This window comes from Centroberyx gerrardi, chromosome 8 (assembly GCF_048128805.1).
Source record: "Centroberyx gerrardi isolate f3 chromosome 8, fCenGer3.hap1.cur.20231027, whole genome shotgun sequence".
NCBI lineage: Eukaryota > Metazoa > Chordata > Actinopteri > Beryciformes > Berycidae > Centroberyx > Centroberyx gerrardi.
In genome coordinates this window covers 8,547,489-8,618,508 of record NC_136004.1, presented here as the reverse complement: position 1 = coordinate 8,618,508, position 71,020 = coordinate 8,547,489, and the positions used below count along the sequence as shown (strand labels likewise).

At 42.5% G+C, this 71,020-nt stretch overlaps 5 protein-coding genes across 8 annotated transcripts in view; 1 reads left to right on the top strand and 4 right to left on the bottom strand.

Moving 5' to 3' along the window:
* Positions 1 to 10,838, top strand: part of erlin2 (ER lipid raft associated 2) — a 17,535-nt gene extending 6,697 nt beyond the window's left edge. The window contains exons 9-13 of one of the 4 annotated variants that reach the window (XM_071922237.2): positions 555 to 646; positions 758 to 847; positions 1,401 to 1,480; positions 2,829 to 2,982; positions 9,359 to 9,579. In XM_071922237.2, the coding sequence (XP_071778338.1) occupies positions 555 to 646; positions 758 to 847; positions 1,401 to 1,480; positions 2,829 to 2,982; positions 9,359 to 9,477 (535 nt within the window). In that variant the 3' untranslated portion in view covers positions 9,478 to 9,579. Of the gene's footprint in view, positions 1 to 554; positions 647 to 757; positions 848 to 1,400; positions 1,481 to 2,828; positions 5,702 to 7,092; positions 7,728 to 9,358 lie in introns of those variants that run through there. The other 3 variants (XM_071922239.2, XM_071922238.2, XM_071922240.2) reach the window with 3 other exon arrangements.
* Positions 10,839 to 13,732: 2,894 nt separating this feature from the next.
* Positions 13,733 to 17,911, bottom strand: bmp10 (bone morphogenetic protein 10). Its single transcript, XM_071922250.2, has 2 exons — positions 17,503 to 17,911; positions 13,733 to 16,825 (listed from the first exon to the last, which is right to left on the bottom strand). The coding sequence occupies exons 1-2, from the start codon at positions 17,909 to 17,911 to the stop codon at positions 15,744 to 15,746; spliced, it is 1,491 nt and encodes a 496-aa protein (XP_071778351.2). The 3' UTR covers positions 13,733 to 15,743.
* A 3,785-nt stretch (positions 17,912 to 21,696) lies between these two features.
* Positions 21,697 to 35,453, bottom strand: arhgap25 (Rho GTPase activating protein 25). Its single transcript, XM_071922215.2, has 11 exons — positions 35,041 to 35,453; positions 31,776 to 31,978; positions 29,611 to 29,698; positions 28,817 to 28,930; positions 28,130 to 28,334; positions 26,335 to 26,467; positions 25,860 to 25,933; positions 25,264 to 25,385; positions 24,504 to 24,661; positions 22,931 to 23,484; positions 21,697 to 22,529 (listed from the first exon to the last, which is right to left on the bottom strand). The coding sequence occupies exons 1-11, from the start codon at positions 35,102 to 35,104 to the stop codon at positions 22,328 to 22,330; spliced, it is 1,917 nt and encodes a 638-aa protein (XP_071778316.2). The 5' UTR covers positions 35,105 to 35,453; the 3' UTR covers positions 21,697 to 22,327.
* Positions 35,454 to 36,008: 555 nt separating this feature from the next.
* Positions 36,009 to 54,996, bottom strand: cds2 (CDP-diacylglycerol synthase (phosphatidate cytidylyltransferase) 2). The gene is made up of 13 exons (XM_071922234.2): positions 54,799 to 54,996; positions 49,856 to 49,998; positions 47,342 to 47,438; positions 46,944 to 47,041; positions 46,033 to 46,172; positions 44,645 to 44,703; positions 43,426 to 43,508; positions 43,009 to 43,096; positions 42,639 to 42,707; positions 41,594 to 41,746; positions 40,661 to 40,780; positions 40,431 to 40,534; positions 36,009 to 40,170 (listed from the first exon to the last, which is right to left on the bottom strand). Exons 1-13 carry the CDS (start codon positions 54,862 to 54,864, stop codon positions 40,035 to 40,037), a joined length of 1,356 nt encoding a protein of 451 aa, XP_071778335.1. The 5' UTR covers positions 54,865 to 54,996; the 3' UTR covers positions 36,009 to 40,034.
* Positions 54,997 to 58,815: 3,819 nt separating this feature from the next.
* Positions 58,816 to 70,700, bottom strand: neff1 (neuronal intermediate filament family member 1). The gene is made up of 6 exons (XM_071922221.2): positions 69,957 to 70,700; positions 66,752 to 67,069; positions 66,368 to 66,492; positions 65,098 to 65,462; positions 59,029 to 59,067; positions 58,816 to 58,823 (listed from the first exon to the last, which is right to left on the bottom strand). The coding sequence occupies exons 1-6, from the start codon at positions 70,698 to 70,700 to the stop codon at positions 58,816 to 58,818; spliced, it is 1,599 nt and encodes a 532-aa protein (XP_071778322.1).
* Between the last annotated feature and the right edge of the window lie 320 nt (positions 70,701 to 71,020).

Sequence of the window (71,020 nt, the reverse complement as noted above, 5' to 3'; positions counted from 1 at the left end):
ACCACATGACATTGACCATATTTTTTGGCCATAATTTTTGTGAGCCAACCAATCATAACAAAGAAGAGGTGGGGTTTGCTACTACGTAGGCAGCTGATTGGCTCCTTGGCCTCCATGGCCAAAGCCAGCGCAGACAATTTTCTCTTTGCCATGGCCAAACAAAATCCACGCAACACCCAAATCAGTGGTTGACGCAACATACATGCATGTACAGTATGTATTGTTCCTCTTTGTTACCTACATCTATTTTACAGTGTAAACAAAACACCACACATCATCACTAGCTGTCATGGAAACAAAGTGTGTGTCGCATAACGCGCTTTTTTCATATTATCATCCCAAAAAGCAGTTGAGGCAGCGCTTTTTCTGCCAAACAGGCAGGACAATGTGAACATGCCCTTACATACCTACACTCAGACACTGCAGTTGCAGTTGTAGCTGGAGCAGTTGGGGGTTTAGGGTCTTGCTCAAGGGCACCTCGACAGTAGTTGTTGAGGGAGGTCCATGAAGGTCCATGAAGGTCGTTAACAGTGTCTTTGCTTTTATCTCTGCAGGGAGAGCGAGAAGACCAAGCTGCTGATTTCTCAACAGACACAGAAGGTTGTGGAGAAGGAGGCAGAGACAGAGAGGATCAAAGCTGTGATCGGTGAGAGAGAAAATGGAAAACAAAGATGGTTATAGTTACGTTGTTCCATGGAGAAGTGCATTAAAGAGATTATAGGTTAAAAGTTATATTGTTATACTCCTTGTTTTATAGAGGCTGAGAAGGTGGCCCAAGTGGCTGAGATCAAGTTTGGACAGAAAGTTATGGAGAAGGAAACAGAAAAAAAGATCTCTGAAATTGAAGGTTTGTATCCTGGAAATGCTCAAGCTTTGATTCCAATGCAAATAAAAGGGTCTAACCTCTAGGGTTTGTGTCGCACCTTCTTTTTTTTGTCCCAAATCGATTTGTTAAAAGGAAGAACCAAGCATGTACTGATATTCTTGCTTGCTTATATCCTTGCTACACAAGGCACAAATGTTTTAGCAGCTGGATCCACATGATGGTGAAATGGTTGAGTGGCAACTTCATAGAAGGACTAACAACATGAGAAAGCAAGACATGTATTCACAAAAATATATACAGTATATAAAAAAAAAGCTTGTGTTATGGCCATGACTTAACCACTGAGTTAGTTGATTTTCACCAGCTATACTGTGTATACTATAAATGTTTATTTCCAAGCAGTTTTGTTTTGAGTTTGCTGTTCGAGTGTGGGAACACACTGCTTCAGTGGATTGCATTTAGATCCCAGTGTTCATACCAGCTCTCCCCTTTCTCCCCTGTAAAGGAATTCCCCTAATTGCCTAATGGTCCTGCCATCGTTGACTCATCGTTTCTGTGTATTTCTGGTTCATAGACGGTGCTTTCTTGGCCAGGCAGAGAGCCCGGGCGGACGCAGAGTTCTACACGGCACAAAGAGCGGCCGAGGCCAATAAGGTAAGAGACGGCACAGATACACACTTCACCTGAGCCGGGCCAAAGAGGGCACATAGGGAAGAGGGTCGACTGGAATTATGAGCCTTTTTTTAACCATTATTGACCCATGGAAGATTTTCTGAGCATGTATGCTCTTTGTCAGCCTTCACTGCCCCGCTTCACACTTATTTAGTTCCACACATTCACACTGGGAGCTGCCCAGTGCAACCACAGTCTGTTGGACATTGAGCAGCTCCACTGGAGCAGTTGGGGGTCAAGTGTCTTGCTTAGGACCCTAACAGTAGTTGTTGAGGGTGGGGAGATTTGCTATTCAGCCCCGCCACCCAGATTTTCCAGGGATTCCTTTCCAGCAACCTAAACCTGCTCCTCTAACCTTAAGGCTATCGCTGCTCCCTAAAACCCTGAGCAGTGCACAGCTGCACATGTCGAAGTCCATGATATGTGAACTGATATTAATGATCTTCCTCATCTGTTTGATGTATTGTGTAGGATAAGCAGGGTCGGAAAATAACACCTGCCAAGCGCCAAATGCTGGTAGATTAATCAGGAACAGTCACCTGCCACAGCTAACTAGCCTGTTACTTGAGCATTAAAGGATAACGCTGGTGTTTTTTAATGCATTGCTTACCGTCAACAAATCCTATGAAAATAACAAAATCAGCAATGATTTTGTTTTGCCAGCAAATCTCGTCCATGTAGCCGGTGCCCAATGCAGCCATGTCCCAGCAGCCATAGAACTCCATTGTATTAAAAAAACGATTAAAAACACGTCAAAGAGCCATGCCGTTGCTCTGGGCAGCATATTTCATCATCACGATGCACCAGGCCAGCCGACTTTTTCCTCAAACAACTTAATTAGCCGGCTGTAAACACGTTTGCGATCTCAGGAAAGTAGTTCCGTTGCACCGAAAATAGTCCCCGGCATAATGAAGAATTTGTTCCCATTTGAATTTGATTTGGTAATAACTACAACAGTCTGACTTTTCATGGTAACAGTTAGCGATTTTTAAAATGAAACTATGTCTTTGTAAGCTATTTCAAGGTTTTTAGCTTACAATCGGAGCAAATGACTTCGGGTTGACGCCTAAAAACGGTACGTGGGAAGTCAGAAAGTAACGGGAGTAGAGCAAACGCATTGTTGATTTTGTTATTTTCGTAGGATTTGTTGACGGTAAGCAATGCATTAAAAACACCGGCCTTATCCTTTAATATAAAAATTTGAAACATTCTAACTTCAACAGTGTGTGTGGTGTGTAGGGAGGGAGGGGCTTCAATATGCTCTTTGGTAATTTGTAAATTCTGTAATTTGAATTGTGTTGCGCTTCATGGTGAATAACTCCTCTTGCAGCTGAAGTTAACACCAGAATACCTGCAGCTAATGAAGTTCAAGGCCATTGCAGCCAACAGCAAAATCTACTTTGGGAATGACATCCCCCAGATGTTCGTGGACTCTGGGCCAGCAGGCGCCTCCATCAAGGCCTCTGCCGCCATGGACATTGTAGGTGAGCAGATCCTGGACATTGATTAGAGAGGAAGGGAGTGGCGACCCACAGGACCACCCAGGGGTGGAGGACTAGCAGCCGGAGGGCGGCAGCCTGGCTCTGGCCAGGAGCGAGACCCACAGGTTGGCTGGCAGACTCTCCCCCTGGCCCAGGGAAGCTCCGCTCCCTCTGCTGACCAGAATATTGATTGTAGGCAAAATCCAGGGATGATGAATGTAACATGTGGTAGCTGTTGGCTGTCAAATGTAATATTGTCACTCCGTTTCGTCTTGTGTGTTTTCTAAAATTTCTTTCTTGCACAGGGGACATAGTGAATATTAACTGAACTTATGCAACTGTGTGACATTGTACAAAATATTTTGCTGTATATGTAGCACTTTGTTTTCCTCCAATGACCTCTGATTTTTACACAGCTGTGCGCATAGTGGAAGTCTGTTGACACTGTTTTGTGCAACAGTTTGTTTTAACTTTCAGTATCTGATTTGCATACAGACATTTTTTCAAAATGGTGCCCATTAAAAGTAATGTTTATGATGTGACAATGATAACACGTGATTATCTTTTATACACCACTCTCCATAACTAAAACAGACATCGCTTTTTGACAATAGACATTTTGCAGCTAATTGGTATAAATTTTTGTGTTGGTAACTATTTAACTTGTGTCCTGCTACAGTCCTTCACAGGAATGTACAGTCTGCTCTAGTGAATTGTTGTAGCCTTTGATGGTAGTTGACATGATCCTTTGCAGTGGATACATTGTCCTGGATGGATACATTGTTCTGAGAGTTTGGGGAAAGAGCGATTAGCTCTGCTCTGTCAGCAGTGCAGTGAAGGGTCAGATGAGGGTTTTTTTTAACAAGCCTTTAAGGGGATATATCATGACATCTCAAATTTTAATTGGTTATTTTTCTTTACCAAAAGTTTTTGGGGAAAAGTTTCTCGATTTGTCCTTCAGTCTAGATAAACTGGTTCATTAGCAGGGTTAGTATTCCATATTGAATCAAGGGGAGAGGCTTCCCATAAGAGCACAGTCAGCTGTGCCCATTGTTTTCAATGAACAATGCAAACATGCCATCATAGGGAAACTTGAAAATTGCATAAACACCATTTTTAACCAGTGTCTGTCTAGTACACAATTTTGAGAGACGTGAAAAAATGGGGTGGGGAGTGAGAGCGTATAGATGTGTGTGTGATAACGGATCACCCATCTCTACTTAACTTAGCAGTAACAATTTTCTCATCACAAAGCATTTGACGCTGCCAAAGGCAAAATACCCGCGTTTCAGCCCATAGAGAGCACTGCAACAACAATTTCCTGCTCCTAGAAGCGGATGCAGGACTTAATTCAAAATAATAAAAAAAAACAATTAGTACAGCATTAATGTTATTCATTATGCAGAAGCCATATCACCATGTTTACAGCTCAAACAACGTGATTTAGTGCTGATTCGCTCTTTAAGGACAAATGGAGATGCTATTAACCCAAAGTTTCTGGTACTGAAAAGTAACTTTCTTCAAGTAGTAGGAACTGCACTGTGTAGGTTGAGTGAAGAATAGGAAAGCTTTCTGTAGAGTAACTGCATTTTATACCTCCACTGAAGGACTCTCTGTAGATGTATTGAACTGTATTTGTCAGCACTGTCTATAAACTTGAAGTAGTCAGTTATTCGTTGTGAACACCTCAAAACAAGCATGTTTCATAGCAATCTTGAACTTGGGACCAAAAACCAAACCCCAGTTAAGTGTGTAACTTCCCCTGTCCTCTGTGTTAAGTGATGATGTCACTTCTTTGTTCAATATTAGTTTGCTTTTCTATGTCAGATTACTTGATTAACTTTTGAGTCATGTCAAAGGAATGCTGTGTGTTATCATAAAACACATAATGCATGAGAAAATGGACCAAATGTTAATCTATTTTCCAAAGAACGTCTCTCTGTAAATAGACAACTCATTGTCTGGAATTCTACTGGACCTCTACTTCATTTATAGTTAAACTGTGATCATTTTCCCATAGGACAAAACTAATAACAAGCGTGTTTAAGCATTGAGTTATGGAATTAATGAAATCATTACACATAACTGTTAGACTTAACAATTACCATTGTTGTCTCTTTTTTTGAGTCTATTGTTACTGTTAATTGGGATTTTACTTAAAGGGATGCCTTGACAATATTTTAGTTATTGTTCTTTACCAGACTGTCACAGTGGGTAAAAACATTTCTACAATGCTAAATGGCTTGTTTCCATTGGTAGCATTCATCATTGTAACTAAGCGGCGTGGCTAGCTGCAAGTTAGATCTAACTGTGCCCCGTGGTTTCAATGAGAAATGCTACAAGTCATTTTGGGTAAACTAAAGGACAACCATAAAAACTATTTTCACCCAAAGTGGCCACTAAAGAAAAATAACCTTCTAAATTCCAAAATGTCAATGTATTCCATTAAACCTTTAATTTGTTCTCTGTAGGGCAAATATTGTTTGTTGTGTGTTCATGGAACTGCTCTGTCATGTTCACTCTGGCTGTTTCTGGCTAAGGTTGTTCAGATGAGCCTGCCTGCAAAATGACTTCTCCTTACAAATGTTTTAATTAGAATTGCTCAGGTTGATTTGAGACTGATTATGACTTGAAAGGCAACTATTTTTTTGCACTCATTTCAATTGTGAATGTGCAATGAAGATATTGTCATTTGACAATAAAGTGGATTATTCTTTGATCAAATGTCAATTACATGATTTAAGGTTTTGTATTAATAATGCATGATAATAATAATAATAATAATAACAATAATGTGTAGTATGATCCTTTTTCACCATTAAGACAGTGGTTCCAACTGATCAAATCCATGGTATCTAAACAACTGGTACTGGTAACTTGAAAAGGAAGGGAAACACAAATGATACACTAACTGTAGCACTCTGTAAAGTTCCAAGGTTAGATAGCATTCATTTTTATCACAAATCAGTTTATTCACCATGCTGTTTTTGTCAGACTGTTTTATCTCAGTAGGTACTGGCAATCATTTCAGCCTCAAATATAATGATTAGTGCCATTATAAGTGGTTGGTGAAGGACAGTACTGTTAGCAACATTACAGTGATCTGATTACAAAACATGGTGCATGGAAGTACTCTAAAATACAGTAATCAGATTACAGATTTAAAAAATGGTGGATTACTAGAAACATGTTTGAAGGTGTAAAAGACATTTAGATTGTGGGACTGTAGATATGGATCTAATTTTACACATCTTGATATAATGGCTGTAGATGATGGCAATATATAATAATATAATAATAATCATGATACCCTCTGTAAACTAGAATAATTTACCTGAAAATACTGTTGCTTTTGGTGGCAAAGTAGTCCAAAAATAATTCAAAATAATTATTTCCATTGATTAGTTTCAGTACGTCAGTATAGATTATGCTGATTACACTTTTACACTGCAAAAAAATATCTATCCTAACAAATAATCTAGTATTGAGTCCTAAAATCGTATTTTTCTTAAAACACATGTGTGAAGATATTAACTGCATCAGATTCAAGTGGAATTGTGTCACCCCATTGGCAGAATTGTTCACGTGATTTAAGAAAAATGAAATACTAGATGTGAAAACAAATAACTTGTTCAGATGACAAGACACTTTCTGCATTGTAACCTGTAATCTGGAACAGGTCATATTCCTTCCCATTCCTCAAAGTGGTGACATAATATGACAGTCAGTTGGCTGGTGAGAAAGCCCCTAAAAGTCCCAGCAGCCACCTGATGTGGGTGAACAGACTCCCTGCGCACAATGAAAGTTGGCCTCTGGAGAATACAGTGGCTCCACCAGAGAGCACAATAACCTGTTTTCAGATCAGTCAGATAATGCTTAGAGACTAAAAAGATACCTTGCATTAGCTGTCGTCCTCCACACATCTGGACACGGGGCCCCTCCCACAGCCACCATGTGGCGGGGAAAAAATAGAAAAACCCTAACAAGATGACTGGGCTGCAGAAAGAAGCAGGGATGTAGTGGAGGGTAAACACATCTAAACTACCAACTTTCTTTTGCGGAATAGAGTTTACCCACCTTTACCCATCATAAATGAGCTAAATTCATAGTAAACATATCCTGTAAAGCTGATGTAAGTTATATGAGGAGAGGATCTTTTACGGGGAAAAAACATTTTTGTGTACACTGGTGGTTGTTTGCCGTATGATAATCACCAACTGGAGCTCTATACCCTTCTTTTTATTATTTACCACATCATCACCGGTGAGAAGATGTAGGAGATCCCGTGGACGGGGGCCGAAAGCTGGGATGAATGTCCCCTCTGCCCGGCACGGAGGGGCAGACGCACCGCTCCTGCAGGGACTGTGGGAGCATCTGAGAGGAGGACAGGAGGAGATCCTGGTGTCTCCTTACCTGCCCGCGTCCTGCGCCTTCCTGACGCACCTCCTCCTCTGCGCGCCTTTCCTGGCGCTCGACGCGCTGGGGAGCGTCTGTCAGCGGATCCGCTCCTGCAGGATTTCTGCGGGCTCGGAGCCGCCGCCGTCTCTCCGGCGATGGGTCGACTGTTTCTGGAGGGTGCTGTTCAACTACCTGACCACCGTGCTGCCCGCCAGCGCGCTGTTCCAGAGCCTGCGGAGCCCGAAGTTACCGCAGCTGGCCCCGTCCTGCTGGCAGCTCTTTGTGGAAGTTTTCGCGTGTTTTCTGCTGTTTGACCTGCTGTTCTTTCTGTGGCACTACTCCATGCACAGGTGAGCAGTATGTACAAGGGCGTCACTTTGTGTTGAAAAGTGGTGGGGACATAAGGGCTCAGATGAAAAAACATTTTTTAAACGGTCTTCAACATATGCGATAATTACGGCGAGAAAAAAACTGCATAACGGCGCATCAAAAGGGCATAGCCTAGGCTACTACAGAGTCGACAATACGAAAATACTCAGCATAAAACGCACAACAACGTCGACCGCACAAGTACAGTCATCCATATGCATCACATCCACAGCTGCAACACAAGTCAAGAATTTGTTAAAGTTACTGATCGGCGCATGCACGTTTTGGGGTCATTTTAGAATCAGTAGGCTAGGGGGGATTTTTTTTTTTTTTTTAGCTTATGTTACTTTTTTTGGACAATGCACATTTGTTTCTTCTATATTTACATTGCATTGTATGTTTTCTTATTGTGCAAATAAACCTTTCTCAAAGCGTTCTCATTTGTTAGTTAACATTTCTTTTCTTTCTTCTCAGAACATTTTTAACAAATTCTGCTTTTAAAAAGTGATGGGGACAAAATTGGCCATTTCAAAAAGTGGTGGGGACATGTCCCCAGCGTCCCCAGTGTAAATGACACCTATGAGTATGTACCTATATACTATATAGGGTTAGACCAATATATCAGTTTGCTAGCCTATATCAGCCAGTCAGTGTAGTTCACCTTTGATATGATGGATATGATGCAGTTTGACTGATTGCAGGTGCCGTTGATAATACACCGGTTGAATGTGGGAATCCCTTAACCTAAATTGATTGGCTTTCCACGTGCGTATTTATTGATTTATTATCCTTGGTTTCAATGGAGAGTTCTAGTGTACTTCGGTCTAAATGCTGTTTCAGAGGCTTCCCCACCCTGACAAGAATACAATTCTGGGGGAAACACTGAATACTTGTGTTATTTTATTTTATTGTAGTTTTGCACGTAATTGGTACAGCCTTAAGATACTGAATATCAGCACAAAATATCAGCTCTCAGCATCGGTCTGTAAAAAAAAAACCCAGGTTGAACACAAATATAGCCTATATCAGCTTATACTAGTTTCTACTTTACATTTTTTCCTGTACTGGAATGGTCATCTAGGTATGTAGGCTAACTCAGCTCAAGTAGAAACAGATGATGTTCTGTTTGATGCAATAGCAGAGGCCCGCGCCAACTGCTTTTAATAGCACAGTTTGATTTATGTTTAAGTGGGTTTAGAATGGGACATAACATATCATTGTATGTATTATTGCTCCTAATCCAAGCCTAATCTGTCAGGCGCCAACCCCTGATATATCTGATATGTTTTTTATTCATGGTTACAGCCATAAATGTTCCCTTGGGACTCACTGTAGGATGGTCCAGCATCACCAGCCAATTTAATCAGTTACTCACTGTGAATGCACTGTAAAGTCTGCTAACTCTCTGCTAACTATAGCAAAAAATATTAAGTATTATTATAGATACCACTGGAGATAATGAAAATATCAAAAGGCACAATAAGGCCACTATAACCATTGAGTGCCACAGAGACACTATAAGCCCCTATAGGAATATTCTAGTGATTGTCCATTAGGGTCTGCACACTAAGCAAGCATGTAAACTATACTGTGTTCCTCTGCTGACCCGCAGGGTTCCCTGGCTGTACCGCAACATCCACCAAGTGCACCACCAGAACCAGACGCCCTTCGCCCTGGCGGCCCAGGACGCCAGCTCTGCCGAGCTGCTGTCCCTGCTGCTGCTGGCTCTGAGCAGCGCCTGGGCAGTGGGCTGCCACCCTCTGAGCGAAGCCCTCTTCCACCTCCTCAACAGCTGGCTGGCGGTGGAGGACCACTGTGGCTACGACCTGCCCTGGGCCCTGCACAGGCTGCTGCCCTGCCTGGGAGGAGCCCCCCACCACCAGGCCCACCACGGCCTGCACCGGGGCAACTACGCCCCCTACTTCACGCACTGGGACCACCTCTGTGGCACGTACATGTACTAGTGCTGCGTTCACACCGAATGGGAAAAGCCTTCGGAATGACTAGATGGTTAAAAGCAGGGACGTGGAAGTGACTTGGAAGCTCATCTGAAGCCGTCAAGGCGCTATGATTGAATTTTTCTGTGGGCTTTAGTTGCTCCTAATCAGCAGTTAACACACATGCACTTAGTGAGGGATACATGTCATTTTACAGCAAACCAAACATTGCAATTTCAACCAAAACAGAAATTCCAGCAACTAGTTGTGTCCTGCCGAAGCATTTTAAGAGTTGTCATTAAAAAATGACTTATTTGTTGACTTAGTTTTTTTTTTTTTTTCAAATTAATATATGATGTCAGAATTCAGGAAGTCTGAAAAATCAGGATCCATGGCCATCCGAAAGCTGGCATGACCGGCATTTTAAAGGTGGAAGCTACTATCTACCGTCTTTCTCACAGGATGTGAATGCAGCACGAGGTGACGAGACTGGAGGGACAAGACAATGAGGGAAACCAGTGAAACAATGGACTAGTGCCTGAACTAATGTGAAACTCTTTTGTCCTTAGGACTTGGGTGTGTTTTTGAATGGGCGTTTGTTTGCTTTCATGGTATTTAGGTAGGCGTAAAGCAGCAAACATTTGAGAGATGCATTGTGGACAGTGCCAGTCATATGTCTTACATTTAGGAAACCCGGTGAATTTCAACATTACAGTAGGTTTTGAATGGTAATTTACTGGCTATAGTGATCATTCACTACTAGCCATGAATGAGAGAGAAGTTTGTGATAAATAGATGTACAGCTCTATAGAGAAACACATTTGGATGTAAAGGTATGTACAAACTTTGAGTCCATAAACATTTATTGTCAAAGGAACAGCTCCAGGTTGTACATCATGCTGACATCAAAGATTAGTGCTTTGTTTTTCTAATCCAAATATTGATATAACTGTCTAGACCATAGGAATAATGTGAGTTTTTAAAGTGAGTAGTATTCCTCTTTAGCCAAAGCTGTTGCAATTTGTGACATTATGTCTTGATAAACACTTTGTAACTATTCTATAGCTATATTCAATTGTTATTTTATCCATGGTAATACTGTTGTTAAGGTTTTTCTTCTCTCACACATAAGGCTTCATCAGACTTTTTTCTGTCCAGGCACATGGATGAGACAGACTTTGTGTTTCTTTGCTTGTCATGGGTTCAGGTTTCTGTTTTGATGCTGTGGTTGGTGACTTGTAAGCCCTGACCTTTCACTATTAAATGGTTCCATAGGGATTTCACTGAGAAAACATAACCAGATGTTTTTTTTATAGCAGACTTTCTATTTTTTTCTACAGAAGCAGCATAAACAGTAATCTGTAATTCAGTTGCAATAGCATCCTCATGACGCTTCGTTTTCTATGCATCTGGCGTCAGATGCATAGAAAGGATTTCTGGTTACTGTCAGCACGTCTTGTAGCAGTCACGCTTTTTTCAACGGGAAAGAAGGGGAGCAAAGAGCTTCAAGTTGCACAAACTTCCTGCACTTCATCACGCCAAGATAGGGGGTTGTCTGTCGCCACAGAAGTGAGTTACCAGCGCTGTAACAACCCCATAAAACTCAAAATGAAACTGTAGCACAACATTTCCCTGGCTATGAACAGCTTTGTGCAATGAAACCAAATGCAAATCTTGTAGAGAGATAATCAAGTTGTATAGCATTACTTTGTATAACATAGCTTCCTTCCTCCAAAGCACAGCAACACAGCTATGATGTATCTTTCTGAGCTAGACATACATACATGACTCTAATATGTAATGGGACACTTATAAATTAGAGGAGTAGACTACTGTCATTTTAATGAAATGTGGGTATATTTTTCTTGGGTCTCCGGTGAGTATAAGTCATTACCGTTAATGATGAGTGATGGTTGTATGATTGTTCATGTTTCTTTGTGGGTTCTTTTCACTTTGTTATGCACTAAACCCACGCTGCTGGAAAGTCAATCACAGTGTAATATTCCTTGGAATGCAAGAGTATGTGAACCACGGTGAACATCTGCATTTCATTACTCGGACCCCGTTAGTGGGTTTTCGGGAATTTCGCAATCGTATTCTCCATGATTAAATGATCTGAGTCAAGTATGAATTGTTTAAAGGTGTGTGGTGTACTGTTACATATGGACGACAAGAACGGATTGAGCAACTGCACTTTTGTGGGAACTGAAGAGGTTTGAGGAATGAGCGAGAGATGAGTGAGTGCGCTGGGTGGAGGTGTTGCCATGAGATGGGCCGATAAGCATGTGACCCAAAACGGAAACAATCAGGCCCTATTAGAGTCTCTACGTCAGAGTCAGGGCAAGACATGCAGCTTCGGATGACACACACCAAAACACACACGTTCACACCGAGGCACGCCCCGACTTTCAGCTGCAAACGTCCTGTGCTGTCAGTCAGTGGAGCCTTTCACAGATTTCAAGCACAGCGAGGGTCGTGTACGTAGGAAACTGTGTTGAAAGTCAGTTTATTTATTTGTTGTTATGCGTTTTCCCACGTTAACGTGTCTAATCTCACAAACACTCTCCACAGACTCTAGCATAAGCACAAGCTGAGAGATTAAAATGCTTACGACAGTGCCGTCACGTTAGGTTTGTCCACTGTGTTCTTCGACCCATATCAACACAAGAGAGGGAGAGAAAGCACAGATCATTCTGCACCCATCCTTATCATTGGAGCAAATGCTAAAGACTTCCCATTTCGTCATATCCCCTAAATGTTTGCCATTCAGTAACACAGGCCAGATTCATATTTCTGCCGTTTTGTAAATATTCAATTAGTGAGCCTCACACACTGTTGTTGCACAGTAATTGGCCGAGGTTCTTGCCCTCTGGTCTGTAGCTATTTTTAGGCGACCTCCACCCTCATCTTACATGAGAGGTCAGTCAGTAGCCGGCTTGTTTGCTCTCTGAAACATCTCTGTGCACTTGTCATTAGTGCTCTGCTGCCAAAGACTTGTCTTTGAAGTGTCTGTTCACAGCCACCATCACTGTAATGGGCCACTATAACTGTAACACACAATGTTCACTGCTTGTAGATGAGAGATGCATGCATGTGCAGGACATATTTTATCACAAGTAACATTTTACTGGTATGGCATCCAACCATCTGATCCATAAAGTCATTTCGTAAGTTGAGAGAGGATACCAGAGGATATCAGTAACATTACATAATAGCATAACAGTTATTTTGTATCAATGGTATTCCATTACATAATAGCTATTTTGTATCAATGGAATTATGGCCACATAAAAGTATCCACCCCAGCTCTCACACACCCCTTCTTTTCTCTTACATCCAAGCCAGGTTTCAACATAAGCGCGCAACCAAATAGCACAAAGCATAGGAGCACCAGATCATGTGTATTGGATTGCAAAACTGTGTAGATAAATTATTCTTTGGGGGGGGGGGGGGGGGGGGGGTTATTAATGCAGACTATAATTATTGCATTATGTTTTGGCCTTCATGCCCGTTAAGTGCGTGCTGCTTTGGAGAGCAAAGTGCTTTTCCTGTTTCTGTCCCTCCCATAATAACCTCAGTGTTTGGACATGGGTTGCACAACAAGCCCTCTCAACCAGAGAGAAAAGCAGCCTGGCATCAGCTCACTGAAGACATTCACAATGTACCAGCTACACATGCACAGTGCTCCTAGTGCAGTGCACCACTGTGGTTGTGTATGTACCATATTTTCTGAGATAATACTGTATCTTTAACTGAGCACTCTTAAAAGCCAACAGGATTTACAATGCTACCTGCCACAATGGTGCAGCGCACTTTTGCACATTTGCTTTTGCGCGGCCGGCACATATGGACTCTTGGCAGTATACTGCACTGTATACCCGTGTGAATCTGCAAACATCCTTGTATCCTTGTCTATTTCCCCACAGGGAGCATTCAAGTTTCATCTTTCATCTCCAAATAGAAATTCTGTGCCTCACAAATTGTTTACAGCAATGAAACAGGACAGAGAACTAAAACAACAGAAAGCCATACACATTTCAGACCATGAATCCGATCTTTATCCTTTATTTACACCTTCAATGTGCGTTGGTACATGGAAAGAACAATGTAATGCTTCTGCCGTCTAGATTAGAGTCCACATTCATATAAAATTCAGATAGCAGTGTGAAGGGCACAGAAAGAGACATAGAGGCCACGTCTTTGCTTAGTTTTCTGTTTGCAGTTTCTTTTCATAGGTTTTCCATCACAGCTGTCTGCATCTGCTAGCTGTCAGTGTGCGCAGCAGGCCATCCATTGTGTTCATTAGTGGGGCTTCCAGTCTGTTTCCCATGGTTCTGTGTTTGTGTGTCATGCATGAACTATGAACTGTGAGTTGATAATGTCGAACTGAATGATCTGAATGTTGTTGTCCTTGTGGAACAGTTACAGATGCTTTAATTTTCAATTGTATTATGGAAAAGAAATCATGTGAAATTGATTGTGAAATTCTGGTGTCCCTTTGGACGCTTAAAATACTCTTTTGTTAAATTATGTCAGTCGTTCATTTTAAACCACAATATTTACAATCATCTTGATATGAGATTACCCTGATTACATTTTGAACAGTGTGGTCAGAAAGTATGTAAACTTTCTAAAAGGGTTGGGATCAATGACAAATTCTTAGCTAAAAAGCTTCTGAGATTCTTAGGAATTGATCTTCTTTATTGTGAAATTTGTTACAATTGCTCTTCCTGAAGTGAGCAGATGAATCGTCAAAGATACCAAACCTGCTCCACACAACATAAACTATAAAATTTTACATAGTTATCTACTCTTTGTTGTAAAAATCAATAAATTAGAACAATAAATAGTCTTTTATTTGACACGAGCAGCAGAGGTCAGTATCAAAAGGCTTATCACAAAAGAAAATAACTGTATCTCCTTCGAGAATCTGTAAAGGGAATGCGACAAGGTGCCCCCCTTTCCTCTCTTTGTTTCTGCCTAAAGATGAGAACAGTCCAAACAGTCCATCTTTACCATAAAAGTGAGGGATGACTGAACCGAGGAGCTGGAGATATGTTAGGGGAGCATGGTGCTAGGTCAGTGAGTTGAGCCAGTATAGATTGTCGGTGCCTAGGAATTTGGACAGCCAGCCCCCCTTTGTCCGGTCCCACTCTCCTATCCCACCACCACCTCCCAAACTGCCTAGAATGGCGTCCGGTCCACAAAGCCTGAGTGGCGGCATACATGTTTCTCAACCCCGACACCTCGTTATCACTGTAGCCAGGGGGGAGTGGAAGAGCGGCATGTGATTGGAGCTGAAGTGGGAAGGAGGGTTGGGAGAGATAACCCCGCCACTCAGACCCCTGTCCAGCACCTACGTATCAGGGGAGGGGGACAGGAGGCAGGAGGCGGGCCTGGAGAGTTCGGGTCTAGTCAGGTTGCCTTGGGGAGGTCGCTTTACTGAACCAGGCCGCATGAAGTGCTGATTAGTGTTTGCATCCAGTGGGGAGGCCAGAGATAAGTGGAGAGGAAGACAGATGTCAGAGGATCAGTGTCGAAACAGGAGGAAGGAGGAGGGGGGGAAGCAACTGGCCCAACAGTTCCCACCAGCCCGCACACACTGTAGGATGTACTGTGCTGTTTGGTTGGGTCCTTTGGGAATTCTTAGGCTTTTTTAGTCTTGCTGGCACAAAGATATACCTTAGCATCACCATTAACAACACTTTGACTGTAGATCTGCTGCACATTTCCATCAGAGTTCACCTCTCCATTGTCTGAATGATGGCAACTGATATTGTTGACTTTGACTGTACAAGATGAAATATTCTTTTTTTGTCTTGAAATACAAAATATACATTTACAGACCACACTCATTTGTTTGGAGCATACATAGATTTGTGAATGTGCATGTCCAATGTCACTGAGTAAACCTTATAGAGATTGCAACAACAGCTCCTCTTCTTCAATTATGCAGAGCATTGGTTTATCTCCTTTTTCAGCTTATTGTTAGTTTTGTGTCCTGGATCTTTCCTCTTGTAGTAAGACTTTGCAAACAGTGCATGTCTCTGAAAGCATGGACTATCTGCAGCCACACTCGGCCACCACCATGCCTTCAAACTTGTACTTGTAGGTGACCACGCCTGTGTCATCCAGGTAGAGAAGGGAGATGGGGTCCAGTTTGGTGGGCACGCAGCAGGCCCGTGCCGCCTTCTGAGGACTGTTGATGTTGACCAAGGTCTGGACAATAGCATGCTTGGTGGGTGTAACATGCTTCGTCAATGGAAAGGTGCAAACGCCGCTGCATTCGAAGGCATCATAACCCGTGGGCGCCAGGATCCAGCTGTCCCACCCGATATCCTTGAACTCTACAAACAGAGATTGTTTCTTGCAGTGGTTGCCCTTGGCGTTGCGACGGATGCGGGACGCCGTGTCGTAGATCAGGTTGGAGCGCATTTGGATGAGGGCCTCTTCATCCGGCTCCTCAACTTCTTCCCCTTCCTCTCCCTCCCTCTCCAGCTCCCCCCACAGCCCATTCAGGCCCATCCCCAAGTTGTCTTGGAGAACCATGTCCGACGTCTCGTGGTGAATCATCTCGTTCAGCTCGCGCCTGTCATCGCGGTGATCACCGCTTTGGTCGTCTGAGAAAACAATCAGCAGGGGTTTGTGTTTTTCCTCGGGGCTAGTGTCAATCTTCATGTCCCCCTTGGGTGGCCCCCCATCACCGTCGCCCTCTGCCATACCCTCAACAGTATCTTCATTAGCCAGGCTAGCAATGTGCACTTCCAACCTGTGAGTGGTGCCGTAGTCAGACTTGCGCCATCGTTGAACGGCAGCAGTAAGATCAAAGGCCTCCCAGCCGTTGTCAGTGCCATAGACCTGGCGTGAAGCCAACTCCACCAGCTCTGTCCGTCCTCCTCCTCCTCTAAATCCATCTCCTCTCTCGGTGTTCTCATCAGTCATGTTGTCATCTCCGTCATGCGACTCCAGCTCATAGATGGTGACCTTGCGGTCGACCCCAGCATAAAGGTGGCGGTCGGTCTGAACTAGGGTATAGAGGCGGAGCTCAGCTGCTGTGATGCGTTCATGGTTGGGGACGGACACGTTGAAGAGGAGTGGGTGGCGCCTCACTCCCCCAACACCCACAACACTGGGAGATGAGTCTGGGGAAGAGAAATAATGGCCAAAGTTCAACTTCTGCACATTCTGTACATTCTTTGTAGTGTATAGAGAAACCTGTTTCAATATACAGTATACATGACCACTGCAATTTCAGTAGATTTAAGTTCTGCAATGTAGGTTTTTTCAAGGAATTAAATGGTAAATATAAATGTCTTGCAATCTTGAATCTTGAACAAACCTTTTAACTGATATTTTACTATACTTTCTATTTGTCTTTGTATTTAGGGTTTTTCCAATTGGAAATGAGAATAATATTTTGATGTACTGCCTTACAAAGGCAAAGAGCAGCAACAAACAACAAGGTCATGACTAGGATTTCAATTTGATATCTACAAAAATTATATTCATATATGTAAGCATACAGTCCACTTCTGTACTAGCAGTGCTTTTGTCTAGACAGGAGATACACTGAAGTCATTTTTCTCAGTTTCACTACTCGTGCAGTTACTGCTCTTTGACCTTGTAGGGCAGAATATAATGAGAAAAATAAAATGAATATTCATAAATGCAAAGATTTTGAATTGAGCATTCATTAACTTAATATTGGAGAGGTAAAGCTTTGTACAAATTGCCAATACTTCCAGGCAAATGAGAAAATATTTAAGATGTTTTCGAAAAATCTAAGAACAATTAACAAGAAAAAACAGAGGTCCTCTACCTTCATTTTTGAAGCTGCGGATGATGTTGGCGGTGGGCATGGCAGTGCGGTCATTAGCAAAGCGGTTGTACAGCTCCATCATGTACTCTGGCGGCTCCACACGTGTGCTTCCAAGAGGCTGGGGAGGGGGACCCAAGCCAGACAGGTTGAAAGTCCGGAGAAACTGCTCCTTCAGGCTCTCCAGCAGGCTCTGCATGTCCATATCACTGTCCTGCTCCAGCAGTGAGGGATCCACCACCCCTCCGTGCCCGTCTCCCAGCCCCGGAGCCGGGCGATGCCTCTGCAGGGTGTGGGAGATGGGGTTGCCCTGTCCACGGAGAGGCCCCTGGAGGAGAAGCATGGAAAACAGCAAGAACAAAGTCTTGGAGGTGCAGATGTTTCCCAATTTAGAGACCCAAATGCTCGCCATGGAAAAACCAAGCTGCAGCGCTCTATTTTATGCCCTCTGGGGTTAAGGAGGAACTGATGCAACAGTAATGCAAAATAACTGTGATCTCTGAACCTTTTAATCCAATGGTCAGGTTTTCAGTTCAGTACATCTCTAGGCCAAAAACATCCACATGAGTTCTGGTTCAGTGGCAGCAGCTCAGTAGTGTTGTTGACCCTAACATTTGGCCAGTGGGACCCTCTCTCTCTCTGCAGTGGTGTATTCCTGACGCTGTGTGTGGCTTGTTGAGCAGATAAAGCGCTCTCTTTCCAGATCTCACAGCCTTTATTCTCATGCACACCTTTTGATGTCCCGTACCAAAGAGCTGTAGTTCCGGTGAGAGGGTGGCCGAGGCTTGGCTTTGTCCATGGGAGTCATCTCTGTTACGTCCTCTCCTCTTTCAGTCTCTCTCTGTACTCTGCTCTCTCTTCCCAGCTTGCCCTCTCTTTCTTTCTGTCCCTTATCTATGATATGGTAGGCTCTGCATTGCTCAGTGCTTATGGTGTCTTTGCGTGTGCGTGCATGGGTGTGTGTGTGTGCGTGCCTTCTATGTGTGCGGGTGTATGCGCACGAGTGTGTGCTGTTATCTCACAACTTCCTTAATGAGGATTTTGTAAACACTGTCCTGTAGCCTCTTCCTTGTGGAAGTGCTATTTTGTTTGGGTGGGTGCTCCAGGGTTGATATTCTTCATTTGTTTATTTGCTTTGTAAATGGTGGAGTTCTGCGAGCTGCTGTATAGGCTCCATTGACCATTTCTTTTTGACAAAATACACCAAAGGTCTGTTGATATTGTTGAATGGAACAGGATACGTCTGTTGGACAGAACTTGTCCAAATGAAATTGAAATGCAATGAGGTGTGAGGCCTAATGGCCGAGGATGACAGATACTGAGCTCACTTTGAGAGTGTAGAACATTAAAACAGCTTATGAGGACAACTCATAAGCTCATGAGCTAATCACAAATTTCAAGAACTTAAAGGTTTTTTAAATATCGTAATGTCTTGACGAAGTACCATAAATCTTGAAAACGCCCACAGAATGATCTTTGCATTTCTAACAGTAAAAAACCTTCAAACAGAAAAGAGTAATCAAGTTTAGTATGTTGCATGTATTCTTCCTTTGTTGTTAATTTTGTACATAGCAACAAAACAACAATCCCTCACTCCCCTCTTATTCCTGCCCTCCTCCTAACATACGTGCACTTCCTCTTTTGGCTGGCGATTGTACACAGTGTCCTAAATGGGTTATCTGGACGCAAGAGGCTGTTTCATAAATGCAAGAGGAGGACACAGAGTTACTGCCCCAGCTGCCCTCTGGGACTGTGGTCAAGAGACCACAGTCCCAGAGCCCCTTTTACCAGGTTTCATGTCCCAGGATGGCACCGAGGGGGAGGCAGACTGTATGGAGGCATTCCTCTCGATTAGGGAGACGGCACCGAGTCAAAGGTGATGGCGATGGAAACTGGGTGACTCACTTGAGGAAGACTTCCGCAGTCAAAAGAGTGATCACCGACTGCAGGGATAGCGATCCCTAGTACCTTGTCTTCCTTTGGCATGTGAATGTCTGACATTGGCATCCGGCTCCTCTCTCGATTTGAATGACTGTCCTGTTCGTCACCTGAATTCCCATCTCACTACGCAACTGTCAAAATGTTGATCTTTCATTCCAGAGCTTCTTTGCGTGACCTGCAGATACACTCTTGATAGCAGTGAGTCGGAGAGATGGGAAGGAATGGGCTTTTCCTGCCCCTGCCACTCATCCGCCAGGCTGACAGTTGACAGACAATGCTGTTATCTGCTGCTCTGTTAAACTGCTGCCGCAACAGTCTCTTGCATCTTCCTGATGGAAGAAGGAAGGCTTGATAATGGCAATGTCCTCTGCTTGTCTCTCCCCCCCCACAGACACAAACACACTCTCGTTCTCTCTCTTTATTTCCTTCTTTTTCCAGACACACACACAGTCAATCTCCTCCATATGGTCTCTATGATCTGAGGACGTAAGAGTTCAATCACTGTGGGATTTTGCAGGCCGAGACCAATATTTTTGGATTGAAGCTCTCAATCCAAGTTTTAGGGCCTCTGCTATTTTTGCTGGGTGATCTTTGTATGCAGATGATTCAGCCCTGATGGTTTCACATAGGAACCTGAGCAGTATTCAAGGAATTGTAGGTGAAGAGCTCTTAAATATTAGTACATGGCTCTCCGGCAATAAGCTGTCCCTGCATTTGGGCAAAACAGAGTCAATCCTGTTTGACTCAAAGCTGAGGCTCAGTAAGGGTGGTACTAGGCAGCAGAACAATGGCAGCTAGAAACACATTAGATAACAGTCTTGGAGGGGAGAGTATGGCCATGAAGGCTCTAGGGAAGGTCAATGCTAGAAAAATGTTTTTAGCTAGAAGGTCTGGTCTGTTGGATAGGCACTGCCTTAGACTACTAGCAAACAGTTTGGCTTAGTGCCACTGATTACGCCAGTTTTCCATGGTATGAAGGGCTGTTAAAGAAGAAGCTCCAGGTGTTGGGTCTCAGCACACAAGAATGTATTAGCAAATGTCATTTCCGAACACTAAATTGTCTGCCTGTGGAAAGCAGAGTAATCCAACTTTGGCCCTGCAATGTGCATATGATTATGAATAACTAGGTCACCAAATACCTTACAAACTGTTTTCCTAGAGTAAATGGGACACGCTGCCATTTGACCACAACAAGTTTAGCCAATCTTTGTCTACCAAGGTTCAGAACAAATTTAGGTCAGTGCTCTTTTGGGGATCAAGACTGGAACAAACGTATCTACTTATTAACCAGACCTCAAGCCAGCAAGTCTTCAGGGTCCAGGTTAGAAATGGCTGCTCGATAGCGTCACTGAGTAACTCATATGATGTTTCGGTTGACGAAATACTGTTACATGAAATCTGTACTCTTTCTTGACTGTTGTGGTTTTAGTTGTTAACTTTTATACTGAATCCTCTGTAGCATATATATGTAAAATAATTGCATTTTAATTTCTACTTTTAATATGTCTTATTAATGTTAATGTATGCTGCCATTCACCCTCCCACCATGTTTCTTTTACAACCAGGTCCACAATGGAAAGTCTTTGACTTTATTGTGTAATCCTTGACAATGTTATTTTTTTATTTGTTTTTTCCTTTTACAATTGTCGAACTAAACTAAACTAAACTAAACTAAACTTCCGATCAGTATCTTTAAATTTGATCATTTTCATGTCCAAAAATTAAAAAAGAATTACAAGTATTCTGTGTTTCCCCCAGAATTTTATTCTTGACAGGATAGAAAAACCTCTGAAACGGCAACCATGGGAAACTAAAACTCTCCATTGAAAACCTGGACAATATTAATATTAATAATAGCCTAATAATAATAACATGTTAAATTAGTTCAGGTTCAGGGCTTCAATAGACAACCAGTGTAATATTGATCAATTCTACAATAAATATGTAATCAAAGAAATATATTGGATTAACCCTGGAAGACATCCCAACAATCCAACCATCAAGCACTAATGTTCACTTTGTTTCAAGCCACTATCTTTTCCCTCTTGTTTTCCCTTTCTCTCATTATCACAATCTGTTGTTTCATATTTAGGCAATTAATTTGTATCTAAAAGCCTATGATTATTCATTGCAAGTTCTAAAGTCACAATACAGAAATGTTGCACTCATGTTTATGTCATTCATCTGTACTGGATGTACATATACAGTATATTTGTGGTATAGGATTATGGTGTAATATAATATTTGGTCTATCAATTAAAACTCAGATTTGTGTTGTTTTATTAATTTACCACCAAAATTAAACATGAAACAATATAGACCATTCTACTCCATATATTACACATAATACTTGTATTATTAACAAATAACATAATTCAGTTCAGTCCACCTCTGATCAAACACTCCAGGAGACTTTGATCTAATCTGAGTCTCCATCCAGCCTTGAATTCCCATGGAAATTAATTTCTTGCATTTTCAAGTTCCAATACGACCATACCATTTTGTAAATAATTCATCTTCATGTAATTTGAATATTTCCAAGTGTGGCACCTCCTTTCCTCCATATTACAACTACACCAAATCAAGGCAATTCATATACAGCAACATCACTCCTCCTCCCTCCAGAAGCGTGCCTGTGTCTTTAATGTGAATTGCATACTAATATTGAAAGCCTATTTAGATCAATAGCCTCTCAACTGACTGTCTTGATAGGCACAGACAAATGAGCCAAAAACTTCTCTCTAAGAGCCAGTATCTGAGCTCACATGGGAACAAATATCCCCACTGGAGGATGACAGTATGTTCCATAACCAGTCTCTGTGAAATGAGCTCTTTTAAAGACTAACAGAGTCACAAATCCATATTCTGTTGAGTCTGAAAGTTACTTCTAGGTGGGAGCTTGTGGCTCTTTGGTGAGGAACTGCTCGATGTCTCTTTGCAGCTCCTGGTTGCGCCTCTGGGCCTCGTCCCGGCTGCGCTCAGCATTCCTCAGGCAGATCCCCAGAGCGGTCACCTGGCGGCGCTCTGCCTCCAGAGCAGACTGGAGCTCAGCCACTGTGGCCTTCAGCTCCTTGTTCTTCTGCTGCAGACTGCAAGAGCACAGAGGGTTCAGATATGAGAAGAGTTCCTAAAATGCAACCGAATCATCATTCAAATGGAGTTCATCATTCAAAAATAAAAATTATCCAGTCTGTAAAAATGTTAGCACTTTGTCAACCAAGGATGTAAGTTACCTTGCTCTGTGAAAAAGCTCCATAACTTTTTTTTTAAATTTTGTGCTATCAAATCATTGTGGAAGGGGAGGTATCACTTCAGTCACTTTTTATCAAAGAGTGTGTCCTGTATGTAATAGTGGAGGTGAGGGACTGTATGTAAAGTGTGTGTAGCAAGTCAGTCACTGTGTTTAAAGCAATCCTCTTTATGTTACCTGTATGAAGGAAAATGGAAAATGCAGTTAGCATGTTGTCGATTACAGTACAGTTGAACTCACCTGTCAATGAGCTGTTGTGAGTGCTGCTGGCCGTCTTCCTGTTTTTCAGACCTGTTGTTTGACTGGTGACCTGATCCAGTCAGGGACAGTGACTGGACTACACTCGGTTGATCAGACAATGTCTGAGACAGCTGGGAGTCATTGCTGGGTTTAGAGGAGCCATCAGCATAAGAAGCTGTGGTGTCACTGCCTCTTCGGGCCGTGGACCTATCCTCTCCCTCCTTGCTGGTCGTCTGAGCACTGCCGAACAGCGAGGACCTCTGGAGGTCCAGGATCTTAAAGATGTCCTCCGAAAACGTCCCGCTCTTCTCCTCCACGGTCTCCTGGATGCGACTCCACCGGTTCACGGCCTCGGCCTTGGCTGCCATCCCAGTGAGGGGGCAGTTGAAGCTGGGCAGGGTCTGGGTGCGTTTGCGGGGACTTTCTAGCCAAGAGTCTGACGAAGGTGAGAGGGGCTCTGGGACGTTTTGGGGGCTGCAGTCTCCTCCGTCTGGCCCTGGACTGTCATTGTCGTCCTCCTCCTCTGGAGACTCAGACAGAGAGTTATCACCCATCTGGGGCAAATAGATAGTTGGAGATTAAATTACAGATATGCTTGTTACATAGAAGTCTTTAATGCACAGATTGTAGTTTTAGTTATACAAACATTTCTCGGAGGCAGAGCTGCTCTGGAGGCAGAAATAATCTCATTGGCAGAGAAGGAAACTCTGGTTAAAATATAAATAAAAAGTCTAAATGGCAATGATTTCTTTTTTTCATTCACTCATGAAAATGCCATTCATGATCTTGGAAGGTCAGCAGGCTAGCTAACTATCTTAACTAGCTAGCTAGTTTGAACTTGGAAGGTTAGCTAGGCTAACTAGCAAATTTAGATAACTTTTGTGGCTGGATTGCATTTTTTCAGTTGGTAGAGTGCTAGGCGTCATAATATTAGCTTCCTCCTTTCATATTTCACACGACACCCTGCACACATGCATACACGCACCCTCACACTGATTCTACTGACGAACACACCTCATTGTTTCCTTAGTTTAGTTTGTGTTTAGGATTATATACTTTATCTAAATAAATTATTCATTATTTGGCTTTCAGCCTGCGTCCCTCTCTTTTTGTCATGGCTCCAGAGCCAGGTCGTGACACCTCTTGCCTTTTTTCACTGGATTTCAGTCATGTTACTTGCCTGTGGTTCTTTGGCTCCGCCCACTGAAGTTTAACTCAACCAATGAGACTATATCTGCCTCCAGAGCAGCTCTGCCTTCTATCACTAAAAAAATCTGCCTTTTATGCACCATATTCTTAATTGCATTATTCATGAATATTTTAGCCCACTAAACACTATATGGAAGTATGTAACTGTTTTGCTCTGGGAGCTGTGATACACTGGACAACTTTTGGACAACGTGATGTGGCAATATTGCCTGAGAAGATGACTCAACCCACAAGAATTATTTTCTTTTGGATATTTTTCCCCTGTGTCTCTTAATTTTCCATGAGCCATTTCGTTGCCTTGTCGTGTTGCTCAAAGCATTTCCTGGTGTGACACAGCCTGAATGTAACTGTTAGATGCTCGTACCTCTGCAGACTCCCAGCCTACGAAGCTACGAGGAGCTGTCTTCTTCTTGCTTTCAGCCTTCTTTGCGGGAGGGGAGGGAAGCACGTCTTTAGAGGGAGGAAACAGAGCCTCATGCTGTCTGATCATCACCGTCATCAGCTTCTGGATCTGGGGAGTCGCTGCATAGGAAAACAGACAAAAAAATGTTAACACACCAAGTGTCTTGTTTTCAGGTCCTTAAGCAAATCACTTGTGTTGCACATTCACTGTCTTTTAAAAATTCCACTGAGCAGGATCAGTGCTGGTTTCACAGTTGTTTGTCTTTGCTCTTTTCAATGTGATTTTGTCCTGTTCAGCACATTGTAACCTATGTAGTATTAGTAGTAGTGTAGTACCTTTCTAAAAGGCTGTTTCATTGTACTTAATATAGTGTCTAAACACGAGGAGAAGGGAGGTATTGTCACATGTTAAAAATGCACATAATGACCTCAATGTTAGAACATTTGTTGTATTTACTCAGCAGTCACTCACCATTTGGATTCCAGGTAATTAACAGATTGTTAAAGTTTTCATACTCCATATAGGAAAACAAGATTGTATATATAACTCGAACTAAATGGACTAAATGTCAGATGCAGCCTTATAATCACAAGGTCATGATACAACACAATCACTCATTTATCTTTTCAACAACACATCTGCCAGCCTTCAAAGAACTGCAGCTTTGCACAGCACTCTGCTCTTGTTGGGTCACGGTACAACATGGGCGAAGTGTTCTCACCCTTCATCACAGTGATGGGGTCTTCAATCTGAGGCTTGAGCAGGTTGATCCCCATCACTGTAGCCAAGTTCTCCACACTCATCTTATTCACCTTGGAGTTCAGCTGCACCTCAAACAAGAACCTGCAAAACAAAAAGTATGTGATTAGCATGGTCAACCCATACAGTACAGTATGCCTTGGACCTGGTGACTCATCAGAAACAGTTTTTTTTTTTTTTTTTACATTAGGCCACTTGCCATGGTACACATGAACTCTTCTCTGTCCTTAACTTTGTTTCAGTTAATTCACCTAGATCGATTTTCAGAGAAATTCAAACTCCTTATACTCTGCACTCTCTGAAATCAAATGATATTGTGCAACAGTGTATCGTTTTGTGATATGTGTGAAATAAGATACATAATGAAATAGCTTTTTTGTGTCCCTTTAATGCAGTGGTTCCCAACTCGGGACTTCTGGTTTTCATTGTAGCCGTCTAATAGGGACTGATTTAGACCTGGGATGCCAGGTGAATGTAATTATCCACTTGGTCGGATAGAAGGCCAGTTGAACAACTGCTTTAATGTTTTTTGCCCTGTGCTTTGGGTGCAGTACTCACCGGCAGATATAACTGAGAAGGTTGTAGTTGACTCTGGGAAGAAGAGAGATTTGTTTCTCCAACTTATCTCGACCCTGAGAAGACAGAGGTGCAAGAGATCAAAGGACACATAAAATCAAGGGAATACTCCTACATACACATTAGTGTATGTAGTTGTATGTTGAGCTGTGGGCTCAAATTTTGATCAAATTAAAAAACCCACAATAATTTCATTTGTGCATGTTTAAGGATGCTCTGTAGTGATTTTCATGTAATTTGTGCAAAGTATGTGGGACTAGTTAGACTTAATTAGTTTTACAGTTTTTAATAACAGTGGTGGACTTCATAATTAATTATAGGTACCAGTGTATGAAAGTTTTGTCTTATTTGGGACCTCAGAAAATGACAGTTGTTGATTTTATATGATTTTTTTTTTAAAGTTTTAAACGGCAGCAGAGCTGGCAGGCCCCTAATTATAGTAAGTGTGTAACCATACTGATGTGCTGTTGGGGTCCAGCAGGTAGGTGCAGTCCAGGAAGTCTTGGTACTGAGTCCAGGGCACCACTGGCTGAGGCAGCTCCCTCAGGTACAGCTTGAGCAGTGAAGCCACCGTGTGGACATCTGTGTCACTGCAGACAACGACACAGAAAACAACCATTAATCACTCCCTTAAACCCTTAAACCCTTAAACCCTTAAAGGGAAAACAGAAAACACAGAACATTTACTGGTTAAAATTTTTTTTAAATTAAATCGGCTATTGGTGGATCTTGGTTGCTACTGGCTGATCCGTGACGAACCATGACAAAATAGGTAACCTACATCACAGGTAACCAGGATCAGCCAATAGCAGATTGCAATTGTAATAGCATGCTTTTGACCAGCAGATGTCAGTCCAACCTGAAAAGTAGTCTCAACATAGATGTGATGCAATTTGCCTGATTACATATTTATTATATAATTAATCAGTACTATATTAGTCTGTGGAAGCCCTTGGCCTGAAATGATTCTAATGCGACATTTTGATCGGATTCTATATAAATATTCATGAATATGCTGCTGTTTATTATTATCATAAGTTTTATTTTTGTTATCATGCTGGGTTTCAACAGTTCAATAGTTTTAGTGTCTCATGATCTACATGTTGTCTTTTCCACCCTGCCAAGAACTGTTTTGCACTGTTTGCTCTGGTTAACCTGAGCACAAGGTATTTTGTTGGTTAGATGTAGAGTAAACATGGTCTTTTTACATTCTAATATCTCGGTTTGAATCCTAATAGTCAGTGCTCTTTTTTTCTCACAACTCTGGTCACATTAGCTTGCAAACATTTTAGGTGTAATGGATGTTTTTTCATCAACAGTGCTCTGTCAGAAGAATGTATTGTGATGTTGAGTAATGCGGGCCTCCTCCCGTGCCTGCCAGAACAGGATGTGGTGTTGCCTTCAGCTCATAGCAGAGAAGTCTATCAGCCTCTGCGCTATCATCCTCTCTTCATCTCTCTCTTCATCTTTCCTTGCACACAGAGAAACCTACATTGTCGGTTGATTGAGGTTAGATCGCTTTTCTTACTGCATAGCAGTGACCCACTTGGGTCAGGCTCTTATACTGGCAGACCAGGTTAAAAGAAGATTTGAAATCAAGGATAGTTTTCAACAGTGTGTGAGATTTGTGACTCTACTGCTCCATGATGATCTTTTTTTGTAAAAAAAAAAAAAAGATTTTATATTTGACTTGACTTGATCGAGTATTTCTGGTGTGTTTGAACTGCTGGAATAAAAAAAATGCTACATAGTACATTTGAAAAGAAAAATGTTACCTAGTGGAAATTATATCTCATGTACATTTTTCAATATAAAAAAACACAGACAATTGTATCCTTTAAAATATTTACACTGTGTGCAAGCAAAGAGGTTGAGATGGCTGCCAACTTAAAAAATATCCAATCCTGAGTTTTACTTGCATGCCAGTAATTATCTTTTCAAATAGTGGATATCTTCTTTCAGAATGGAGCTCTTTGAGTGCAGATGTCCACCATTCTAAAACTATTAGTGTGGTATAGCAGTTCATATGCTCCGACTATGAAAGGATTACACCCACATCTGTATTATATGATATGGGCTTTTGAAGGCGGCTGATACTGATATCTTTGAATTGGAAAATCCTCTGAACTCTACTATTACTACTACTATTACTAAAATCACTATTACTGCTACAACTACTACTACTACTATTACTACAAGTTGTAAAAGTAACTCTAGTCTGTACATTGGCCACCATAGCTTGACTGTATTACCTTGGGAAGGACGGCCTCTCTCCTGCATCAAAGGCGTCTCTGAACTGCTTGACTGTGTTGTCCTGGCCCGGGAGGCGGAAGATGCCCTCCTCATTCAGACCATGTTCTCTGATGTACTCGGCGCACTTCTGCACCAGGATTGGCACCATGTGCGGCCCGAAGCGCTGCTCGTATGTTACTGTCTCTATGAGGCCCTTTCCAAACACTGCAGAGAGGCAGAGGGGCAAAAGCTCACATCTGGGGCTAATGATGTCCACATAATCAAATCAACACCATTTTCTGTGTTGTTTTTTTACAAGATCCATTAAGTAATTGTATTATGATGCCCACTCTTGAAACACTGACTGGCTTTGTTTGCATAGTGATTTGTTGGAATGAGGTTATTATGTTTTTTCACTGAACATTATTGTCTGAGCTTTTATATAAACACTGCAAGTATGTAACTAAACATGAGATACAGATATATTTTGATACACTTTTTCTGTGGCTGTAAAAGGTGTGTTTACATTAAAAAAAAAGAAAGCTCTAAAAAGTATATTTCCCATCTACAAGCCAAGAACATATAGTATGTGAATAAACCCAAACTTTGGATGTTCAATGACATGAATCATTTAAATAAGCCCAGTCAAATAGTTGCTGTGTCATGCCTAGTTTCAGTTTCCATTACAGTTTCAGATAATACCGAACCTCCACTAGTAGGAACGCCGATGACCCTGCGCAGAGCGCGGACCCACTCCTCCATGTCACTCTGGGAGTTTGCCATGAACACATAGGGACAGCGCTCTCTGTCTCCAGTAGTACCTGCAAAACACACAACACAGAGTGGATCAGCCCAGAGGACTAATAACACACAGTCACATAGGCATAGAGCTGGGAGTCATAACTTTTTCAACCTGGGTCACTTTAAAACAGATATGTATTCTTGGATTAGTGCTGGTGAAACAAAAACAACATTTAGTGGAAACTTAGAGAAGATTGTGGTTGCTATCCATGTGGGAGCCAAGTGAGAATCTTGATGCAGATAAGCATTCTTGTCACACAGACGGCCATTTTGTGTCCAGAGCCATAGTTAAAAAACACTGGTGCAGATTATCTGTTAGAGGATCTGTTTTTCTGCGAGGCACGTAAACATGTGAAGAAGAATGAAAAAGACAAAGAGATGACATGAAGGACAAAACGGAGGCAGAGAGAAAATTTGGCATAAAGAGAAAGACATGTAAAGAGGAATACCACTTATTTTAAGAATTTACATAGAAGTTATTTTTAAAGCCAAGGACAGCACAATCAGTATGTTTGCACATGGACAGTGTCCTAAAACCAGAAATCAGGAAACCACAACTTCTTTTTTGTTTCTTGTGATTGCAGGCAGTACTGAATGATCACTAATACAGACCAAACTGTCCTATAAAGCATTGGGATAACTTTTTCTTCAAAGCCTAAATTCAGTGTCCTTCAAAATACAGTGCGGCCTCTGTGCTTACGTGGTATGACCTCAAAGAGGTACTTCCCAGGGTCATCTGAGTTCAGAGGGACCTCATTAACTTTACTGAACCTCAGCTGGATGACTCCCTGCAGAGAGAAAGACACACACACACACACACACACACACACACTGACATTTTACTTCGCATCACAAGAAGACACATAGAACCACTGTCCGAAACATGGGTCCCCAAACTTTTTCATGTCATGGACCCTCACAAAGATATACATTCTGTCATGGACTGCCATTTGAGGATATTCTGTTATTATGATGAAGATTTTGTTACTAGATAAGATTTATTAGAGAGCTACATATCTCCTTTAGGCTTTAGGGAGATAACAGTGGAGTTAACTTACTATCAGAATTCTTGCACATAAATTTCCTGAGGACCCCAGGGAACCATCTCAAAGTTTTCATGGAACCACTGGTCCAAGACACAGATTTAGCCTTTTCCCTTTATGTCTATGGGTTTTAGCCTTCAGTTTGGCTTTATCTAGGCCTTGGCAGGGAATTAAAATATGAGGAGATCCATACAGCCAATGCCCTCTCAGTGCAGTAATGGCAACAACATGTATTTTCATAGGAATGAATAGGCACACTCAAATGGTTCTTTTATTGTGACATTAGAAATTTGACATTTTGCATCATAAGGGTCTTTATCAGCCATACAGCTGACTGGAAAAGGTTGCGCAATATGCCTCTTTGTCACTATATTGACCTTCTATCCATTTAGGGTAGCGCCTCTATTCCTGTTCTTCGAGCACCGTTTATCAAACAGCATGTGTTTTCACTTCCCCTTTCTCCCCTTCTACTCCCACTCCTCTGTCTGTTTTAAGACCAAGAAAGACAGTGGAAATGACTCTTGGACTTTTGTGTCAATCTTGATAATTTGGTGGCACCAGGGTGGCCCAGTGGTTAAGAGGCCGTCCTTAAACCAGAGGAACCAGGCTGGAGCCCCAGTGTCCGTCGGCGCCCGCCCTGCTTAAGTGTCCCTGAGCAAGACACTGGGTGTAAACTCTTCCCTATACTGCTCCTTTCCTTTCTTCCCTCACTGCCACTCGTTTCCAACCAGGAAGTAAATTGGAGGAAATGAGGAGAGGAAAGGAGGAGAATGGATAAGCAAAAGAGGAGAAGTGAGCAGAAACAGGACAAAACGCTTCCCATTACCATCACCAAGCTGACTGCAAATACTGATGAAGAGGCCCTATCACACTCAATTAATCCTGCAGCCAATAGCTGGGCTTATTCATGACTGGCATATTTAAAGTGCCCTAGGCCTGGCCGGTTTTGTTCTAACGTGGAATATCAAGTACGCTACACATTATAAATGCATGACATCTACACCTTTTTCTTAGAATTAACTAAAAATTAAACTAAAAATAAAGAAGTGTTGCATAGACTCAAGGCCAAAGGCAAGGCAACTTCGGTGTCTGCAAATAGTTTTGCTAATGAATATGGGCTATTGTAAAATTTAAAGGATTATATAGTTTATCTTTCAACTAGCCAAGTGAAAGTTGAAAGAGGTTTGGGGCTTCTGTATTCTTCCTGGCTGCTTCATGCTAGGTTAGCCTAGTTGTCCTAAAACCAGTTAGGTATGCAGCCAGTAGTCAATCAAGTCAATTGTCAATCCTCCACATTCCACTAATCTCATGTGATTTGGTGTCCAGGCATGATGGGTGTGAAATGTTCCTGGAAATGTTTACAGCAATGGTTTACAGTGCAGAAAGTGTGTGATGCATAATGGACTTCACTAATGATGAAGACTGAGATTTTGTTTTGCCTATATAACAAAACCAACAACAATTTTGGATTAGTAAAAGGTTTTTCTTCATACTTTGTATAATGCTAATTGCCTACGATTACATACTGTATGCTAAAGCGTTAGCATGCGCACTGGAACGTGCAATCCATAAGAGACACAGAGATGATTTTGGTGCCAGTCCTCTCATCAGATATTGATGAAGGTGACCAATGGACTAAACTTCCAAAAAGTCGGAGTAGTCTGTTAATTTTGAGATGCATGATTGTTATGTGTGAATTGCTCTGGCAATATGTCATGCCAATAAATGCCAAAGAATTGCATCCAGGTTTTAACACAATAATCATAATCATAATCATAATCATAATGTCTAAACTGAACTAAACCAGATTCCCTGTGCCCACCTGCACGGTGCTCTCCTTGTCGTCTTTGTGGTAGGTCAGAGTGCTTCCTCTCAGGACGAAGTAGCGCTGCTGCCAGTTCTTGACGATGGACCTCTGCTGCTTCTTCAGCCAGCCGGCCTTCAGCGGCCTCTCCATGGACCTGGGGGAGCCCGGCGCGGCCGAGCCTGGGCTTCCCTCGCCGGGCATCACACTCTTGGACCGCGCTGCCAAACACAGCAGGTGGGTAAGTGTTAGTGGGGTCACATTAGCAGAGTGCTATGCCATGGACTGACCTGAACATTACCAAAACATCAGCACTGCTCAACTTCCTCTTTTTGTTGATATGAATATGCATCAGTCGCTCAAGGCTGAGGCCTGCAGTGTGTTATTGTTCCCGCAGATGCAGTTTCAGAGTGATTATGTGCTCTGCAGTGGCCCTAAAAGGAAACTGCTAGCCCCTGTCTGACCTGACCTGCTTCCTGTAGAAGGTGCATGCTCTAAGATTACAGCTATGATTGTTCCAGACAAACATAGTGACCTACAAATAGACTGCCCATTAAACAATAAGCTGTAACGTTACTAAGTGGGAAAAGGTCACTGTGATGAAGTGCAGCGTAGTCTTAACTTGAACTGAACACTGGTACAAAAATGACTGTTTCATTCTCCTATGAGATTTCTGGAGAATATCATCATCCATTGATAATGTGTAAACACTTTGGATTTCAACTGGTTAATTCTGTGACTGGGAGAGAGAGGATGGGGGATGGTTTAATGGAGTGATGAAAGAGCAGAGCCAGAGGTGTACGTGGCCCAGAGACGGGGGAGACAGACGCAGACGGTCGGGGCGACACGCACGGCGGTGGGCCTGGAGAGATGGTGGGATTGCGATTGAGCGCACTCGCTCAGTTGTTCTTAAATTCACCGTGGCCTGTTAGGCAAGATGAGAGGGGAGAAGAGAAGAAGAAGGGCCCACGCTGCGTAAACAGGAAGCTGCCACATCATCGCCGGAGGGCCGGCGACACTTTGAAGGTCTCCACCTAGAAGTTCGAAAGGCTCTTTGGTCTAATTTTAATAGAGTCGCCCTCCCCTGATTAGTGGAAAGTTAAAGTGCTCTTGAGGAACCGCAGGCCACACACAGAGGTGGATGTGACACCACACCCACGCCAGACCAACACAGAGCTTTAAACTGGCCTCAGAGTCTCCACAGCAGCTCAAACACACTTTCTACATCCACCACCAAATGGAATTTACGTCAAGTGCAACACTTTTACGTCAAGTTGGACAATGTCGCATCAGTAAGGAGAGATTGACATTCAGAGTTTTGCACCGAATGTATGGGGGCATTGTTCACTGTGATGTAGAGGGCTGCCTTATTAATTTATATATATGTATTTGGATATATGTTTGATGAACATGTTCAATTACATCACTATTATCTAAATCGGTCTTTTCAATCATGATTGAAAACCATTAGTCTATATAGTGTGATACTTTTAAATTCAAAGGGATTACTTAGTTAAGGAAAGAGCAAATAAAATAAAATAAATGTATCTTATGATTATGGACAATAAATTGGTCTCGTATCACAACAACCTGTTTTGGGTTTTGTTTCTATATACTGTAATAATGCGTAATAATCCAATCCTGGATGAAATAATATTAGAAAGTTATATTAAATTAGTTTTAACCTGCATGGAGAAGCAGATGAATGAATCGGGTATGTTGTCATTAAAAGAAAAGCATATTAAATTGACTTCCACACTGTCACATTGACTTGTCTATGACTGTCTAACTTCTGACTTGAACCTGTATTGTCCCGTGTGGCAAACCCCACCCATCTGCTACTTGAACTGTTTTAAAAGCCAGCACAGTAGTGCACAATAGTGCAAACACTATTTGACTCAGGTCTGTGGGAAAATGTGTACTATATTTCAAGTTTATGCAGAAAGGATTGACACTGGGCATAATGCAAATGTCACCATGGAGCCATGGCATCTATAAATGGAAAAAGTAATCATAGTCACTAGAGAGGTTCATGCTGTCTGCAAGTCTCACACACACACACACACACACACACACACACACATTACACATTCAGAGCTGTACCACATCTGTGGCATTTCATCAGTTTCCTGTTAAAAGCCTGCGTCACACCAGTTCCAGGGTAGAAAATTGCCTTGGTGCACAAAACATGTCTCTGAAGGACAGTATTCTGCTTATTCTGCTGCAGAATCATAAGAGAAACACTAGCTTTCAGGAAGAGAAGCATTCATACTGAAACTAAGAAGAGTAATTCAATAGGCATAGGTATGCAATAGGCATGGAGCACATGGTGTGAATGCACTGTAGGCAGCTGCTTCCTGACACAATGCTGAGCAAACACACACTGATTGCTAAAATGAGGAGTATGAGTGTAAAATGATACGTGTCATAAATAATAGCAGGAGTCTACTAGTGCTGAACATATCCAGTCGCTGCTCGTGTACAACCCTCATTTATCACAATGTTGCAATGGCTGTGAGGAGACAGCATGTTGCTGCACTGATTCCACCCTGTGCAAACACAGGTGAGCACGCTATTAACTAAACCACTGTACTCTGAAATAGACATGATTGCACATATCTAGTTGTGCATGCACACACACATACATGCGCGTGCACACACACACACACACACAGTCAACTTCATATCCCACCCACTTTTGAGTGACTTGAGAAATAAAGAGCAAAACACTTTAATGTTTTAACTTTAGGTTTTAAATAGAAAAGATTCACTATATCGGATGTGATGTGGTGGTAAACACAAAACGGTGGCTGAACTGCTCTGGTTGATGATCACCGCACAGCGAGAAACCACCAATATGAGCACAAAACCCAGTTGTATTTTCACAAAATGATTAATTTCTGTTGTATTTTCTTTAAAAGATCCTATTTTCATGCAACTTACACAAGTGTGATGGTGCTTAAAATTCAGGCACATCATGAATTCATATCCAAAAGATCAATATTAGCTTGAAAAGGAGGATAAACTCAATATGACAAATGAAAAATGAGTTTAGGCAATTTTGCCCTGTCATTATCTGCTGTGTGGGTGCTGTGGCTTTAATCCTTGTACTCCCTCTGCTTGTAATGTTGCCAATCTAGGAATTTAAACTTATTCTACTGTTGCACAAAGCCCTCTGGATGACAGCATCAGCCAAACACCCAAAATGTAACGCAGAAATGTGAAGTGTGAAAGCACAACATCCCTGCTGCTGAGAGTGAGTGCAGCAGATCCTCTGGCTTACCTATCCTAGCTGTCTCGGCCTTGAAGGTGCTGAAGTCCCAGTTGCGAGGTAGTTTGAGAGACATTGTCCTTGCTTCATAGGACAGGTCAGTGTTTCATTTCACGCGTACACACACACACACACACACACACACACATTTATACACACTCGCACACACGCATACCGATCGCATGCACACACTAGAGATATCGCAGATCCTCTCCAGGCTGTCACACTACTAGAACCTGTCTCTATCACACTTCCTACTTCCTGTGTGTTAATCTTTCTTCTTCTTCTTTTTTTTTTTTTTTTTCAGCCCTTCACAACACGTCCCCTCATGTTGCCTCTACTTCCATGTGCATACTTGTTCAGCCCTTCTGATGGAGCATTGCATAAAAGGCTCCCAGGCTGATTCACGTAAAGGTATAGCCTCCGGGGCTTTATGTAGTGATGAGTTTTCAGATGACAAATGTTCAACTTGTGTCACAGAAACCACTGGTCTCTCTTTTCAAGCTCTCTCACCAGGAAGTGGTTTTCATCACTGGGTTGGCTCCTTCAATAAGCAGAAGCATGTTGCTTCAGAGCACAGATAAGAAGACATATAAGGCTGCAGTATGGAGTTCATATTCAACATAAATGTGTATTCTATGTAGTCAAAGTATCACCTAATGACCTCGGACTACATTGATAAAACTCAGAACCAAAGTTGAAGTGTTGCTGGTTCAATCCCATACTGATAGTGTTCAATACTGTCAAAGTGAAGCAATGGCACCTAACCCTCATGTATAAGAACAAGTATTAAAAACAGTACAACATAAGAGACAGTTGGCTGCTATCTGCATCTGTCCTAAATATGAACCATACATATAAAGTCAGCCAGCAAATTCATTTCAATGTGCATTTCAGATTACAAAATGGGGAAGAAGAATGAGGGGGAAGAGACCAGTCACACACAGCAAAAGCACATCATCTTTTTTTTTCTTTTCATTTAATTTTCATAGAACCAAGGCAAAGCACATTTTCAGCATCAAAGAGTACAATTTTCCTTCTCTAAGACAAATGTACAACTGAGCACAAACCTAACCATCGCACAACTGAGCAACAATCCACTGAAATCATACGCGACATCGGCTGTATAAGAAGAATCTATAACCACAAAACAAAACGTCCACAAAAGGGGGGCAGCCTACTGTATGCGGGACGGTCCCGTTGCACAACTCCCATATACATTCCATAGAAAGGCCTGGCTGGGCGGGATTCACAATAGCAAAAGTGGCATTGTGTTGGGTTACGAATGGCACGGAGGTGTTTTTCTGGGTGCCAGGTGAGTAAAAGATCAGTTTTACAGTTCACTGATGGCGATGAGTTTGTCCCTCACACTCTGAGTGGATCTTCCCAACCTGGGGGGGGAATGGAATGTATCAAACAGCAGTGGCATAAAGGATCAAAGCCTTTCTGCTGAAGTGCAGCAGACCACAGGAGCTTCAGCTCCCTCTAGTGGCCGTCTATTAACACAGACTGAGAAGTGGCAGTACTGGAGCTGCAGGGGGGGAAACCATCACATGCTGAACCACTGACAAACACCGGGGAGAGATCAGTCCTCGCGCTACTTTCTGGGGACTTTCTGGTCTACTCGGAGGAGACGACGCGTTGCTTGGACTCGCACTGCGACAGAGAGCACACAGGTTGACACAGAGAACAGCTTCTAACCAGGGAAGAGCCTAGAAGACACCCGACTGCACGAAGATCACAGCAAGAAGAGAGAGATTTAGCCAGATAATGCTTTTTCTGCCATCTCAACACTCTTTCCTATATGGCATGGATAATACTTTAAATATTCTTGTAAATTAGTCTAACCAAAAATACTAAAGAACACTCAACATTTTTCTGAACATCTTGTTAAATGTACATTATAATAACTCTTGAAAATATTCGATTCATGTACAGTGAATAAAGTGTAAAGTAATAATTTAAGAAGAACCACGATAGGCGTAAAACTGGTTGGATATCAAACACATACAAAGTCAAACCAAAGAGACTCAGTGAATGGCAGGATGATAACTTATGTGTTGTTGGAATATTACAGACATGTAGACATTCAAATAAGGAAGAAAACACTGTAAAGCCGTGCATGAATCACATTTCATTCCAAAATGAGGTTTCCACTCTTACAAAATGATTGTCGTCATGAAAAAAAAGCAAATTCTGGGTTATTATTAAAAGATATGAGTCACCTTTGCTTACAAATTAGAGTTTTGAGGATAGACTCTGACGTTTTTGAAATACTGACTAACCCATCACAGATGATGTGTCTTATGAATGAGCTTATGAATGAGTTTTCCAAGAAGCAGAATTTCATTGCCCAGTAACTAGGAACGTTTCTGACCACATCTTAAATCTGTAAATGTAACCGTGATGAAGTCAATCACTGCACATAGATGACAGTGAATTCAGAACAAAAATTCATAAGATGATCATATGGCGACGTCATACTCTTAATTATTGACTTCCATATCTCTGCTACATTAACTACAGTGTGTCTATGTTTATATTGCTGTTTTCTCCTGTTACATTCATTGAGTACAGAACATATTCCTGCTTGATTTACATGTAAACCCTTCTCACTGTTTCACCTCCACAGTTCATTAGGTTTTCACTGACAATGCAAAGGATCATTCTAGGAGAATGATAACCAATTCCTTTCTCTGATTGGACATTGGCAAAATGATGAATGTGAACAAAGGGATGATTGGCAGGGAGATATTATTTCAGACTGATGTGATTGGTTAATAAGTGAGTAGAGTGGGGTGATCTGACTCTGATATAGCCTCATCTTTTAATTAAATATCTCCCAACACACATACACTATGCTGTACTGTATATTGTATTGTCTAGGCCCCTCTATAGCACCATAATTCCTCTATAGAGAACTAGTAGGTTTTGATTAAAGCCCAAATGGAGAATTCATTTGGCCATATACTGTACATTTTAGGAATCTAAGTCTTTTGCATACAGACTTATTTTACTTCAATGTTCCTAAACATTACCAACATAAACCTATTACAAACCTGTTCACAGCCTCAAAATATCCTATCTAGCTGTCACTTACTGTCAGCCCAGTATCAACAGCTCAGTCAGTTTGAGAGTTAAACAATTTGAGATGTCAGTGAAATAAAAAATGTATTCGCTCCAATAAATCAAACATAAACCAAGCAGGTAGTGGGATGACAGTGTTTCAACAGAGGGCAACTTAATTACAGACTGTAAGTGAAATCCATCAGAAATGAACACAACCGTGGAGAAGTTTCAACATTTATGTTTTACCACCAAACTTGCTTAATTTCACAAAGGCAACAAAATATGAATTTGCCAACGGCACAAAATTTCACAAAGTCCTATTGTCAGAAAACCTGTGAACAGTAAGGTTCAACTCTAGCTTCAGATGCATGTGACCAGAACTCGTCATTATAACAAAAGTCACACACAAACACATCAGGTTGAATCTTGACCAATGGTAGAGTTTCTGCTGCCAGGCTGTGATTACGGCGAGGGTTAACCAGACTTGGAAGTAGATTTTGGCAGTGTAGAAACCGTCATGAAAACTACTCTAACATGTACTGTTAGAGATGGCCCCATACCATCACATATAGGACAAAATACAATGATCCCATCACCTTGACATTACCAAACACATCAGTACAACCCTTGTAAGGTAACAGATTGGGCCATTTAAAACAAAAATAAGTACAATAAGATTGTGTTCTATGCTGCTGCTTCTAACCGGACCCTCTGAAGCGGTCCACAGCTGCTACACTGAGTGTACAAAATAACAGAACCCCCTGTGTTTTCCATGAGAGTGACCAGGTGAATCCCAGTAAAGACTATGATCCCTTACTGGTTTCATCTGTTGAAACCAGTTGAGTGGTGAGGAGAGACGGGGAAAAGGAGGACTTCTCACTCTTGAGACATGGATTGGATTGTGCAAAAGGGGGGTGCTGGTGTCAAGTCCATTGGTCTAGCCTTGATTAATACAACTTGGTGAAGGAAAACCATTGATTCACGATAGAACACAATTTTGCGTGGAGCATCCCTAAACTGTTCCTTACAGCACAGAACCATTAACTAGACTTTTCAGGAACTGGTTTACCCTTGACCTAGATTCTGCAAGTCTCTCCTGACAGATTCAATAATCCCGTCAAATCCCTAATGATGCTTTGCTACAAATTTAGCCGTCCGTATCCTACAATGGCTCCGCCCCGTGTTAATATCACATGGGTGATTTGGCTGGGTATGAAAGGCTCTGAAATGATGAATGGCAGCAACACAAACTCTAAGAAACACACACACATACATAGGTGCACATAAATGCCGATGGTGCATTTCTCCTGGATAAAATTCACACAGACGAACACAATATTAGGATACAACAGAAGTTACCAAATGTAAAAACATAATCGCCTATGTATAAATAGAAACAATCACAACAAAGAAAATTAAAACTGAAAACGGGGCTTGCAGGGGTGACAATACAGTGTGACTGATGTGAGTGAGAGCAGTGCATTAAAACAAAAATAAAAAATAGAATATGTACCATAAAATATTCACACACATTAATAAGTATATAGAGGATATCCTGTATACAGGTAGAAATGTACAGCTGACCAACCTTATGTTCAACAGTGTGAATAGATAGAAGCTGACTATCATGGAAAATGTGTAACAATACAGTAATTCCCTAACTCAACCTGAAAACACTGATGTAAGAAACGTAACTCCCATACGTACGGACACAAACGCGCGCAACTCTCACACACACACACATACACACAAACGGAAATGGAATGAACCAAGGCTTTAGTTTTTTTGTTGTTGGTTTTCTTTTTTCTCTTGGATGCGTTCTCGCTCACACGCGCACTGCAAGTCCCCCGGAGCTCCGGGGGCCGGTCGGCGCCCTCGGGTGCCGCCCTCCTCTCCGTCTCCCCGGCGGGGGCGAGCGGGCGTCGGCGCGGGCGGCTCTAGGCGGCGGCCTCCTCCAGCGCTGGCAGCAGGCCCCTCTCTGTCAGGTGAGCCTTCAGAGAGTTGAAGATGTGGAGCTGCTGGTCCGGGCGAAGGGCCAGGAGCTGCTGGATCACCTTGCTGGGGTTCGGGCCCCTGGGAGACAAACACAGATGTTAAAACACACATTCAGTGGACGAAATTAACTGGTTGGCTCACCTGCTAAGGGCGAGTAAACTTATTACATTTACCTGCCAAGAATTATTTTTACCAGCCAAAATAATTAACAAGAGCAGATTTGGAGTTCTAATTTAATACTTGCTCTCTCACTTATACAATGGATCTTTTTTTTTTGTTGTTTTTGTCATTTTTTTAGTTTGAAGTTCCCTGCTAACATTGAGAGGTTGTGTGTTTACCTGATGAAGCTGGCGATGTAGACATTAACAAAGGTGGCCATGAGGTACTGGCAGTCGAATCGATCCATAATGCCACCATGACCCGGGATGGTGTTGGCAAAGTCCTGAAAGGGCAAAGGACATTTATAGTACATGTTCTAGGAATGTGCCTTGGTGAGTTGGTGCATCATATCCAACATATTGTATCCAAAAATGGATATAATCCAACACGTTCTGTCCTTCACCCCTACCTTGATCTTGAAGGCCCTCTTGAAGCCACTGGCAAAGAAGCCTCCAAACGGTCCCATGATGGAGGCAAAGGCGGACAGAGCGATGCTGTGGATCTGGAACGGATAGAGACGCACTGTGGTCTGGAGAGGGAGACGAGGAAACCGGGTTAATACAAAACATTCACACTCAACACAGACCTGACAACACTCGACCAGCTGAACATCCAAAGTGGGACTGCTTGATACCGGGCTCCTCAACGTTTTTTCATTTTGAAATTCCATACTTTTTCTAGACCTAATTTTAACAATTCTGTTGAGAGTTCCAAGCTGATATCACAACATAGCTCAAGGTTATTCTTAGCAACAACAAATAACACAATTTGTGAAATGGCAGTGAGTCTAACAACTACATAAAATGTGTAGTCATGTGACATAACAGTTTAAACAGTTTGTACAGTTTTTTCAAAAATGTTCCATACCGTTTAGGCAATTCCCTAACTTTTCTCGACCTGGAAATTATTTTCCATACATTTCCTGTCTTTCCACACCTTAGTAGGAATTGTAATTATTGTATTATCAGATATTGCAGTTATAATAGGACTTATATAATAATAGGATTCCACATTAGTATGTATGAATATATTTTACTGTTATTATCCTAGGTTTCAATTGAGTTTTGAGTTTTAGTGTCACAGGATTTTTTTTGGTACAAACATGGTCACATTTAAAAGATACTGAATATCGGCACAAAATGTTGGCTATCGGCAGCTTCAATCCAAAAATGTCAGTATTGGCCTTCAAGAGCCCATGCAAACCCTACTTTGCAATATAGACATTACATTCATTCATACTCATATCAATTTGAATATGACATATCATTCAGCCCTGATCCAAAGAGATAAAGCCAAATAGGTGAGAGAGAGACAGAGCAACAGGAGTACAGGTGAGTCTCACCCATCCAGTGAGGGACTCCAGGACGCTGGGCAGGCCGTAGTCCTGCAGCTGGAACAGCTCCGGAGGCTCGCAGTCCACCTGGAAACTGTTGGAGTCGTTGTTGAACTCCACCGGACACACAAAGTAGCGGTAGCCTGCCATGACGTAGGACAGCTGGGAAGAAACAGAGTTAAGAGTTACTCTGCATTCACACCACTAACAACCACATCACCGTCCTACAGGCCAAACTCATTTAAGGGACCCAGTACCTTCCCAGTCCCATGATGGCAGGACACTGGCAAGGACAGAGAGTCCTGTCATAATCAAATGCATCAATACTCAGCGGCAGGCAAAACAAGTCTGCCTCTAAACATGACAGAAGAGGAGCATTACTGCTGTTGAATGCATGTTTATTTTAATTTACCATAGTTATTCTAGTTCAGATAACTATAACTTTACCCATTGTAAGAATCCATGCCTAATTTACATGTTGCGCACCCCAAAAAAGCCACATCAATCGTGAGTATCTATCTTATGAGCTCTTCAGAAAAAAACAAACACATCTTAACAACTCAAGAGATAAGGAAGTATACATAAACTTTTAATTCTTCTTTTGATATATTTGGCCAATGAATTGTGTTTACTTCTCAGATTGTGGGTTTTTGTTTTGGTTCTGGGACAGGAGAGCTGGTTTTAAAATGAGCCTGACTGGTAACCCGTAAACAAGCACGCCCACTCACTGATGGACAGTTTGAACGAGCTGATTGTTAGCTATAGCGCCAAAAGTTCAGCTGTAGCCAAGTTTGCTGTGCTGACAAGCGAGGAAATGAGGCGGCTGTGCCTAATATTGTATCAGCCAGCATTTTTCTGAACATAGAAAATGAATGAACTCCCAGTGACTGGTTTCTTGTGTGTCCCGAACACCCGAAAGCCTGTGCTATTTATAGAGCATTCTTTCTAAACGATTTCTTTCTAGATAGCATACTATATATATATGAACCCTTTTTATGTATTTTTTTCATTCATTTCATTTTTTTTTGGCGGTGAAAGTCACTTCATATCTTACCAGGATCCCAAACACAACGGTGGCGAAGAATCCCCCGATGAAGCCCTCCCATGTCTTCTTAGGCGACAGCTGCAGAGGACACAGAGTGTGGATATAAGGTTAATGTATCACCGTGTATCATACAATACCTTGTAAGTGTCCATAACTTCAGATAAGGACACACTGAAAGCTCTTAAAGGGGAGGTTCAGGTACTATAAGAAGCCTGTGTTACTGATCAATAACCACAATTCCTCTTAGGACATTTATCAAAAACTTTGGATTGAAAACTTTTTGAATGCTCTATGATTGGGCTTTATTGGTGATTAATAGGATAGGCTAATCCTTCCCTTCAAGGCTTGTGCAGCTCCTGAGAGTGACAACACAACCGACCTTGATGAGCGGGGTGCGGCCAAAGAAGAAGCCAAACATGTAGGCCATGATGTCGTTGCAGATCACACAGGAAATTGGCACAATGAACCTATTCAGAAAAAGAAGAGTTTCTATCAGAGGCATATGGGACCAAGACACACTCTAACAAGAATCTATTTAATACCATAATGTGCATATCATCAGTGTCACATGCCTTGTGAGCCAAATGGAAAACGTAATTTCATTAGCTAATGGTCTGTTACATGCTGTATTTTCTGTAGACCTGAGTGAAGACTCCCACACATAAACCTGGACTGATAACCAGCATCAACGTAATTCGATTATATTTTTAGAGAAGACATTAGCAGAGAGAAGATGGCATTTTCATGGCGGCTAAGTCAAGCACTATAAAAGCATATAAAGGGACAGATTCCTTACCAGATCATCCCCTCGAACAGGTTGTGGATGATGAGGTGAGACTGGGTCACCACGATCAGCAGAGTCACATGAGTCCAGCCAAACTGGGGAGAAAACACACAAAGATCTATGAGACAAACACAGTACAGCAGGATTAACCAGGTACTGTTTACAGTAGGGTTGGGTTCAGGTCACTTTCTGTGGTGAATTGACTCCAACTAAGTAACTAAGTCACTAGACTGTGTGGGTGAATGGTTTAATGGTTTTAACATGAAATAATTTAGGGGCAGCAGTAACCAAAACGTTAAAGAGTGGGCTAGTGACTGGAAAGTCGCCGGTTCAAATCCCACAACCTGCTTGGAAAATCTGGGTGGGGTTAGTGAATGAGTAACTCTCTCCCCCACCTTTACAACAACTGTAGTTGTACTCCTCAGTGACCAACAGTAGAAGACGTAATCAAAAGCCAAGTGGGAATGTGTGTAACTGTGTGAATATGTAGCTAGAAAACCGCATGTGCTCTGCAAAAAAAAATAGAAAATAGAAACCTTGCTGATGGAAGTGCAAGTGCTGTGTTTTACTATGTGAATGACGATAAACACATTTTTAAATGGTTGTGTCTCTTTTTTGCAAGACATTTTACTAGTATGTAAACATTATGTTATGCATGTCAAGTTCCCTATCTATAGCGTGGATGTGCTGTTGCGAGGTGTGGCACATAGACAGTTGGCTGCTGTGTGCGTTACCCAGCGACAATGTCTCTGTACCGTTTCTTAAACCCAGAGCTCAGAGGCTGACTCAGCAGGAGTTGAATTATAGCCTGTTTACCCTTCAGTGTAAACCTTACAATGTATTACTGTGGGACAGATCATTTCATGTCACTTTGTTATTTATAATGCTATTCCTGACACTGAACTTTCTGTTTAACCAAACCAAATCAGGAGACTTTGAATCAGTTAGTTTGGCTCTGCAGCATTTCTCCCCCTTATGGTATTAGAGCAATCCCTGGCCCAGTTCTCTATTTACAGTATCATTCCTGACACCAGGTTTTCTAGTTAACACAACCAATATAGTACAGCTGGGATCAGCGTAGTTTGGTTCTACAGTGCTATACCTCCCTATGGTATTAGAGCAATCTCTGGCCCAGTTCTCCATTCACTTGAAGGCCTGCATGTTAGTAAGCCTCATCAATAATCCAGCAGCCTAGAGGCTGGAGGCCAGGAGGAGACCGGGAGCCACTCACCATGTAGAACTGAAGGCGGTAGTGCTTCTTCACCAAGCTCAGCACAAACATGCAGAAACCTGCAACACAGGGACAAATACTGTATGTGATGTTTGGCAAGTAATCCGAACTGTATTGCCTGTAAAAAGAAGGAGATTAATAATAATAATCCAGGTCATCTTTGGTCAAACTCTCGCTAAATTTAGAATGACCTATATCAAAAATAGCCCAGCGTTAATGTGCAGCGAGTAGCTCAGGATTGCATATGCTGCTCTTTTCACATGTGAGACTGAGGTGAGGATCTTACGAAGCAGAGAATCTCTCAGCCAGTAAGGTGATTTTATCAGATAAAAGAAATCAAATCGGGCAGTGCCGATGGGACTATAATCTGATGAGCTAGAATGCTGCTCACTTTAAAACTTTTACATTGCCATCTACTCTTTTGCCACTTGACATCTAAGGCACAGTGCGTTCTGAAAACTTTGTCTTGATGAAAGACTGCAGGTTTGAGCTTTTTCGCCTCATTTTCTGGCACTTGAAGGGAGGGAACCATTAGCTTAAAAGCTTCCACTTTAGTGAGTACTCCCGCCTGAATTTAGGTTGCATGTGAGATAGATGGGCCATTCAGTTTCACCTTGAAGCTAGGAGGCAAGAGGCAGAAATAGTTGGCGTGCTTCCTTCCTCACCACATCCTGTTTGGCATCAACTATCATCCTGCACCAGTGAGTAACTAGCAATGTGCAGCACAGATAACGGGACTTAAAAAGTATGATGACTGAAATAACTAGCTTTGAAATAACTAACTTAATCCCATATACATGAATTACCAAACAATTTTGTGGGTAAGTGACCTGATAATTTAGGTATTTAGCTGACACTCTTATCCAGAGCAAATCAGAAGCAAATCTTGCTCATGGACACTTGAACAACATACATGGCGGTTGATGGACAACATCAACCGTTATGGGAATTAAACCTGGGACCTTCTGGTAGAAAGAAGAGCCAAGTCATACAAAAAACCACAACATTAAGAAAGTAGTCCTAATAAAGCCTCTGGTTTGGCAGTTTTAGGTAACAGTATTAGAGTTGGTAGTGTGGTACACCACATGTGTTGCTTGGCTGTCAAACTGCCTGTGCAGCTAAATGTGCTGATGTAGCATAGCTTCAAAATGCTGTTCCAATATAACCAACATAAGATAAATTAACATTGAATGAAGTGAATGAATAAATATTTGTCTTCCATGGCCCATTCGCACATGATTATGTGACACAGTTACAAAATAATAACTGTGGGAAATCTAGGCACGCATTACAGTAAATTACTCCATTCTACAGTGCCCTTTTTCTGCATCATTTCCTTATTTAACTTTTTGGGGCTTATTTTTCAAACTCAGTCTCAGTGCTTGTACCTGTGAGGTAGAGGGCGAAGGAGATGAAGCGGTGGTATTTGCTAAGGATGCGAAGCGGCTCCTCCCTTTGCACCAAAGTGAAGAAGTAATCCGTCACCGTCTCACCATAGAAGAAGTAGTTCACACACAGCAGGAAGTACCTGTGGGGGGTGGGGGGTGGGTTGTTGGAGCAAACGTACAGATCTCACAGTTCCAGAAGTAGCTACAAATTTAGACTCTGACATTCAATATGCCTGCAGAAAAACCAGGAGAGGTGTTGTGTTTGGTGGGAAGACTTGGCCCTGTTTTAAATGACATCAGGGTTTGTCAGTGGAAAAGCTAGTGATGTACTGAGAAATTTAAACTATCATGTGAATAAATTGTGCTCACTGACAAACAGTAGAAGACTGTGTTTGTAGCCCCCAGGTGGGAATGTATGCAATGGTATGAATGTGGAGCAGGGCGTTGCTGGAAAAGAGCATGCATGCTCCACAAACCTTCCCTGGATAAATAAATGCTATAAAGTCACAAGTTTTGCCGTTGCAAATTACTAACTGAACATGGCATATAGTTCTTGTTTTTCAGGTTTTTCAGACTCACAGCATAGTGAATGTCAAGAGACTACTGAACTATCACACTAGACATCTGTACGCCACTAGTGCTAAAATCAAATATACTATTTAATAACAGAACTGATGATTCACAATATTATTGCTATTATTATCTGATTGGCTTAATAATCTAGATCTAGACAGGGAAAGTGAATTCAGGTCACCGAACAAACCTCAGGAAGTCTGCAATAAAATAAAACATAAGACAACACAATAAGAAAGAAGTAAACAAGGATATTAACTACTATCATGACACCTCTATAAAATGTCATACTGTTTGTGTGTGTGTGTGTGTGTGTGTGTGTGTGTGTGTGTCCTCACCAGCTCAACGTTCTAAACCAGGGCAGGTGGTAGGAGTGGTACACGCTGTAGCCGATGGTGATGATCTCTTGGAAGCACTTGATCTGGACACAGAGTACCTGTAAAGGGAAACACACATTGCATCATCACACACACACCAGCCAGTGAGGACAAATCATCTGGGGCATTAAAACTGTGTGTGTATTGTGAATCTAGCTCTGTCCTAGTGTCCTAGTGACACAAAATGAATCACAGGCCTGTTGTGAGTGGATTCCCAGATGACAAGAGCAGCAATCCTGTATGTGTTAGTGAGCCTAGGTAATTAATCCATAACAGTAGATGTTTTAGGTGTGTTTTACGGCAGCTTTTGAATTTAGGAACACAAGTGGCTCTTGGAAATAAGTGTCGTCTGTACTCACAATCATCATGAGCACCATGGGGCCCAGGTAGATGATGAAGAAGAAGAAGGAGATCATAGCTAGGGTGAGGATCCCTCGTACCCACCAGTTCTTCCATCTGAGGGGAAACACACACACACACACACACACACACACACACACACACACACACACACACACACACACACACACACACACACATCTGTTCAATGTCCGTTGGAAGGTGAAAACAACACAGAAGTCAACAAGCATTATCAACTGTTTGGCTCACTAAATTGAGACGTTCAATACACCCTCGGAAAAAAAGGATCAGTATGAGAGCAAAAACGTGACCAAAATAAACCAATTGTCCTGTGTGAGAGGATGGGCATGGGCAACAGGGTGATATAGTGGCTACAGAGACTCAAAGGTCCCAGGCTCAACCCTACATTACCCTGAGTGGATCAAAAGACTATCACAAAAAAACAGTAAGTCTGCTTTCATTATTCATTATCTGTAGACTGAGTTGTTGTCATTTGTTAATTTGCGTCTTTAAAAATAGTGAAGCCCACACAGGCACAACATGAGACTGGAGCAATAATTATTCTGGCAGAAATACAGGTCCTACAGTTGAGTGCTTTGCACACAAACTATGTGTGCAAAGGAATTCTTTCTGTATGAATCATGCCTCACTATGAAGCCTCACTTTGCCTGTGTAGCAGAGCTGAGGTGTACATCCAGGAAAAACAAGGGTTCCTTTGTTAGGTTAGTGGTTCTATAGGAAACCGTAATAAGTCAGGATCCCTGTGATTTGTTAACATTTAAAAAACAAATCAAATGAAGAACCCAGAGTGGTTAAAAAGTTCCTTTAATGCTGCTCATTTGGAACATTTCATGTGTTCTTAAATGGTTCTTTACAGCACCAAAAAGGGTTCTGCTATGGTACAAGCCTAAAGAACCATTTTCTGGTAATATATGGCACCCCTTTTTGTTGAGAGTGTAACGCTTGATTTATAGTCATTCATCTAAAGAAAAAACAACATTTTGTTCTTTTCTCTTTGCAGGGTGAATTTACAACCAGTCTGCAATCTCTGTGAATTGGACCATCAACTGTTTGTCCAATCTCTGGGAAAATGGGTGTCATTCAAGAACAGAATGAGCCTCCACAGCCTCCAGCTGAATGCACAGGTTCACATACATGTGAATGGAAGGTGGGAAATGGCCAATCATTGCATTTGTTCAATGACTGGCATTCTTCACATTCATATTTAGGGATGGGAATCGAGAACCGGTTCCAGTTGAGAACCGGTTCCAAATTGTCTGATCCATCGGAATCGTATGCCTCCGAGGTTATCAATTCCTTTTATCGATGCCGGCATGTTGTTGTCTGACAGTTGTGCATGCGCATTGCAAAAACTCATGCGTCATGACGTCAAACTCTGCATCTACGCTGCTGGAAACTTGCAACAAGAAGGAGTCATGGCCAAGAGGAAGAAACTGTCCAAAGCGTGGCTTCATTTCACGAAGAAAGATGACAACAGTGCTACTTGTAACGTCTGTAAAATTATAATTTCTGTGTTCACACAGCGTTTTTTGATGTGGAAAAAGCGCTGCCTGGAGCGCTTTTTGTGAGGAGAAATAAAAAGCGGATCACGGCAACGTCACCTGACGTTAGCTGAGCAGCTGCTAGCTCACTAACCAGCTGGTTAGCTCTTCTAGCAGACAGAACAGTGTTGTGCAACAAGCAAAGGCTTACCAGATTTTTCCAATACATGTCCAGTATAATGCATACTGCCTTTATGATCACTGTTGCGGTAACGTAAATTCACTTATTACAACGTCCCATTTCTCCACCGGCACTTTCACTTTCTCCATATTTGTTGTTGCTATGGGAAACGGCCAGCGTCTCTGTCATCGCGATTGGTCGGCTGGGAAAAAGCGGTTCAAGTCACCCGGCGCTTTTCTGAAAAGTTGAACATTTCTCAACTTTTGAAAGCGCTCCGCTCTGACGAAAAAAACGCAGCTGCAGGGCTTTTCGGGAGCGGCCGCCTTTTGTGCGCCTTGCGGCCGCTTCCCATTGCTTTTAATGAGAAAAGGGCGAAAAAACGCTATGTGTGAACGCAGCCTTAGTGGTGGAAACACCAGCAATATGTTGAAACATCTTAGGGTAACCATCTAACGATCTTATTTGTTTTCCAAGTTATATAATTTTAAGAAAAGGAGCATTGTAATTTATTTTAACATGTTCAAATGTTATTAGGCAGACATTCTACACTGTGTTCAGACTCAAGATAATAAAACAGCTGCGTTGACGCGGAAAACCTGTGTAGGCCTACTTTTTTTTCCACACAGAAAATTGATCGGGAATCGATAAGGGAATCGATAAAGAACCGGACCGATAAGCAGAATCGATAATGGCATTGGTATCAATAAAATCTTATCAATTCCCATCCCTATTCATATTGTTACATAAATTGTAAATAGAGGACAATCATTTCTGTGGGCAAACCCCTTCCTTCTGGAATATGCTTTCTCCTGAAGCAGAGAGGAGCCTACCGTGAGGAGAGTCCTGACAGGGCCTTGTTCAGAACCTCGGGGGTGTCATCAGTGGAGGTCGGCACCTCCGGGACCCCTGACTCCGCCTTGGTCTCGCTGTCTGACGCCCCGTCCTTCTCCGCCTTCAGTTCATTCTCTGAACCCTGATAGAACGACAGGCAGAGACAGGAAGACAGATAGACGGGAAATAAGACATTGACATTTAAGATATTGTGGTCTAGCAAGAGGACCACAGATAACACACACACACACACATGCAAGAAGCTCTACAATCTCTCCATTAAAAAAACATTTATATTTAGAAACGTGAGATGACCCGGCCGTGGAGACATTCATCTCCATTCAGTGTTTCCTGTACAGTTTTTGTAGGGGTGTGTGTGTGTTTGCTTGTTTCAATAGGTGTTGCAGTTTAAGAATGACTCTTAGTTATATCGTTAGTTATATCACAGTACATGGACAATTGTGCTGTAATTGGTGAATTGTGCAATAATGACGAATTTGAATTGTATTTATATTTTTCCAGCAGTGCAAAGCCACCACAGAGAAATGAATGTAAATGAAACACTGTCTCCATTACTGGTGGGAGTGTACCACATATCCTCTTGCAAATAAGATACTGTAAACATTGTACACTCAAAGTAGAAGTAAATACTATTTTCATGAAGACTGTCACACGAATGGCTCAAAGCTAAACCACATGATCCATACTATCTAGCCTAGATGGCTCTTTTTTAATAGTCTTTGCCATTTACAGCACATTCACTCTACACATCTTGGGCAAAGTTTAAATTTACATCTTCTATATTAGGGTGCAACAAATTTGGTTTAGCAAGGTCGATACTCACATTTTTCAACTGAAGCTGCCAATAGCGTATACTTTGTGTCTATATTCAATATGTTTCCATGCAAAAAAAATAAAAAATACAAGTATTCAGTGTTTTCCCCAGAATTTTATTCTTGGCAGGGTGGAAAAAGCCTCTGAAACAGCATTTGGGACACTAAAACTCCATTGAAACCCAAGATAATAATTAAAATAATAATAAAGACATATTCATACATGTGTGGAATCTGATCACAGTGTTTCATTAGAAGAATCAATTCAGGTTAAGGGCTTCCCATAGACAACCAGTGTAGTGCTGATCAATTACACAATAAACATGTAATCAAACAAACTGCATCATATTCATTATATCAGAGGTGGACGACACTGACTGACTAATCTGATTTTTAATAAGCAATCCAATATCAGCAAACCGATATATCAGTCTAACTTTAGTCTGCATTTGTATTTCCTCTCCTGCAGGATTTCCAGTGCAGGGTTGTGTGTGGGAGGCTGAACGCAGCGCCAAATCATCTCCATCAATATTGTTGCTTTCCCGGTTCCATCTGTTCCCCGAAGGAGGCCTGACTAAAGCAGCGCCGATCTCTGCCTCTCCATGGTAACGGTCACAGAAGGGTGTCTTCAGACAGTGGCAGCAGCACATTACAGCCCGTCTGATGAAGACAGCGAGGCCTCTCCTGCTCTGTCTCTCTCTCCACCCCCCGCCCCCCGCCTGACCTCTCTGCTGGTGTTGACCAAATTAGGCTCGGTGCTTTCACCTCACTTTCACACAGCAGACGGTTGACTCGGTGTTTCATGACGCCCACACACTCTTACGTTAAGGCTGTAACAATTAGGCGCCGGCACTATTGCAGCTGGATACTTTCCATTTTAATGACATACTTTCTATTCATTGCTTTTGTTGTATTTTTCTACAGCTTGTCTGCATATTTCTGTCTCATCACTGTCTTTACTATGCTTTCCAATGTTATTTTGCTACTAAACTATGCAACTTACCATACATTTATCTTTACAGTGGTGACAGGTGACATGCCACATGTTACAGGTCGGGCACGTTCCGACCATTATCGCCTTGTTAAGGTTAAAAGTGTGTAGAGTGTCTACTGCTCACCCAGCTGAGAGTCTTTGCTGAGGTGCTGGAGATGAACTCCCATTACTTTTAGCCTACTTCCTGGAAAACAGAGTATCTTTCATAGTGACCTCATGCTGCACTATTAATCAAAATTTCTAACCAATAAAACCATCAGATTTTTGAACAATCCCAACCCTCCCATCAAATAAAAGTTTAAACTTTATTACTTATACAAAAACACCATCACAACATTTACACCAAACACATGTCAAAGCCATCCACGAGCACACACGCACACGCACACACACACAGATTGACCCATTCTCCCAAAGGCAGCAGCGACCATTACACTGATGAAACCTCCAGGCCTGTTGGTTTCTATGGAGACCATATCCCGTCATTCGGGATGCTGGAGTTAAAAATAGGCGCTCGTTTCACATAAACACTCCCCCACTCCTCCCCTTTCATGCTTCCTGTCAGACCGGGAGCAACACTGAGTGTCTTTGTTTTGTTTAGGCTATCTCTAAATGAATTAAGAAAAACTAGATCAGCTGTCCATGAAAGCATGATCACAATTATGTCCTTATGTCATCTTTCATGGGATTTTAGAGCATTAAGACCAAAACCTCTGAACCCACTAGTCCACATCCAAGACACACTGATGCACAAACTTGCTTGTTGACATAAAGTTGATGCAACCCAAGTATTTTGCATGTAAAAACAACTCTTTAAATGTGAAATTAAAATATGAAGTGTTCATGATCAAGGTCAGTTCAGTTCTCAGCTGTGTTTTCCAGTGATTTAATCTACAAACATTTTAGTCCAACTGTTTTGAAATGTTTTGAAAGGCCATCAAGACCACATCATCAGCTGGTCATTTGGAATGTGACTGCTCCACATTGCCTGGAAATACACAGCATCTGCTGTCTTCAACTAGGAAAGCACGCAACACTTAAAGACTGTAATCAGTTTTTAAGATGTTGAGATTTTAAATCTTACTCATTTGAAAACTTCAAACAGCCTTACTTTGGGTCTTGGCCTAAAAGATTCATAATAGTGAGTCAAGTAAACAACTAAAAGTTACACCCACACAACAGAGCTCATGTGAGTGGAGCCAACCAACCAAGACAGCTGAAGGCAGCTTTGTCCTCAGAAGAGGTGCTGAGGCTATTTTCTTATCTTAGACTTGGAGGTGGTCTACATACATCCAAAGTCCTCATCCAACCCTGACACAAAAGTCAAGGCATTAAAATAGAAAGATACCCACACAGTGGATTGATGCCCCCTTGGTGCTCTAATCAGCAACATTTAAACTGGTACGGGAGCATCAATGCACTGTGTGGGGATAACTTGTCCTCATATTTCCTAATCTAAAATAGCCCACAGAAGGCGCCACATAATAAAGCAATAAAGTAAGCAAATTTACAGAATTAACAACCTGTGGTCAGAGGGAGGGTGTGTTGAATTCTAGATATACAGTATGTCTGGCCTATTGTTTATAACCGTGTAATTCTGTGTATTGTTTACCAATACACAGAATTTGATGTTGCAATCCTTTGTTCTAAGAAAAATAACTTGTTACTTAAAATGTTACTTCCATAACAATGACTGACCCTGATTAGGAATAAGCGGGTATGGAAAATAACTGAATGAATGAAAAAATGACACTTCAATGTCCTCAGTGTCACTTCACACACACAAAATCATTTCAACAATGAACTGCTCTTTCAAAGTTTAGGAAGTATGATGTTAATGATAGTCTATAGTAATTAACTGATTGCATGACGTGAACGGCGCACATTTTAAGCAGTACTACAAACGCCATTTGAATAAGTGTTCTCTGCATGTTTACTCAGAAATGCATCACCCCACAGAGAACGCATTTAAGAAACAGTCATAGCACTGAATAATCATAGTTAATTGATTACCATTCCCCTGGCATGGGCTGGTTTTGGCTTGTTGTAGGTAGGTAGCTAGTGCCTTGACTTCTTTCCTATCTACTTCTGGCTGTTCTGTAATTTTCTGTAATCATGTCCTCTCGTCCTGAATCCCCACATCACTCATACAGTTACCACGCCCCTTTCTGGACTCTGACTATTCACTGGGATGCAACTTTGACTTTCATGTTGACAAACACAGACAATACTATCTGAATCAAACACGAGTATAGTCATAAAATCTCGCGAGATAGCAGTATGCCTGAGGCGTTGATGTTGTTGTTGTTACAGACAGACCAGCTAGCTAGGCTAATGTTAAATCTGCTTCGTTTCAGCAAATAGGCCGGGACGACGTGAGCTCATGTCATTTAGCAAGCGTTCATTCAACATTGTAACTCTACCAAAAGTAACCAGTCATATACCACAATGTTACTGGTGCAATTAAGTCGACTTATATATTCGAGTTGGCAACAGGGAGCGCTCAATTAGATGTTTTGCTAACGCTAGGTTCCGTTCTCTCTTGTATGGACAGACCGTCATGCCAAACTGCATTCAAAACATCTGGCTGTTTAATGATGCGTTGCTTAGCGGGAAAAATTAACGTAACGTTAACTGCTAGAATTAGGCGTAAGACCTTTTACAAACCATTAGAAACCACTCAAGTCGGCTTACGTCGGATACACCAAGCAGCATTTATTTCAATAAAATTTAAACTTTTAGAATTGCTTCGCCTGTTATTCCTCCACCAAAATACAGCGAGAATGACAGTAAGGAGCACTGTAAATCAACTCTAAAAGTTGAGGGTTCTGGTGAATTACTCGAAAGCCGACTTTTCCAGCGGCTTCTAATGATTCCTACAAGGTCTCACGTCATGTTCTACGAGGTGTGCACCTTTGCCCATAAGCAAGGTAACATTACGCTGCCAGATTTGTGAATGGACTTCGGCGTGACGTTTTTTCTTCACAGGCGAGAACGGAACGTATCCAGAGCTAACAAATAGCTTTAGCTAGCTAACTGGTATTACTGCTGCTAGCTGGCTAGCTAGCGTTAGCTTTGCTACCAAATGGCAGGGATGAATCCGGGCTAACATTACCTTGTCATCTGACTGCTGGTGCTGTAGGTCGTTGTCTGTGGCTCCACGGTGCCTTAGCTCTGTCATCTTAGCAACCCTTAGCCCAGCGACAACAGCGAAGGTCCTGTGGCTTCCGAGACAGAGTCAGTCGTTTTTGATACTCGTAGATCTTCCTCTAATCTTCTTAGCTATTCCACAGCAACAATTTTCACTCAACAGCCCGACCACTGTCAAGCTAGCCAGAATAAAATGTGAAATGTCCGGTCAAAACTTTCAAAATAAAGCACTTATTGACGAACGTGTTGCAAAATTTTCCGAGTAATACAAGGTAATAAAGTGAATATGAAGACTATATCTAAGGAGAAATCTGTAGTTAAACACCAACAACACTCAACTAATAACAGTAGTGAAAGTAAAGACCCAGTGAGTGAGTTGGCTGTCTTACATCACTGTTTGCTGATGTTCAAAGTTCTAAATGTCTCAGAATTTTCTGCAGTTTAACTCTAACCAAACTGAAGTTCTGGTTATTGGCTCTGAATCCATGTCAAGGCAAATTCAGCAGTCTCAGTAATGCTCAGTCATGTTTTACTTGTTTTTTAGAATTGATTTCAAGATTTTAATTATAACTTTTTCAAGGCCTTGCTCATAGCTACATCTCTGACCTTTTAACCCCATATGAGCCCTAGTGCAGCCCTAGATTCTCAGGCAGGCTCTGCTGGCAGTTCCTATAGACTAAATGACAAAAGATGACCAGGCTTTTGCTGTCAGAGCCCTTGAGGTGTGCAGTTCCCTGCCTGAGGAGCTTAGGCTGGCTACATCAGTGTCACCCCTCTTTTACAAAAAGGCTTTTTCATGTAACTTGCGTGTTTCATCCTTCATTTTCTTCTTTCTCACTATTGCTGTTTTTTCTGTTGGGTTTCTTTGTATTTCTTTTTAAAGTGCTATATAAATAAAGTTTATTATATAGTCATAGCCATATGGGTTTGTCAAAAGTGGCAAAATGTAGGCTTTTATTTTCAAGGCAACATCACCTAACTTCCGGTATTATTCTGGCTAAATCTGGCGAGCTTGATGCAGCTGGCAGGATCCTCTGACGTAACGGTCGTAGCACCCTAGGGAGCTGTGGGATGCATTCAAGATCAATTCTGTTTAATGTTGGTGATGTGTTCAACAATTCTAGATCACCATTTAGTATCTTAAACAATGCATCTATAACAGTTACTAAACGTTTTTGTGTTCTGGCAGGGACTTAATAATTACATAGTTAATCTATTACAGTTCCCAAAGAGTCCTAAGACACCCTGAGCAAAATGAAAGATTTTGAAAGTTTCATTTCACTATAGCCTATTCTTGTTTCATTCACTAAAAGGTAGTATAATGAGAGAATGTATAGCAGTGAAAACTTACATTAGCTATCCCTGTCTCCACTTACCTCACCAATATTATGCAGCTATGCAGTTCTTATCTAAATACAATAAAAGTTATGCAGTTCTTTTCTAAATCTTAACAACAAAAATCTTCCTTCTTCATCGTACATACATATTTAGGAAGAACATTTCTTAGATAAGTCTTCATCATGGCACTATTGATTTTACATAGGCTTATGATAGCCAGACGAGTTTTACATTAAGGCCCTGTGGTGTTTATAGTGGGCTGGAGAACTGATGCTCTCTTGCTTTAAAATCCATCTGCAATTTTCACCTTTAACACCAAGCGGCAGCAAAAGCTCACAAAAACTCTGTGTGTGTGTGTGTGTGTGTGTGTGTGTGTGTGTGTGTGTGTGTGTGTTTGTGCCCTATGTCGTGACAGGAGCCAGCAGTATAAATACTTAATGGCCTCCCTCTGTTGTAGAAGTGAAAGGAGGGGAGCATTGCAGTCCAAACACAACAGTTCAATAGTGTTAGCATCACATTGTATGGTGTTACGTCTCTATAACAGCGAATCAGTGATGAATAAACAGGTAAAGAGAACAAGCACCAACAAAGCAGAATAGTGTTAAGAATAGTGTTCATTTAGGTTTATTTCCGTGACAAGACCCTCCACAGTATCTCTGTTATAACTGTACCAGGCAATAATCTACAAAACCAGAGAACATTCAGAGTTTACATGAAACAATCTGCAGCAAGTTGTTTCATTAGAATGCACCACTTCACCTCTCCCATAGTGATTTGTTTGACTGCTTTTGATTTCTGTATAAATTTAGCTAAAATAATGTTGCCAGTAGAGAACATTGGCTGGTGCACAGTGAGTTATGACTCACCGGAGTCTCACAGTATCATGCAGGAGAGATTAAATCAAGCCGTGTAGGTGACTTTCAAAACGCAATTACAGATTACCTGCATGAAGGTAACTGAATGGAATATTCAACCTCAGCTACATAATCTGCTTCATGGATTATTTTGCCTGTAAAATCAATAGGATACAAAGTAAGATAGAGACAATTTCTTCCAAATTACAGACTGTTATTTGAATAACACTTTTTGCCATTATTGACAGCCATAATCAACCATTATTTCAGATGTGTAAAATGCTGTTTGTATTGTTAGAACCTATGCTCTCTCAGTCAAGACACATTTTCCCTGTAATCGCATATTTTTTAAAAGTTATGTCTGTAATTCTTACGATTTTTGCCAATTTTTTGTAATTTCTGTAAGACTACAGTAATTTGTAGTAGTTTAATTCATTACTCCCCAGTCCTGGTGTTAATGTCTGCAGGCTTCCATGAATTTCTCCTTCTACCCATGCTGTAATAACCTTTAAATTATTGAATTTCTTGCTCCTGCTTTAATTTTTGATTTGTCTGAAAAGGAAAAAAAAACAGGAGCTGGGAGATCTGGTATGCTGCCATCCTGCACCTAAATATATGTATAGTGATGTTCCCCAGTAAAAACCTATTGACAATACATTGCTTTTGCAGTATGGAACATGATGTATTTTATATATATACAGTAATTCATACTAATACATAAGTTTTGGGGGAGGAGATGATTCACTATCCATGTCTCAGATTTTAAAAAAACCAAAACAAAACACTGCAATGTTGTTTTTTTTATTTGAAAAAAGCATGAAAGAAGAGAGGAGGGGGGGGGGGTGTTTCAGAAAAATTAGCATGACAACAAGAATGCCCCCCCCCCTCCTCACCCCCTCCACCACCCACACACACACTGCAGTGGTTATGGCTGTATTCTGTGGGGGGCACTTCATCCTTGCTGCAGTATGATGCCTTGGACTTTGCTCAGTCATGCTACACGGCAGCTTGCGTGTGTGTGTGTGTGTGTGTGTGTGTGTGTGTACGGCAGCATTGAGTCCAGTCATGCTGTGCCGGCCCGTCCTGTGGTGTCGGCTAACAGGAGTGTGTTGTTTCCGCCGGCTGGGCTGTGTGTGTGTGTGTGTGTGTGTGTGTGTGTGTGCGTGTGTCAGGCAGTCGAAATTTTTTGGCCGGGACTCCTCAGCAGCTCCTCCAGAACTGCAGGGCTCTGGGACATCTGCAATGCAGAAGTCTATATATAGCAATGGAGTAACAGGGAGAGAGAGAGAGAGAGAGAGAGAGAGAGAGAGGGAGTCAGACAGACAGAGAGACAGAAGGATAGAGAGATGGAGGGAGGAGAGAGAGAGAGAGGACAGAAACAATGAATGAAAACAATCATCTTTGTGCTTGAAAAGGAGTTGGAGACAAGTGTTGAAGAGTGACAGTCATCCTATCCTGACCCAACTGTTTTTAAAAGCTTATAAGAGTTCTCCTATGTGCATAATGACAACTATTACTAACATGTGGTGAAAAGTAAACCCCTAAACAGTGAGTACAAGCTGAGCATTGCTGGCAGTGTCCGAAACTGTCACTTCAACCCATTTGAGAAGGTTTCAGAAACCCAATGAGCCAGCCAGCCAAACCTCCAACGTGCAATAGCAAGGTCAAAGAGGAGTGTGCGTTTAACTCGGTTTAAAGAGGAGATTTAATTACTTGCGTCCGCCCATCAACAGGGATAGGGAAGGGTGGTTGTTGTTGATTGCTGAGGTTCGGGATTTATTGCTTTATCTCTACGGGCCTCGGGAGGGCAGTGGAGGAGGAGAGCGGTTCAATTATGTATGCTCCTCCACCACAGCAGAATGTGCTGACGGCACAGCTCACCACGCACGCAGCGGCCCGGCCCAATCAAGGACGCCTACCCACACACACTCTCTCCGGCCACCGGTCTGCGGAGCAATGCGATTGATCAGATTCTTGAATTTTCAATAAATCTGCCCTCTGACACTCTCTCTCCCTCTCTCTCTCTCTCTCTCTCTCTCTCTCTCTCCCATCGCAGGCCCCAGTGGCCCATGCCAAGTCATAACTCTCCTCGTGTCACGGAGGAAAGACTCAGCATCACTCACACTGTGTCCGGCATACAGAGAGACAGGCTCGGGCTGCAGCAGCATGTAATGGGATTTACACGACAACAGTTAAAAAATTGTTAACTGTAATCATGTGCAGTTATTGACAAACACTGAAATCAAAAACATCAGCGATTCAGGCATTTTTGAGCAGAGCATTTTCCACATGTTACCATAATGGCATGTAAAGATTATGATAATGAGACTGGTTTTAAGTTAATCATTTGAGTGGTACATTGTGTTTTAGGCAAAGTCATCAAAAAGGAAGCGACCCATGATTTAGTGGATGTATTGAGTCATGTAATGGATTACATTTGGAAAGTAACCTAACCCTCTCTGCAGACAGCGACGGTCGGTGTGTGTGTGTGTGTGTGGGACAACACACACACACACACACACCGACCGTCGCTGCCAACACTAACAGATGCAAATGTTGCGGTTACACCCCAATAGAAAGACAATGAGTAACAGAGACCGTTTTCATCTTTATCCTTATCTCTTTTCCAGTATTGACAGTGATGAAAAGCACCACTCTTTAACTTCTTGATATAAGATTTCCCTGTGTGTGTGTGTGTGTGCAGAGAGGAGTGTGTGTTTTCTGTCCTTTACTTTGCTGTATCATGTTGCATTTTCCTTCCCTGAAACCCACGTGTGCTTCTTTTCATCCAATACCTTAGTCGAAAACATTTGCCAACATTCTGTGGTTTTCTATCGATCGCCTGTTGGTGCTAATAATGTTTTTGCCACTGTGCTGATGCTCCCCCCCACACACACACACACACACACACAGAGGGCTACAGAGTGTGAGCAGGGAGACAAATAGACTCGAGCTGTGATGAAGTCCTTGCCGTTGACGGCCGCGCCGGTGGGCCACTGTTGGCAGCTACCATCCATCTTTGCCGGCCCCATCTTTCACCTCTGGGTGCAGGCTGAGAGAAGCTGAGATGAGCAGATAATAAGCAGCTATGCAGCTCCGCCCATTAGCTAAAAAGGGGAGCGGCTGCAGCCTAAAGGTTAAAGAAGACGCCGCCGGTTTGTTCGCTGGCGGTGAAAATCTGTGTGGGGGAAGTGAAGTGAAGGAGTAACTCTCTTGTTTTCCAATAACAACCGCTGTCAAGGTGCCTTCAAGCAAGGCACTTAACACTGTAAATATTCAAGTGATGCTGCCTAGAGGCCAACAGTAACAAGGTATGAACATGTGTAAGTGAATGAATGTGAAGCAGGAGGTTGCTGAAAAAGAGAAAAGGTTTAAATAAAGGTTTTCTAAATGTTTTTTTCTGTGGACTTAATCCTCTCCTCAGTCAATGTCAGCTTCATTCTGCAGTGATGTGTGAGTCGATGAGACTTTGAGATACCAGTGACGGTCACCCTCATCTGACTGTGTCCCGCCTCTGGACAGCTCGCATTTGTCGATTACACTGGAATCGTCTGAAAGCGTTGGGACGAACAGTTCATTGATTATTTTTTTATCAGAAGGCATGTGAGACCTTGGCAGATGAGATGATGAAAAACACTGTCAAATCTAACAAAAAAATCTAAGACTCAAATGCAAAAAAATAACCGATTATGCCAAGCCTTCCCCAGGCAATATTCAGAATAATTTCAATTGTTAATCACATTGAGGTGATTTGCATTCAAATACAACTGCCTTATCAGCCTCCTATTCTTGGGTTTGTGTATAGGCCTGCTAGATCCAATAGATCCTATTTAGATTACTTGTAGCATTGATGGAACAACAGAGGATAATAAATATATGTTTTTTCGTGATTTTAATATTAATTTGGAAGGATACAACTGTCTTCAAGGAATGGCATAGATGCATATGCTGCATTTCAGATTGTCTGTCTCCTTACATATCTGTGTAATTGGTTTCTCACAGGACAGTCTTCAAAAGTGTGGAGGCAAGCAAAACTATATCCAATAAGGACAGTAAAAAGTCCTTTAGTCAGTAGACCAATTCGTCTTTTACCAGAGTATAGTGAGCAACCAGAAATGGGACAGTTCGTCCTGGACTTCTCATATTTCACATCTCTGCAAGAAAATAGTTAGTAACAAGAAGGTATCTGCCATGGAAGGTACTGGGACAAGTAAGCCAAGTTCTGATTTCACTTTTCACTTTACGCTTAGCCCAGGGCAAAGAGCAGGTTCAGAGTCTTCGTAGCCCCAGGCCAAGATGGCCGTTAGCCCGGGACTACGAGGGCTTTCACACTGGCAATTCAAACAGTTCAAAGTGGGTTAACCCTGACTTCAGCCCGGGGCTAGCTGGTCCTGGTCAAGATCAGGGTCAGCAGGGTTATCCCCAGAAACACAGGGTTACAGTATGCTAATGTGAAACGGGGCCAAAATCAATTCTTAGAATGTGTAATGTGAAAATTGCTACATCAAATAAATTATTGTGCCAGTGTTTGATGTAATGCTGCAACTGGAGAAATAAAGAGTCTGCAGATTGCACAAAATAAAGCAGCAAGGATAATTTTAAGATTGACATTCCAATTTTACAAATGAATAATGCGCTGCAGTGGACATCTGTTAAAGATATAATTGACAATCTGTTTTATAGTGCCCAAAAGAATAAAATGCCCAGATTATTCTGTAACAGATTGAAATTTGTTGAGTAGGCACTCAGTCACTTCCAGAGCAGTTATGACTTCAAACTGTGTTTTCCCAAGATTTAAACAGAATGTGGTAGCAGCAGTATCTTCATGGAATAAGCTTCCTGATGCTACTCAGAGCTTATTCAAAGGACAATTTATAAACCATGTTCAGAGGTCACTGGGTCTAGATTTTATATTATAGTTGTTTTGTACGTTTAATCTATCCATGAATCCTGTGAAATTATATATGTATTCATGAGTGTGTATATTTGTATGTTTTATTTGTTTTTATCTGTATGTTTTATTGGTGCATTTTATTTTGTATTGATTATAGTGTGTTTTTAATGTAGGAATGTAATCAAAATAGCGTTGTCCTCATTAAGTTCCACCTCATCCCTATCAACAAGTTTTCAAACAGCATCATTGGTTATTATGGTGAATATTATTGCTATAATACTGTGAATAGTAATATACAGATTCCACTCTCTTACAATAGATTTACTGCATATATTGCTTTTACTCTCTTTGTTGTGTTTGCTAGTTTTTAGATATTAATTTATGGATAGCATCATTTGTTGTTAAGGCTGAACTTTTGAATGTATTTAGCTGTAAATAGAACTGAATAGATATCACTCTATTCTACAGTAGTTTTAATGCAATCATCAAAAATTCAAAATTTCCAGATATAAACCTATTCACATAACACAGTTAACAGCTATGGAATGAAATTACATTCACATCTAAATATCATTTTCACTTACTGTCATGTCACTTCTTGCTATGTCAAGTCTACTGTATATACTACATGCATGTATTATTACTGAAATTGAAGACACAGGGAGAAAGTGTCTAGTTAATAAATGTCTTGTTTGTTGATGTGCACCTATGCACATCACAGAGGTTGAAGCCTTAAGCAATGGGGTTTTATTTACATAATTTTCCCCTTATTGTTATTTCAAGCCTGTGTATGCATACAGTCACTTCTCTCATGTTTACTTCTGGGTTTTATGAAACTGAAGACACGGGGAAACAGTGAACATTTGGTTAATAAATGTCTTTATTTGGCTTTGAGAGGAATATCACTGCATGAGATAGCAGCACATACAGTCACAGTTGTATAGCAGAACGGTCTGTAAAGTGTCAGCACTCCTCCACCACCCCAGAAACAAGTGAGATGCAGGTGAAAATATGTTTTTTACTTTCAGTCATGGTTAAGGCAATTTTTTTTTTTATTATTTCTAACACTCAACAAGCAAAAATCTATCCCATCCCCAGATATTCAAGCTCCAAGACTCAGGCCATGCATTCATGCCCGTTGGTTGATTCATTTGTCAACAACGAAAAGTAATAAAAAGCCAAGGGGGTGAAATTAGGAAAAACAGATAAACACCCTCCATCAAGTCTTTGACATCTTTATTTTACGTTGCAATCTATGCCTTTCTTTTCACTTCTGTTCTCTGGAAGCTTACAAAAAAATAGCTTGAGAACAACAGGCCATTTTACAGTAGGATCCTGGAGTTCATTGGCCATATGCTCAGGAAAAATGTCCCGTTTTCACAGCTCAGATTTGTAAACCTCCTCTCACACGGCCATGTGACACCCACCCCTCCCTCCCTCCCTCCCTCCCTCCCTCCTCCACTTTCATTTTTAACCTGACCTAGAGCCTGCTATCTGATTCCTCCTCACACAGCTTGTGTCTCCCCGTCAGACTGCAGGTTGCAGTGGGTGTTGGTAGGGGTTCGGGGCTATAGGCGGTAGAAGGGGTTATGGTGATATTAGCCCTTGTATGCGGCGCCGTACCATGTGACCATGACCCCGGCGGCATCTGCCCCGCCTGCCACATGCAGTCTGAGTGGAGGGCCGTCGATGTCACCGTCAGCTGCCCGAACGCTCACAGCCACCCTCGCCTTCTTTCACCTTCTTTCACCTTCTTTCCTATCTCCAGCTAAAGAAAAAAACAGCAACACTAGATGTTTGCCTGAGGGAAAAAAAAAAACAGAAAAGCAAGGCTGGTTTTCTCTAATATGGGAAGGGAAGGAGTTTGGATTCTGGCAGGTTAGGTGACTGATTTATACTACTCATTGACAAATGAATCAATCAAAGGGGGGGTAATTCATACTTCAAAAAAATAATAATATATGTGATATATAGCAGCAATTTAAACTCTACATTTTTCATTCCCAAAGGTTTCCCCAATAGAGGAGCTGCAGCATAACCCAGTCCTCCCTTCTGAAAATACATCCCTCCCTCCCAGCACATTTGAACTTGGTATATACAGTTTTCCAGAGCTCCGGGTTGCCATTCTTGCCGTGCTGTGACACTGCAGTGACAAAAAGAGGAGGGGGGGAGGGGGTGAATGGTTAACGCTAAATGCTTACATTTCCTTTTGTCGTGGTGGGAAGAGATGCAAAACCAGGTGGGGGGGGGGGTGGGGGGGGTGGGGCAAAATGGACAGAACATTCTTTCTTTCCGGAGTGAATGAAAGAGAGGCGTGGAAAAGCATTCACCTGCTGTGCGAAGCTGTGTGGTTGTACTTGTCGTTCGGAAAGAAGCCGTTTGCACTTATGAAAAGGAGGCAGGGTTTTCTCCCTCTGGATTTCGAGCTAACATCGGCTGGAAGAGCACCTTCTACGATAAAACCCCCTACTTACAGTAGGCTACTCTCCAACTTTTATATGTAGAAATCAAATAGCACCGTAAAAGTTGGACGGTTGAGTTGTTTCCTATGCTCCAGACCTGTGCGCTGATCTAAATGTCAGTGTGCTACCAGAATTGTGACTTTTCAGGGTTTTGGATTGCTCTTAAACCCTCATATCGATCATTAATGGCACATTAACTGCGGCTCACATAGGGCAACATCATCCCCCGCTTCAAGCTTATCACATTTCCTGGCATCATGCTCGCTTTTCTGTCCTTCACTCTGCATTTCTATGATGTAAAATCACAAGAGAGGCTCCTAAACACTCTATCCAGGATATATGAGTGGATGAAGCTCTCCTGCCATGTCAGTATATCTGTAGGACATCACTCTTGTCTATTCCCTCTCCATCTCCAGCTAGTCCAAGCCTCTTCTCCATCTAATAAAGTTTAGTTTGAACACTAATCACTTGTGAATTGCAGAGCAAACAGAGACAAACAGAGTGGAGTGTGCAGAAGTGTGTGTGTTTGTGTGTGTGTGTGTGTGTGTGTGTGTGTGTGTGTCTGATGAAGCAGAGATCAACAGGGGACGGGACCAGATCCGTATGAGTGAGTGAGTGAGACAGAGAGTGGATTGGTGGGATGAGGAAGGTATTGATGATGATGATGATGATGGTAACGATGTTGAAGATGACAACTCGAGCAGTTTAGCTCTTGCTGTTCTTGCCGGTGGCGCCTCCCTTCTTCTTATCCTTCTCCTCCTCCTTCCCCTTCGGCTTCTCCTCCTCCTCCTCCTCCTCTTCCTCCTCCTCCTCGCCCTTGCCCTCCTCCTGGTCGTCTCCCTCCTCTCCCTCCTCCCCCTCCTCGGCCTCCTCTCCCTCCTCCTCGGCCTCCTCTCCCTCCTCCTCCTCCTCCTTCTCCTCCTCTTCCTCCTCCTCCTCCTCCTCGGGCTTGGCTCCGGCCCTCCTGTACGCTCCCAGGGTGTAGGTGCGGGCCGACGAATAGGAGAAGCCCGGGTAGCTGGACTGGAGCATGGCCCCGCCCACTGTGCTGAGGCGGCACTCCTCGCCCTCCAGCAGCTTCCTGCATAGACAGACAGACAGAGGGAGGGAGGGAGGGAGATAACGTCATCGTCTACTCCGGATTGTTACTATTATTATCCCAGTGTGTTTCTCCTGGGGGGGATATCATATCATTGGGATATCAGTGGCAACACCTCTGCTGTCTGTTTTGGCATATTAGCCCAGAACATCGTTACTGTTGCTGTTGCTGAGTTAGATTACTGGAAGTTCTCACGCTGTATCGCTTCCCCTCATCTATCTTGTTGCAGTGGGGAAAGAATTGATCCCTCCATGTGAAAGAGGGATATCAACTTGCATAAGACAGTAATTTATCCCTGAGTTTTCACCGAAAAGAAAAGAGTTTCATTCCCGCCATTTGAAAAAAAATGCTCTTATAAACAGATTTTTGGCGTGAAATTTAAGCACATTCCTGGCTACTATTAAAGTCATCTAAAGACCTTTCATTGCAAAATGATATGTTTCTCTGGATAGAATTGATTTTTTTCCAAATTGCATATATAGCATCATGTGAAAGCCTTTTATCTCCAAAATGTCAAGATGTTTTCTGGATTTAAAAAACAAAACTGTCCCTTTTGTTTATGGTTTTTTAGTTTATCCAATACGTTTTGAAAGGGTTTCACAAGGTAATAGAATTATCCCAACTCAGAGAGGAGCATGTAATATTCCCACTGAAGTAAAATCATGAAAACCACCAAATCATATGACAACAGCAACATGTAAAACGCAATAATCACCATTATTGTTGCTCATGTTTATGTTAAAAACTAAATGTGTCATAGAATCTCATGTGGGATGCGGCCATGTACGGCACAACATAAAAATAACACTCAAATTCAGGTCAATTCACTCTCCCAAAAACGGATTAACCCTCTACTGTCAGAATATGTCTGTGTGAACATGTCGGACCTGTAGGCAGCGATCTCGATGTCCAGAGCCATCTTGACGTTCAGCAGGTCCTGGTACTCACGCAGGTGGCGGGACATCTCTCCCTTGGTGCTGCGCAGGGCAGACTCCAGCTGCTGGATGGTGTCCTACACACACACACACACACACACACACACACAACATGAAATATTAGCACTTGTGTTATGTCATCTTGTGAATAGGGATGGTTTCCTACACACATACACTGAAATAATAGCATTTGCATTGCATTGCAAATATCATCTGAGATGCTTTTGGCTTATCACACTGAACAAAGAGAGGGTGCATTGAAGATTAAAGTGATGGAGGCAAGCAAATACACAAATAACAACAACAAATTCTCCCCGCCCCCTGCCGTTTACGTACCTGCATCTCTCCAATTTCGTTGCCGTGGCGATCCTCCATCTCAGCGATCTGCCTCTCCAGGGCCTCGTTGTGGCCCCTGAGGGACTCGATCTCCAGGGTGCGGGCCTGCACCTGCCTGCGGTACTCGCTCAGCTCCTCCTTGGAGTGCTTGATGGCGTCCTGGTTGCGGGCGGCCGCCTCGGTCACGTTGGCGAACTTGGAGCGGTACCACTCCTCAGCCTGGACCTGGTTCTTGGCAGACAGGTTCTCGTACTGGGCCCGGATGTCTTTCAGGGCGGCGGCCAGGTCCGGCTTGCTCATGTCCATCTCCACTGACACCTGGAGAGAAGAGAGGGGGAGGAGGGGAGTGGGGTCAGTGGGGTCAGTGGGGTTTGGAAGCATTAGCGCTTATTATTATGATGTTTATACATACTAGTAACATCTGTAAGTAAGTGCAGTGACACTTGTAACTTAATCCATGCATATCATATTTCCAACTAATACAGTCTACATGTGTGCCAGCATACATTTAGAGAACTGCATAATTGTTTGCATTCTATTTTATTGCTGTATCGTTTGTATTTGTTTTTTATTGCTTATTTGTATATTCTATTTGCCTTTCCCCCTGCTGAATCATATTACTTTTGCTGCTGCAAAAACCTAATTTCCCTACAGGGATCATAAAAGTTTTCATCTCATCCTGAGTAATGGGCAGCAGCCTACAGGTTACAGAAGCAGGATTGTGAGCGGGAAGTCGCCAGTTCAAATCCCTGGACCAGCCGGGAAAATGTGGGTGAGGACAGTGAATGAGAAACACTCTCCCCTCCATCAACATCTAGTGTCAAGGTGCTCTTGAGCAAGGCACTGAACCCCCAGCTCTGTGGCCACCAGTAGAGGACTGTGGTTGTACTGGGCCGCTCCCAGTGTGAATGTGTGGAACTGTATGAACGTGGAAAAGAGCGAGCATGCTCAGTCGCCTTCCGCTGCATAAATAAAGCTCAAAAACGATCTTGATGCAAATAAATAGACTCCTAACTTAACTGTAAGAGCTGTTTGCTGTGTGTTTGATGTGCTGCCGTTAGCAGACTGTATTTCCTTCGGGACAGTAAATGGTATGTATATACAGTATATTATGTATATGGTGAGCTCTCTGTGTTGCAGCTGCTGAGGTGGACTGCTGCAGGGCTGATGAATCGACTGCTGACTCAGGCTTCTCTGTGCTGGAGGGAGCTGTGCTGTCAGTAGCTTATATAGCAATAACATTCCCTGCAGGCTGGAGGAGAAACCCTGGAGGAATCTCCCCGGCAACCATCACTCTGCTGAATGACTCACTCAATACTGGACATTGTCTGTATTGATTTCTGCGCAAAGTTGCACTAAAGTTGCAGGCTGCAATATTTAATTCTTTCTCTCCAAAGTATAAATGTATTTTGTCTTTTTAGTTCACCCTGCACTGCAGCTTGATCAGTGGTAAAGTTATATAAGTAATAGCTCCATAAAACTCTGAGTAACCTTGAGGAGCTTCTATATTTGAACATGAATCAATAATATTGACTGCTTTGTAAATGAGAACAAGTCCGCCTGGTACGTCCGTCCGTCCTGTGTGTGTGTGTGTGTGTGTGTGTGTGTGTGTGTGTGTGTGTGTGTGTGTGTGCGTGTGTGTGTGTGTTGGGTTCCCAGGCAAGAACTACACAACTTGTTTTTTTGTTGTTTTGTTTTTTCCAGACTAAGCAGTGCAGTATTGAATGATGAAAGATGTTCTGTTGTAAAAACATGAAGAGGACAGTTAAGTTGAGTTAGTCTGGATCAAACCATCTGCTGGTGCGCTGCTCAGAGTTGATCCTGCCCTGCCTCCTGGGACGACCACACCCCTGGATTATGCGCTATTTCTCCGCATTTCTCAACCCTCCCTCCCCCACCCCCCCCCCTCTCTCTACCTCCCCTAAGGACAAATCGCTATAATATTCCCATAATATCCCTACAGGGACTTATAGTGTGTCTGTGGTACTCCATAGGAAGTTTATAGTGACCTTATCGCACTTTGGGGCATTTTTTTAAATCCCCCATGGCATCACTGTAACATTCCTATAATACTCTTATAATATTCCTTTAGGGACTTACAGTTTTGCTGTGATGCTTGTATAGTAGCTTTCTAAAATGTATTATAGGATAACTATATTTATACTTTATATCTTGCAAGGCTCTCTCTCTATCTTCCTCCCACACACACACTCAGCACTGTGCACAGGCACGCACGGCACTAATGCACCGATTACCTGCTTGCGCAAAAAAAAAAAACGCATCAACAGACGAGTCCCGCATACAAACTCCCAAACATGTAACGATTTCGTTTAACTTCACTTTAAACTTGGCATGAGTGCGTGACGGGCCCCGGTGGACGCTGCAGAGACGATCATTTGCCCGTTTTATGACGGGCGGGGGGGGGGGGGGGGGGGGGGGGGGGGGGGGGGCTGCGAGGGGGGCGAGGTGCTGAAACGGAACTGCAGTGCCATCAATTTTCCAGTGCGCAGTGTTCAGTTTGCACGAGGCGCAGCATGCTGTGCATACAGACACACACAGTCCACATGGCAGCTATTAGAGACTTAATTTATGACCCAACTGTGACACTAAGCTGTTCAATTCCTCATGTGAGGAGAGAATAGTGAAGAAATGTTTTCACTGTTAGGACCCTGCAGGGAACTTGCCAAATATGTAAACAACAAGTAGGCTATTTACATTTTAGAATTCTATAATGAATATTATACAATATTATAAGGATATTATAGCGATACTATAGGAGATACAAAAGTACAATAAGGTCATTATAACACACTATTTAGTAGCACAGACTGACTATCCTCACTAACATCACTAACTAAGTCCATAGGAATATCATAAAAATATCATAGTGATGTGGAGATGTGACAGTGAAAATTGATAACTGATCACAAAGGTGAGTCTATTTGGATATTATGGTGATTTTTGGCTAGGGTAAAGCATGTAGCCTATGTTGCGGGGATATGACATTGAAAACTGTTGATCATGGAATATTAAGGTGATGTTTAGTTTGGGTAAGTTCATGCAGTCTGTGTGGTGGGGCTGTGACAGGGTGAAGGAATATTCTAGTGGTTTTGAGGATGGGACATACTGGTGCCTGGTAATAAATGTGACTCCTATATGGACTATGAGGTGTTGTGTGTGTGTGTGTGACCGTGCAGGCTGGTACCTGTGAGGCCTGCAGCGACGTCTGCAGCTCCTGCAGCTCCTCCTCATGGACTTTCCTGAGGAAGGCGATCTCGTCCAGCAGCGACTCAACTTTCTTCTCCAGCTCCAGGCGCGCCAGGGTGGCGTCGTCCACGTCCTTCCGGTAGCCCCTCAGGGTGTTCTCCGCCTCCTCGCGCAGCCTCGTCTCCTCCTCCAGCTTCTCCCTCACGCGCTCCAGCGTCTCGTTCATCTGCACGCAGTCCAGGTGCATCTGGCTCTTCTCGTGCGTCAGCTCCTCCACGCGCGCCCGCAGCTCGCGGATCTCCTGCTCGTACAGGTCGTGCAGGCGCGAGGGCTCGTTGTGGCGCTGACGCAGTAGCGTGACTTCGGCCTCCAGCACCTTATTCTGCTGCTCCAGGTTGTGCACCTTCTCGATGAAGGACACGAAGCGGTCGTTGAGGCCCTGCAGCTGCTCCTTCTCGTTGGTGCGGATGATCTTCAGCTCGTTGGTGACCGCCGTGGACTGGGTCAGGTCCATCGCGGGGTCCGGCACGGAGGAGAAGACGCGGCCAGCTCCCACAGACCTGCGGTAGGAGGAGGAGAGCACGGTCGGGGCGCCATAAGTGCGGTGGCTGCTGCGGTATCCCGAGGAGAGCAGGCGGGACGGGCTGCTGCTGCTGCCCAGAGCCACGCGGCCGGACCGGGGGGCATCTCCGAAGATCTTCCGATAGGAGCTGCTGCTGTACATGTCGCTGGAATAACTCATGGTTCGGCGGTGTCCGGTCCCACTGCTCTGTGCGGGAGAGAGTGCGTGCGTGTGAGAGTGTGTGTGTGGAGTTTCGGAGTGTGTGAGTGTGAGTGTGGGAGAGAGAGAGAAAGTGAGATGCGAGTGAAGTCTGGCCAGGACAGGTGCTTTTATAGTGAAGGCGCCGGCGCATCATTTGACGCAGGGACAACAGGAGATGAGGGGAAACCTGCAAGCTTTTGCAGAAAGCCTCCATCCTCTGGGGAAACACGAATTCACTCATGCAGCTCCTCTTTTCAGCCTCGTACCTCTGACAAGCTCATCACCAGCCGACTGGAACA

Excerpts from the sequence above, each read along its gene's own strand:
- bmp10 (XM_071922250.2), bottom strand. The coding sequence starts at position 17,911 with ATGGCGAGCATTTGGGTCTCTAAATTGGGAAACATCTGCACCTCCAAG. Across the intron at positions 16,826-17,502 it reads CCGCAGCTTCAAAAATGAAG|ACTCATCTCCCAGTGTTGTG; the intron begins GTAGAGGACCTC and ends TCTCTTCCCCAG.
- arhgap25 (XM_071922215.2), bottom strand. The coding sequence starts at position 35,104 with ATGTCTCTCAAACTACCTCGCAACTGGGACTTCAGCACCTTCAAGGCC. Across the intron at positions 29,699-31,775 it reads ACAAGGAGAGCACCGTGCAG|GGAGTCATCCAGCTGAGGTT; the intron begins GTGGGCACAGGG and ends TTCTCTCTGCAG. Across the intron at positions 25,386-25,859 it reads CTTCTCAGTTATATCTGCCG|GTTCTTGTTTGAGGTGCAGC; the intron begins GTGAGTACTGCA and ends TTTGTTTTGCAG.
- cds2 (XM_071922234.2), bottom strand. The coding sequence starts at position 54,864 with ATGACAGAGCTAAGGCACCGTGGAGCCACAGACAACGACCTACAGCAC. Across the intron at positions 41,747-42,638 it reads CCGTTGTGTTTGGGATCCTG|CTGTCCTACGTCATGGCAGG; the intron begins GTAAGATATGAA and ends GTTTCTTCCCAG. Across the intron at positions 40,171-40,430 it reads TACATCGCCAGCTTCATCAG|GGGCCCGAACCCCAGCAAGG; the intron begins GTAAACACACAA and ends TTTGTCTCCCAG.
- neff1 (XM_071922221.2), bottom strand. The coding sequence starts at position 70,700 with ATGAGTTATTCCAGCGACATGTACAGCAGCAGCTCCTATCGGAAGATC. Across the intron at positions 66,493-66,751 it reads ACGAAATTGGAGAGATGCAG|GACACCATCCAGCAGCTGGA; the intron begins GTACGTAAACGG and ends GTGTGTGTGTAG. Across the intron at positions 59,068-65,097 it reads AGGCGCCACCGGCAAGAACA|AGAGAGAGAGAGAGAGAGAG; the intron begins GCAAGAGCTAAA and ends GCGATGGGAGAG.